The sequence below is a fragment of the Thalassophryne amazonica genome, chromosome 3, assembly GCF_902500255.1.
Source record: "Thalassophryne amazonica chromosome 3, fThaAma1.1, whole genome shotgun sequence".
Classification (NCBI taxonomy): domain Eukaryota; kingdom Metazoa; phylum Chordata; class Actinopteri; order Batrachoidiformes; family Batrachoididae; genus Thalassophryne; species Thalassophryne amazonica.
The window spans coordinates 19,600,649-19,672,737 of record NC_047105.1 but is presented as its reverse complement, the minus strand read 5'-3'; the positions used below and the strand labels follow the sequence as shown (position 1 = coordinate 19,672,737).

General features: G+C 41.2%; 1 protein-coding gene across 1 annotated transcript; it reads left to right on the top strand.

Annotated features, from left to right (window-relative positions):
• The first annotated feature begins 18,971 nt into the window (after positions 1 to 18,971).
• Positions 18,972 to 55,123, top strand: nicn1 (nicolin 1). Its single transcript, XM_034167654.1, has 7 exons — positions 18,972 to 19,097; positions 27,680 to 27,846; positions 36,578 to 36,757; positions 39,943 to 40,056; positions 46,023 to 46,091; positions 46,176 to 46,280; positions 54,793 to 55,123. The coding sequence occupies exons 2-7, from the start codon at positions 27,700 to 27,702 to the stop codon at positions 54,832 to 54,834; spliced, it is 657 nt and encodes a 218-aa protein (XP_034023545.1). The 5' UTR covers positions 18,972 to 19,097; positions 27,680 to 27,699; the 3' UTR covers positions 54,835 to 55,123.
• Positions 55,124 to 72,089: the final 16,966 nt, after the last annotated feature.

Genomic DNA, 72,089 nt, shown 5'->3' with positions numbered 1-72,089 from the left:
AAATTCTGATCAGTTAGTACAGTTGCCTGAAACACACAGCTCAGATACTGGCACAGGTATTTAGAACAAGAAATTAGGGGGGACAAAGTGCGAGGCCCGCAGGGCCGAAGCCCATAGCCCGGGGGTCTGGGGGCTGCTTTAGGCATACATGACATGTATCAAGCAGTGCGCACCTGCCCATTTCTGGCGTACGCCTGACGTGATCTTGATAAATGCGGCGGGTGGAAACAATCGTAATTATAATAAACACGCCCATAAATATTCAGACTCCGCTTCAGACACACCCTCATTTTACGACATGGAAGCCGGGAGACGGCAAAGAAAAAGAACTCCACCAATCACGACGCGTGGCAGTAGAGCATCAAAAGCGGCTGTCGTTTTGTAGTATATAATCAAAAAAGTGTTACAGTGGTCTCTCATTAATCGCTGGAGTTACGTTCTAAAAAATTGCCCGTAATACGCGAAACCGCGACGTAGTCAGCGTTATTTTTTACAATTATTATAGACATTTCAAAGCTGTAAAACTCCTCACTACACAGTTTATACACTTTCTCAATCAGGCATGAACATTTTCTCACTTTTCTCTCGTGTGTAAACACTCTCAAAGTTCAAACCTTAGTAGGAAAATAATACCAAACTGTTTTCAGGCCCAAACATTTGTTTGAGAAATAAAAATAGAATGTTTTCCTATAAATAATTATGATGGCATTTAGAACTAATGAATTAATTTTAACGATCAACGAACGAGGTTGGACACATAAGAAATTATTAATAGTGACTGACCAGTATTTCACAGATCGGGCATCTGCATCCTGACAAACACAGTTATGAGTAGTTGTTGGCGCTCTTTTCTCTTCTGGGCAACAAGATTCTTATAAACAGATACGCAGAACACAGAACACTGTAAAAAAAAAGGCATGCAAAATTGGACTAAATACTCTGCGACTCCGAGGCCACGACAGGTGAACGGCGTTATAGCAAGGGACCACTGTATTCTCTTTTCACATGTCAATAATTCTTGACGTGGATATTTGCTCGCTCAGTTAATAAGACTCACCTAATCTGTCAGATTTCTTTATTTTTTTAATGTATTTCTGTATTTATTTTATTGTGACAACCGAATGGAGATGACAAAAACCTGGTTGCAGCACGGGCGAATTAAGGGAATGACGAAACTACAGTTGTTATTATCAATTTCATAGTCTAAAATGATCACACCAACTGAAGTTAAGCTCAGCGCTGCTCTGGCTCCAGGCTCGAAGTCTGGAGAAAAAGGCGAGCAGCACTTTCTTTGCAGTCAGCGCTGTGACCACGGATCGTGCTCCATAACAATCCCGCAAAGGTGGGATTTGTATTGATTATTATGTAGTATAATCAGGAAAGTGTTATTTATGTAACATATGCATTGATTTGTATAATGGCACTGTTTATCATGTTGATCATCTTCATTTTTATGTGGATTCCAGCGCTGGTTCATTTTGGTGTATAATTTACACCACCTCTCGACCTGGTGTATATTTTCAGCGCAGCGTACGCCAACGACCACATTGATAAATGCCAAGTAGCGCAGCCATTTTGGCGTACACCCCATATTTGCTCAAATATCGCCGTACATAACGTTGATACATGAGGCCCAATATCACCATTTAAATCTGTGATAGTGAGCACTTCTCCTTTGCTGAGATAATCCATCCCACCTCACAGGTGTGCCATATCAAGATGCTGATTAGACACCATGATTAGTGCACAGGTGTGCCTTAGACTGTCCACAATAAAAGGCCACTCTGAAAGGTGCAGTTTTGTTTTATTGGGGGGGGATACCAGTCAGTATCTGGTGTGACCACCATTTGCTTCATGCAGTGCAACACATCTCCTTCGCATAGAGTTGATCAGGTTGTCAATTGTGGCCTGTGGAATGTTGGTCCACTCCTCTTCAATGGCTTTGCGAAGTTGCTGGATATTGGCAGGAACTGGTACACGCTGTCGTATACGCCGGTCCACAGTATCCCAGACATGCTCAATGGGTGACATGTCCGGTGAGTATGCCGGCCATGCAAGAACTGGGACATTTTCAGCTTCCAAGAATTGTGTACAGATCCTTGCAACATGGGGCCGTGCATTATCCTGCTGCAACATGAGGTGATGTTCTTGGATGTATGGCACAACAATGGGCCTAAGGATCTCGTCACGGCATCTCTGTGCATTCAAAATGCCATCAATAAAATGCACCTGTGTTCTTCGTCCATAACAGACGCCTGCCCATACCATAACCCCACCGCCACCATGGGCCACTCGACCCACAACATTGACATCAGAAAACCGCTCACCCACACGACGCCACACACGCTGTCTGCCATCTGCCCTGAACAGTGTGAACTGGGATTCATCCGTGAAGAGAACACCTCTCCAACGTGCCAAACGCCAGTGAATGTGAGCATGTGCCCACTCAAGTCGGTTACGACGACGAACTGGAGTCAGGTTGAGACCCCGATGAGGACGACGAGCATGCAGATGAGCTTCCCTGAGACGGTTTCTGACAGTTTGTGCAGAAATTCTTTGGTTATGCAAACCGATTGTTTCAGCAGCTGTCCGAGTGGCTGGTCTCAGATGATCTTGGAGGTGAACATGCTGGATGTGGAGGTCCTGGGCTGGTGTGGTTACACGTGGTCTGCGGTTGTGAGGCTGGTTGGATGTACGGCCAAATTCTCTGAAACGCCTTTGGAGACGGCTTATGGTAGAGAAATGAACATTCAATACACGAGCAACAGCTCTGGTTGACATTCCTGCTGTCAGCATGCCAATTGCCCTCAAATCTTGCGACATCTGTGGCATTGTGCTGTGTGATAAAACTGCACCTTTCAGAGTGGCCTTTTATTGTGGGCAGTCTAAGGCACACCTGTGCTCTAATCATGGTATCTAATCAGCATCATGATATGGCACACCTGTGAGGTGGGATGGATTATCTCAGCAAAGGAGAAGTGCTCACTATCACAGATTTAGACTGGTTTGTGAACAATATTTGAGGGAAATGGTGATATTGTGTATGTCGAAAAAGTTTTACATCTTTGAGTTCATCTCATACGAAATGGGAGCAATGGGAGCGTTTATATTTTTGTTGAGTGTACTTATCATGAATTTAATTTTCTAAGTGGTACTAATGACAACACTCATACTGAACATAATTTTGCTTGCATAGACTGATTTTGGAGATCAAGCAATAACTGCAGATGGGCTTTCTGAGGTCCTAGATAGCTTTTCTGATTTCCTTTTCTAACTTTCAGAATTTAGTAAATTAGCATATGGTCCATTGATACTTATGTGTAGACACTAGTCCCTAGAGGCAACTATTTTTGGTTTCAAATCTGGGCAAATGCAGTCCCAGAAAATTCAGAATGTGACAAACAAGAAACAGGTGTTGTAAACAAGTCAGTGTTGCTAAAAATACAAACTTGCAGATACTATTCTGACATGGTTTTGCACATAAGACTGACATGGTTTGCACATAAGACTGGCATAGCATGTTTCAAGTACACACATATATGTCAGAAGGGGGGGGGGTATACCATATTCTGTCCTCCCTGGTTGAAAAGGTGGGGGGGACGTGTCCCCCCATCCCCCAGCAAATTGCATCCATGATATAGAGTGTTAAATTGTGTGGGAGTTCCAAACTTTTGTGCATTGGGTTGAAGAACATTTTGTGGGTAATCTACTGAGCACACATAACAGCGCACATGACAGCGACAGCAGTATGTACATGACGATTTTGCATGTGTCAGTGACAGTCAATTCAGTTTGCTACTTGCAGGTATGTGCTTTGCACACCATTACACACAAATTCTGCTGCATAACTGAGCGTGTTCACCCGCTGATAAAAAAAAATAAATAAAAAAATTCAGTCTGCTTTTTCAGACACTAAATTATTGTTCCATCAGCAATATTTAAGCAAACTGGTGGTGGATTATGCTGTGTTCTGCCAGTGGAATGCACAGATAACTGTGCACACAAGGAACAGGTTTTATACCAGTTTTCAAGAAATTTATTGCAGCCTTCAGGTGGAAGTGTCAGAATCTGAATCAAATTTATTGCCAAGTAAGTTTGCATATACAAGGAATTTGATCTGGTGTTATTGGTGCATAAACAATACAGAAAGAAAAGAAAAACACTTCTGTAAGAAGTAAAAGAGTCTAATTGGTAAAACAATATTCACTATTAAATAAATATAAAGTAATGGAATCGAACTGTGCAAAAACAGGTGATTGGATTGCAGACGTACAGTACCTTTCAGTGCAGGGATGACCAGTCTGTGTTTATGGCAGTTGGGGGGGCAGGGCAAGTGGGGATCTCTGGCATTGTGTATTGGTTTAGCTGCAGATGGAAAGAAGCTGCTTTTGTATCTTGAGGTTTGAGTCGTGATGGACCTCAGCCACCTGCCAAAGGGGAGGGTGACAAAAAGTTTGTGTCCTGGGTGAGAGAGATCTGCCCCAATCTTCCTTGCTCACCTCAGGGCCCTGGAGGTGTACAGGTCCTGTAGGGATGGCAGACTTCAGTCAGCCACTTTCTCTGCTGCATGGATGATACATTGCAGTCTGCTCCTGTCCTTAGCAGTGGCAGCAGCGTACCAGATGGTGATGGAAGAGGAGATGATGGACTCGATGGCAGTGTACAGTAGAAGTTCACCATTATTGTTTTTGGCAAGATGAACTTCCTCAGGTGCCTCAGAAAATACATCCTCTGTTGTGCATTCTTGATCAGAGAGCTGATGTTCAGCTCCCACTTGAGGTCCTTGGGTGATGGTGATCCCCAGGTAGTGGAAGGACTTCACAATAGGGAGTCATACAGGGTGATGGGGGCAGTCAGGACTGGGTTCTTTCTGAAGTCAACAACCTTCTCCACTGTATTGAAGGCACTGAGCTCTAGATTGTTCTATCTACACCAGGACACCGGGTGGTCAATCTCCTGTCTGTAGGCAGACTTGTTCCCATCAGACATGAGTCCGATGAGGGTCGTATCATCCGCAAACTTCAGAAGCTTCACAGACTGGTGACTGGAGGTGCAGCTGTTGGTGTACAGGGAGAAGAGCAGAGGGGAAAGTATGCAGCCTTGGGGGGGATCCGGTACTTACTCGTAGACCGTATGTTGGAGACATGCTCTCCCAGCTTCACATGCTGACTCCTGTTGGACAGTAAGTCAGTGATCAACCTGCAGGTGGAGTTAGTCATGCCAAGCTGAGAGAGTTGTCCTGCAGCAGTCCTGGGATGATCGTATCGAAAGCAGAGTTGAAGTCCACAAAGAGAATCCTGGTGTAGGTTCCTGGAGAGTCCAGATGCTGGAGGATGAAGTGGAGGACCGTGTAATAGTATATCTTCCCCCCTGGATATCTCAAAAGGGGGGGAGGGGTTATCATCGGATATCTTACCCCCTACCCTGGATATCTTATCCCCCACCCCGTGCTACTGCAGTATTATCACACATCTCATCCTATTCAGATTTATACATGGCTGACACAGTGGAAACAACATTGATATTGTTGAGGCCATCTGATAGAAAACCTATTCCCATCTTGAACACATATCTACTTGCCTGACCCCTCTGTTGTGTAAATTTTCTCAATTCACATCTATAATTGCTCATGTATTATTTGACCTCCCCACTTATGATTGGGTAGGGGGTAACATAGCCTGACCTGGATATCTGGAAGCATTATCACCCATTTGGTTAGCTACAGAAGCAAGGTCCTCCATTCTGAAGTGACTGACCCCTCTTTTATGTGAATTCTCTGTTCTGTTGTACAGTTTCTTCCCTGGTTCCCTCCCCTACCATCCCTGGATCTCAAGACCAGGCACCTAAGTGGCTCTAAGCTACTCTTTTCTATTCTCCTATTTTACTCTTCCTTTTTAGATATTTAGATATACCTTTATATACTAGCATAGTTCCACCTTAGAATTGGAATATAATATATAAGATATACCTTACTGAATTTTCATGTAGTATATCCCAAGTTTATAGTAGGATGAATTTGGCAATATATAGTACAGAATTTGTGACATTGGGGTGGGGAGAAACATAACCAGGCCATGATATCTTATCCTCCACCCCATCATGGACAGATGTTCTATCATATTTCAGGTTGTCAAACAGGTCCATATATTTGTAAAGTATATATGGAAGGGAAATTTAAAGATACTTCAGGATAGGAAATAGTACTATTGTAGATAGCTATAGATACATAAAGAAAGATTACCGATATCGTTCACCATCAATCAAACTGTACTTCATCTTGGACCATAAAACAGCCATAAAATATAGTGTTTAAAGGTTGCTCTATCCGGATTGGGCCTTATCAAGGTTTGGGTAAGCTTTAATCAGTGCTGCCCTGTAGGAATGCTGCCTTTCAGGGGTTTGGGGGACTGTTACACTGGGTTGACAGCATCGTCTACAGACCTGTTGGCTCTGTAGGTGAACTGCAGAGAATCCAGATGAAGGTCAGAGATGGCCTTTAGGCATGTGAGGACAAGGCGTTCGAAGGCCTTCATCAGCACAGAGGTTGATCTCACCTTGAGGAACAAAATTTGAATGTTTGATTCTTGATTTTTCATGTTGGAAACAGATTGTTTACAACTTTGTTGTTTATCGTTTACTTTGTGTATCTCCACCCTCAGTTTTCATCTCCATACTTGGTTGCCACTTGGTTGCCATTTGGTGTGATATTCTTCAACGTGGCAGCAATGTAATTAGATTGATTTTATGACTGTTCAAGACCTCATGGGCCAAGATGATCTAGTACTTCATTGACGTTCTGGATTGTTAATCAAACAAGCACAACATAAACCATTAATTCTTTAAATATGCATTTTTTTTTTTCTTCTGCTAACAAGGAGGTGGGGGCATCTCAGCTGCTGGAACAGCAGTCTATAAAGTGCAGCAAGTTAACATTTAGGTTTCAAATGCACAATATTCCAATGCAATCAGAACAATCTAAATTTTACTTTTGTGTCAACCTCATCTAGTATTTGCATATTCAACACACATAATATTGTGGACAATATGCTCTATTTTGCACATTGGAAAGCTCAAACCTTAAATGCCTTCCAGTACAAAGTAGAGAAGCTTGAATCTTCGACTGGACTGGGTTGCTTCACGCGAGGACGTTTCGCTTCAAATCGCAGAAGCTTCCTCAGCTAAAATTCTTGCTCTGGTGGTCTGACTTCTGTCTTGACTCTTGTAGAGAAGAATAATCAAGAAGTCACAAAAGCTGGAGTTTAAAACCTAACCAGACCCCTCCTACCGAGAGGCAGACTGCTATAGGCTGGTGACTAAACAATAGCTCTAATTAGCACATATTGTGCTCTAGTTAGCACCCTCCTAATGGCAGGGCAGCTGTCCCTCTCCTGATGGCTCCCTTGACGACTCTGCTGATGACGTGAATGACTCATTAACATGAACAAAAGACTGAAACTGCTTTGACCTGAGTACCACATTGTAAACAGGGGATAAAGCGTGTCTCAGACCCCCTCCCCGGTTAAGGCTGGGTTTCAAACGTTTCACAAAGAATGCCTCCTTGACCCCTCTCTCAAACCATTTCTTCTGTCTGGCTAATATTTTAACTTCCTTGTCCTCAAACGTGTGGTTAGTGTCTTTAAGGTGGAGATGAACATGCAGACTGAGGTCCACTGGCGCCCTCTCTGCGGTGCTGGTATAGCCTTTTGTGTAAAGGTTGCTTAGGGGACCATCGTGGGTACCACATACTGTGAGGGCTTTCTGGACAAGTTGTTGTTCTTTAGCCCTTCCCTCTGCAGTTGTGGGCACCTGTAGGGCTCTGTGCTGAAGCTCAAGCTGTGTTTCCAGCACCCCTGTCTGGAGCTGGCAGAAAACCAACTCACACTGACCAATATCTGCTCTTTGACTCAAACCACCCAGCTTGAACACAAGCTCGGGGTGATCAGGACGCTTCAACATAGAGCCCTACAGGTGCCCACAACTGCAGAGGGAAGGGCTAAAGAACAACAATTAGTCCGGAAAGCCCTCACAGTATGTGGTACCCATGATGGTCCCTGGACAAAGTGCAGAAGTCCCAGAGAACAAAGAGACCAGATAGACAGGAGACGGAGACAAGAAGAAGAGGAGTGTCTCTCCCTTATTTAGCAGGAGTAGGGGAAAAACTACAGAGGATCTTCAGACAGCACAAAATACCAGTTTACTTTAAACCGATTAACACCTTGAGACAGAAATTAGTTCACCCTAAGGACAGGATCCCTAGTTACAAACAGAGCAATGTAGTGTATTCTATCAGATGTCAGGAAAACTATAACGAACACTACATAGGTGAGACTAAGCAACCTTTACACAAAAGGCTATACCAGCACCACAGAGAGGGCGCCAGTGGACCTCAGTCTGCAGTTCATCTCCACCTTAAAGACACTAACCACATGTTTGAGGACAAAGAAGTTAAAATATTAGCCAGAGAGAAGAAATGGTTTGAGAGAGGGGTCAAGGAGGCATTCTTTGTGAAACATTTGAAACCCAGCCTTAACCGGGGAGGGGGTCTGAGACACGCTTTATCCCCTGTTTACAACGGGGTACTCAGGTCAAAGCAGTTTCAGTCTTTTGTTCATGGTAATGAGTCATTCACGTCATCAGCAGACTCATCAAGGGAGCCATCAGGAGAGGAACAGCTGCCCTGTCATTAGGAGGGTGCTAACTAGAGCACAATAGGTGCTAATTAGAGCTATTGTTTAGTCACCAGCCTATAGCAGTCTGCCTCTCGGTAGGAGGGGTCTGGTTAGGTTTTAAACTCCAGCTTTTTTGACTTCTTGATTATTCTTCTCTACAAGAGTCAAGACAGAAGTCAGACCACCAGAGCAAGAATTTTAGCTGAGGAAGCTTCTGCGATTTGAAGCAAAACGTCCTCGTGTCAAGCAACCCAGTCCAGTCGAAGATTCAAGCTTCTCTACTATGGAAACCACCTGGACAACTGAGAGCCTACACAGCAACTTCCAGTACATAGTGCATCTCAGTAATAATGGAAGATGGATGGATGGCAGACACACACACACACACACACACACACACACACACACACACACACACACACACACACACACACACACACACACACACACACACACACACACACACACACACACACACACACACACACATTTCCCCTGGACTGTGACAGTATGCCATTAAAAACAGAAGAACGTGGCTCAAAGTTGTGAAATTTCTGTTAAATTCAGATGGTTGTGTATGCACCATCACAGATACAACAGCAAACATAATACAGGTTTATTTGGAAGACTTATGTCCTCTCACATCTTCTATATCTCCTGTCTGCTGTTGGGGAAGAGCTCAAAGGTTTGTTGCAAATGTCAGGAAGCATTTCAGCAGAAGCCGGTATGTAACAATCACATTCTGCAGTAGGTGTGGGGATAAGTGTTATCCTTTTCTGATTTTGCTCTGTTTGTGCATATTGTATTATTTATGAGTAATTTGGAGTCTAAAATTATGTTTCTCTTATGGGCAGTGATGCTTCTTATTGAGTCTAATCTGGGCTTCACTGATACAATACTCTTTGGCATGCTCAGTAATCATTTGTCCAATTAGGCTCCTTTGAGATCAACCCCACTCCGTCCATATTGAAGCTTTAAAAACAATGTTGCCAATAGGTTGTACATCACATCTGTTTAGGGGAACTGTACATCCTGCTCCACTTCGGCCCTGATCAACATCAATCAATCGCTGATTTCGAGCATTTCTGTTCTGTGAATAGGACATGGCAGAGCAGTCTGCAGAACACTAATTCTTAGGAAAATTTTTCTTCTTCATATGCATTTGCATTGAATTTCATCATCATGCTTTTGGTTCTTTCACTTCATTACTGCCTTAACTTTGTTTTTTTAGGGTTTTTGTATGTGTGTGTGTCACCATGTGTGATGTCAGTGAACTCAGTGAATGTAAACTGATCTGTTTTTGTTTTTTCTTTTTCTTTTTCAAGCTACATCTCTAATCCTCCTTGTGTTTTGTACTTGACTCCAGAGAAGGTTTGTAAGGTTTTAATTGGAAATTATTTGAATTTGTTTGACATACTGATACCCTAACAAGTTTTTCTTCTGTTTTTGACATGCTAAATACTGCATTCCTTCATTGTTCACATGCTTTCTCTAAAATTCAAAGCGGAACACCGTAGATGCTTGCGAGCATCTTGCATAAGCGAAACACCTCTCATGTAGAAAGGTACCGATGGCAGACCAAATGCACGTTTTCCTCTGTTGTGTCTCAGAGGCTCTTTACTCTGCGGGGAAGAAGCTTTCGAAATGAGACACGGAGACAGACGGAGTCTTCAGGGGGCAGCAGAATAGTAGTAAATTGTCTGCTGCCTGTCCTGGTTTGCCTGGCTTCAAAACAATTTCTTCTTGAGGGGGAACCAGTGATATGGCGCTGACAGCTGGCAGACAGACACACAGACTGACAGGGAATGAAAAGAATAAAGAAAAGAGACAAAGCACGAACGAAGAACGAAGCAAGACTGCAACGAACTGAGTTTGACATCCAAGGGTGTGGGTCTCTGAGATAAAAGCCCACTGGACATTGCTGCATGGATGAGGATTGGATATTTTCTGTCTTTTTCACTGCCTCATGCCACCTCCATTTCTCCCTGTCTTCTTCTCTCCATCCCTGTAGCTGCATGCCTGCCTGTGCAGACCATCTGGGAAAAAGCGGGGATTGGTTTTGCTGAAGGACCCACGATGCCAGCTCCCCACACTGATCTGAGGGCTTTGGAAAGCTCGACTCCCTCGGCTTCAAACACAATAAATAGAATGGATGAAGGTCTGCCATTGTATGACATTTCTAGGGGAAGAAAGACAGATGAGAACAGCCAGGTGCATAGAGGATGGGGCTGAGAGCAGCGGGGATGGAGGGGGTGGGGAGGAGACATGAGAAGAAAGGGAAGCTGAAGGACAGGTGCAGGAAAATGGCACGTGGCGTGGAAAATTTAACATCATTACTTTGACCTTTCCTCAAATTAAAAGAAGGCTCACAGGGCACATGAACAACTATGTTCTTGCCCTTTTGTACCTGTAACTTCATGTGGTATCACTGCAGCAAATATCACCCTGATTGGCCACTAATGGTGCCGCTGGTATTCTGACATTTTAATCTGAATATAATGTAATATTTGGTGTTTTAGCATTGTTAATTTAAATGTTTTGCAGGCTTTTCCTGTGTCCAAAGGGTACATGTAAATGGAATTAAAGTGAATATAATGAACACGAGGAGAGAAAGCAAAATATTTCATGTTCTCATTACTCGCTAAATTGACCCAATTTTATTTTTTGCTGGACTCTGTTCCCCAACCACTACCCCCCACTGAAATGGTTCACTAGCTGACCTGTCACTGCTGTCACATCCAAAGAAATCAAATCTGAGCTGGAATGGCACAAGTCCTCTGTCTCGCAGTGTTAAAGAACATGGGTGGGGGGGGAGGTGAAACTGCAGAAGGCCAAACTTTTTTTGCAGCAGTAAGAGACGAATTTGTCACTTCTTGTTTTTGTGTCTATGGCGTTCCATGTGCATATTCCAATTACTGGATGATGAAACAGAGAAAAGCAGCTTCTCCTGGCTGCTGTGGTCTCATTATTGAAATGCATTTCTTTGTATTGAACAATGGATCGCTCATCTACTACTATAAGCAACATGTTTGTTGTCGTATCCCACAGCAACCTGAGCTCAAGGTTCTTGAAATGGAGCAATATCTTCACCTGGTGGACATATACTATTAATGCAGGTACAACAGAATTTCACCAAGAGCTCTAGTTGTGTATATTACAGACACAACCATATTAGTCCATGGGCCAAGCAGGTTTTCGGTACCACTTAAGGGGACGAAACGACACTTATTGGTTGAAATTATTGGTTGAAATAAAAGGATTAATAAATGGAATAGTTTTGACTGTGCTGAATGTTTGGTCTCCAAAGTAAAGGTCAAACAAGGTCAACATCCATTGGATTCTATGACATGTGACATATGTTTCCCTGTAACATGATAACTAAGCATGACAGATGGTGCAAACTATTCCTTTTTAGAACCCTATTAACCCAAATAATAATTTGCATAATTTTTACTGAAATTGGAGCAACTTTAAATTTTACCCCCTGTACAAACTGAACTTGACCTTTGTCACCATTTTTGCTGTTTTTACCCCATAACTCCGGAACATTCAGTCATAGATAGTCCAAACTATACCTTTTTGCAATTGTTATGATCAGACAAGCAATGTGATATAGTTTTCTACATGATTGGAGCATTTTTAAAGTTTGACCTCTGTGTAATTCTTCATTGACCCCTACCTGGCTACAGCTACCACCCTGGGATGGTTATCATACATTTTTGTGTAGGTCATGATACACTGAGGCTGGATTCTAAGTGTCGTTTCTTCCCTTTAAGTGGTACCGATTAGGTCAAAATTGTTGACTGGCTCATGGACTATATGCTGTTTGGAAATGAGACACCTGCATGCCAAAAGAAACATTCTCTCACAATGCAAGTGATACTCCTCGTCTGTCTCCCACAAAGTACACATTCATTTGAAAAGTCAATCCATTGGTACCCAAGGAACCTCCAAAGAGACCTAACACAAAAGACATCTTTTAGCCTCCAACTCAAACAGCCATACTGTCAGAGATAGGTAATCCTGGCTTCATTGAGTAAAGGTCCTGCCGCATATTTGTTCCATCCACCTGCTCATCCAGCTGATTCTAATTAGTTCAACTCTTGATGCAGGTAGATGAACTAATCAGGGAAATTGCCTTTTTTTTGTGCACAGATATACTCAACAAAAATATAAACGCAACACTTTTGGTTTTGCTCCCATTTTGTATGAGATGAACTCAAAGATCTAAAACTATTTCCACATACACAATATCACCATTTCCCTCAAATATTCTTCACAAACCAGTCTAAATATGTGATAGTGAGCACTTCTCCTTTGCTGAGATAATCCATCCCACCTCACAGGTGTGCCATATCAAGATGCTGATTAGACACCATGATTAGTGCACATGTGTGCCTTAGACTGCCCACAATAAAAGGCCACTCTGAAAGGTGCAGTTTTATCACACAGCACAATGCCACAGATGTCGCAAGATTTGAGGGAGCATGCAATTGGCATGCTGACAGCAGGAATGTCAACCAGAGCTGTTGCTCATGTATTGAATGTTCATTTCTCTACCATAAGCCGTCTCCAAAGGCATTTCAGAGAATTTGGCAGTACATCCAACCAGCCTCACAACCGCAGACCACGTGTAACCACACCAGCCCAGGACCTCCACATCCAGCATGTTCACCTCCAAGATCATCTGAGACCAGCCACTCGAACAGCTGCTGAAACAATCGGTTTGCATAACCAAAGAATTTCTGCACAAACTGTCAGAAACTGTCTCAGGGAAGCTCATCTGCATGCTCGTCGTCCTCATCGGGGTCTCGACCTGACTCCAGTTCGTCGTCGTAACCGACTTGAGTGGGCAAATGCTCACATTCGCTGGCGTTTGGCACATTGGAGAGGTGTTCTCTTCACGGATGAATCCTGGTTCACACTGTCCAGGGCAGATGGCAGACAGCGTGTGTGGCATCGTGTGGGTGAGCGGTTTTCTGATGTCAATGTTGTGGATCGAGTGGCCCATGGTGGCAGTGGGGTTATGGTATGGGCAGGCGTCTGTTATGGATGAAGAACACAGGTGCATTTTATTGATGGCATTTTGAATGCACAGAGATACCGTGACGAGATCCTTAGGCCCATTGTTGTGCCATACATCCAAGAACATCACCTCATGTTGCAGCAGCGTAATGCACGGCCCCATGTTGCAAGGATCTGTACACAATTCTTGGAAGCTGAAAATGTCCCAGTTCTTGCATGGCCGGCATACTCACCGGACATGTCACCCATTGAGCATGTTTGGGATGCTCTGGACCGGCGTATACGACAGTGTGTACCAGTTCCTGCCAATATCCAGCAACTTCGCACAGCCATTGAAGAGGAGAGGACCACCATTCCACAGGCCACAATTGACAACCTGATCAACTCTATACGAAGGAGATGTGTTGCACTGCATGAGGCAAATGGTGGTCACACCAGATACTGACTGGTATCCCCCCCCCCCCCCCCAATAAAACAAAACTGCACCTTTCAGAGTGGCCTTTTATTGTGGACAGTCTAAGGCACACCTGTGCACTAATCATGGTGTCTAATCAGCATCTTGATATGGCACACCTGTGAGGTGGGATGGATTATCTCAGCAAAAGAGAAGTGCTCACTATCACAGATTTAGACTGGTTTGTGAACAATATTTGAGGGAAATGGTGATATTGTGTATATGGAAAAAGTTTTAGATCTTTGAGTTCATCTCATACAAAATGGGAGCAAAACCAAAAGTGCTGCGTTTATATTTTTGTTGAGTAGAAATGATATCAGCATCACCAAACACCTCTGTTCAGCATTGCATGAGTCCATAAGCTCTTCACAGGCATCTCTTGATCTAAAAGGCAGAGGATGCAAAGACATGGACATCACTGCAGAGATAGTAAGTGAACATCTGTACAAGTTTTACACTTTAACCACATACAGATAAATTCTTGATGGCCAAGACCAGGAAGCCAATGAAAGCCTGGATCTAAGGCCCCATTCAAATTGGGGTTGGAAATCCAGCTTGAGTTGAATTCCAGCCAGACTGCTTTCCAGTTGGATAACATTCAGACCTGTTTTTCAAATCCAGCTCACCTTACACATGTCCAAACTCAGTCCAGTTTAAGATGAATTCTTCGGCATCTTGCATTATGATCCTTCACCTATTTGTATTTGACTTTGAGGTTCTTTATCTTGCCATGGTGCTGACTTGCTGTCTTCTCTTTTATTACAGAGATTAGAGCATGCCATAGGTATTGAAGGCACTGTGCTGCAGTGGTTTGAATCATATTTATCTAATAGATTACAATTTGTTCATGTAAATGGGGAATCTTCTTCACAACTAAGGTTAATTATGGAGTTCCACAAGGTTCTGTGCTAGGACCAATTTTATTCACTTTATACGTTTCCCTTAGGCAGTATTATTAGACGGCATTGCTTAAATTTTCATTGTTACGCAGATGATACCCAGCTTTATCTATCCATGAAGCCAGAGGACACACACCAATTAGCTAAACTGCAGGATTGTCTTACAGACATAAAGACATGGATGACCTCTAATTTCCTGCTTTTAAACTCAGATAAAACTGAAGTTATTGTACTTGGCCCCACAAATCTTAGAAACATGGTGTCTAACCAGATCCTTACTCTGGATGGCATTACCCTGACCTCTAGTAATACTGTGAGAAATCTTGGAGTCATTTTTGATCAGGATATGTCATTCAATGCGCATATTAAACAAATATGTAGGACTGCTTTTTTGCATTTGCGCAATATCTCTAAAATTAGAAAGGTCTTGTCTCAGAGTGATGCTAAAAAACTAATTCATGCATTTATTTCCTCTAGGCTGGACTATTGTAATTCATTATTATCAGGTTGTCCTAAAAGTTATCTGAAAAGCCTTCAGTTAATTCAAAATGCTGCAGCTAGAGTGCTGACAGGGACTAGAAGGAGAGAGCATATCTCACCCATATTGGCCTCTCTTCATTGGCTTCCTGTTAATTCTAGAATAGAATTTAAAATTCTTCTTCTTACTTATAAGGTTTTGAATAATCAGGTCCCATCTTATCTTAGGGACCTCATAGTACCATATCACCCCAATAGAGCGCTTCGCTCTCAGACTGCAGGCTTACTTGTAGTTCCTAGGGTTTGTAAGAGTAGAATGGGAGGCAGAGCCTTCAGCTTTCAGGCTCCTCTCCTGTGGAACCAGCTCCCAATTCAGATCAGGGAGACAGACATCCTCTCTACTTTTAAGATTAGGCTTAAACCTTTCCTTGGCTGGATCAGGTGACCCTGAACCATCCCTTAGTTATGCTGCTATAGACCTAGACTGCTGGGGGGTTCCCATGATGCACTGAGTGTTTCTTTCTCTTTTTGCTCTGTATGCACCACTCTGCATTTAATCATTAGTGATTGATCTCTGCTCTCTTCCACAGCATGTCTTTTTCCTGGTTCTCTCCCTCAGCCCCAACCAGTCCCAGCAGAAGACTGCCCCTCCCTGAGCCTGGTTCTGCTGGAGGTTTCTTCCTGTTAAAAGGGAGTTTTTCCTTCCCACTGTTGCCAAGTGCTTGCTCACAGGGGGTCGTTTTGACCCTTGGGGTTTTTCCGTAATTATTGTATGGCCTTGCCTTACAATATAAGGTGCCTTGGGGCAACTGTTTGTTGTGATTTGGCGCTTATTCTGGACTGCCTTTTTGTGGAGCTGCTTGTTACTCCAGTAAACCTTTTAGAACAACTCCACCCTGCGCAGCCATTTTGTGTTATGAAGCCTGATAGTCTTCTAATATGTTCTGATTCTGATACATTCTGCCCAACTTGTTTTGCATTTCCTGGTCTTGGAATTCTTTTGCAGCCATCACCAACTACTACCAAAGATATACAAGAGAGGTGGGTTGGGCTCAAAAGAAAAGAATCCATCTTAATCAGAAAAAAAAAACCTATTCAGTTTATACCAGATTTGACCGGAATCTGACTCAGGACAGAGTGTCAACCCCAGTCTAAATGGGGACTTAATCACAATCCCAGACACTTATTGCTTTAAAAAAAAAAAAAAAAAAATCAAACCAAAGGATCAATATTATTGCTCTCATTTGTAATAATTGGTTGTATTTTATTTAACTTCTTGTTTTTAACCAAATGCTGACACTGTTATTGATTTGGAATGTTTTAATTTGTTCTTTGTGTATGTTGTTTGTGTTATTGAATTTGTTCTTCAGTACTTTGTTTTTAAAGACCTACATTATTATTATTATTATTATTATTATTATTATTATTATTATTAGTATTATTATTATTATTATGTTGCACTGAGTAAACAATGCTGCATTCACATTAATGACTGAAAGTACTAAATCTGATGATTTTCCTTGATTAAATATACATATATTTGCATACGCAGTCCTGGATCCATTTTAACTGCTGTGTTAATGGTCAAATCTGGTCTGTTCTATACAGTGTGATCATGTCAAATCTCATTTGTATTGTGTTCTATTTGTGTTTGAGCAGCTTAGACATTTGTCACAGAGGTGATTCAAATCTTTTCTGTTAATGTGACTGCTGTGAGAAGAGTCCAGTCAGATACAGCTCATTTTTACACGTGAATGTGAAGTGTCCAGAGAGATTTGGGAAACAAAAAAACTAAATTTTGATTTAGGTCACTTCTGCATGTAATGTGAACGCAGCACAAAATGTGACATTGAAACACTGGATTTGGTGTGTTCATAGGAGTCAGAAAAGATCAGATGCGTGTCACATGGGGGTGACAGGGACACGGACTATGCAGGTCACTTCAGCCAGTAATGTGAACGGAACTGTAGCTGAATCCCGGGAAAAGCAGCCGAACTGTGAAACTGATGCTCACCCTGTCATTTCATAGTTAAAAAAGAAAATAAACGTTCATTTTGTTGCTTTGATGGATTAAAAAAGTTATCTTCAGGCTCATGATCCAGTCTATAGCTTTGGCACATAAAGCGTCAGGTAATAGTGTTCATTCAGAATTGATTTGAAACATTCTGGAAACCCCATTTCAGCTTTGTGGGGTTATCATTACAAGGCCAGGAAGAAATAACAGCTATTCCTGTGCTGGAGTGATAAAACCATTGGTGTGCTGTCTCACCCTGATACTAAGGCTGCACACCTGAATCTCATTTTGACAGCAGATTGTGCCTGCTGGGGATCAAGATATATATGTGTGTGTGTGTGTGTGTGTGTGTGTGTGTGTGTGTGTGTGTGTGTGTGTGTGTGTGTGTGTGTGTGTGTGTGTGTCAGTTTTTTTTTTTTTTTTTTAGAGGGAGGGAGGTGGGGGAGATTGTTTTCAAAGGCGTGTGGAAATGTGAATGAGGTGAGGAACGTGGAGGAAAAAGAGGCCATTAAATTACTCACGACAGCATAAGTCTGAGTCCATGGGGCAAGACTGCCCTCTGCTGTCCATTTGCGTACCTGCACATGAAGCCTGTTTCATGTCTGAAATTTATTTATTTATTTGATCACTTACTCGACAGTAAAGCATAATGAGACAATGGATTAACCACGTCATGATATAGAAATTAAAACAAAACAAACAAACAAAAAAAATGTGGCTTGGAGTAGGTTTATAAATGAGAATTGCTGATTTATTTGAAATAAAAACACTTTAAACTGTGTTTAAACGTCTTCAAACGTGTCTTGAATTAATTTAAGCCAGATCGTGTCATAGTTAAGTACTGTGTTTAAACAGCTACCAGGCAAAAATCGAACAATAAAAGGAAATACATTTTGTTTTTTAATGGTATAAGACATAATAATGAATTTGTATGGTTGTGCAAAACAGTGTTGTCATGTTATGTTGATACTCCATGAATTCCTGGCAGTAGAGGTTTAACATTTGACAAAAAAGTAAATCAAATACGATTTAAAATGTATATGCTTTCAGATGTAATTCGTTTTGAAATTATATATTTTCATATAGAATGGTTTGGGCTGTTTTTACAATACGAGGTGTAAATTAAATATTTGTAATATTTGCTGGGTTGAAATGTTTCACCAATACTCCTGTTATTTCAAGTGGTTTTTTTTTTCATATTAGTTATAATATTAGTAAACACGGGTTGACTGGTTGCACAAAAAAAAAAAAAAAAATCTGTCTTTACATTTTTGGCTGCTGGTTCAACAATATAAGAAATTTTGAAAATGGGTTCTTGTGAAAGCATGACAAACCTTTTAATTAACCATGTCTTTGATGAATAATTTTATAAATAGAATGTATAAACTGAGCGAGCTGCTGCTGCTGCTGCTGCTGTCTCTTTAAGACTTTTTGCGTTCCCATGGTTACAGCCAGGAAGTAATACGCTGCATTTGTAGGGTGACCTTAAGTTCTTAAACTCTTACAGTCCCCTTGTCCTTCATTTTACACTCAGTATTGCTGCTGTCTGACACGTTAAGGTAAGTCATGAGCAACATGTTGTTTTCTTGGATTTGTGTGACCTCACTCCACTGTCTACTGCTAGCACCACTTTAGCTTCCGTGCTAACAGGAAGCTATCGTTTTACGCTGTAATGTGTTGCTTCTGGAGCTGTCCGTGGTGCTAACATAGGCCTCATTACCTAACAAACAATTAAATAAGGCGCATTAAATAGTGCTGTGCTTAGATTGAATGCTAAGGACATCACTCTCTGAACAAACCGTTTCTATGCGGTTTGTGTTGTTACAACAATGAGAACATTGTTCTGTAAATGCTGTAAATTTTAAATAGGTTTTTGTAGTTTTAAGTTTGCCTCCATATTTATTGTGGGATTATTGATAATAAGAAAATATCTTGACTCAGGATGGTCCATATAAATATAGAAGTACAGTTTTATATTTGCAAACCCTATATTTCTTTTCAGTGAAGTCCTCACGCGACCATTCTTACAGTTCAGACTCATACTGTTTCAAATGTAATACTGAGTCCAATGAGGATGAAGATAACCATGTGATAATTGATTATGTGATGTGGACGAAATCACGTTTGCAGTTTTGCAATTCAATTTATTTTCATTTATATAGCGCCAAATCACAACAGAATTGCCTCAAGGCGCTTCACACAAGTAAGGTCTAACCTTACTAAGGCCGGGTTCACACAGCAGGATAATTAGGCCGATATGGGACCTGATCTTCCCCTTCCGACAATCTTAAGGACACCCCGACAATGATGATGACACTAAAGATAACCTTATCAGATATTCGTCCTGTGTGTGGTGTGTTAAGAGCATTCTGATCTGCTCGGAAGGACGTCAGGAGCGCTCCGATCGCAAATCGGGGATATTCAACATGTTGGATTTTTTTGGCCCGATATCGCAGCATGTGTTGTGTCCTCCGACCAAAACGAGCATGCAGCCTGCTGAATGTGATGTGCAGCCAATCAGGAAGCGAGGTGACGGACGCACGGAGCAGAAAATAAAATCAAAACAGCTGTTCTGACTTACCAGAAAGTCCGGTGGTCGCGCTATCTCCACTCCTTTTAAAGAACACCTTTTTTCTTTTTCTTTTTGTATCGTTTTTTTTCCCCCTCTGTTTTAAATAGTCCACAAAATACCTCAGTTTGTTTACTCTGAAGTCACGTTTAATCTTGAGAGATTTTGCTAGATTTCCTGTCTGAGCTGTGAATGTTCATGTGTGGTGTTGTTGTCCTTACCGTGTGGCTGAACACCACACACTGTACGACCAAACCTCCATGATTTTTTTATCTTCACGTGTGTTGTCTCTCAGGTTTTGGAAACCTAAAGATAATTTTTAAGATCCTGCCGTATGAACCAGGCTTAACCCCCAGAGCAGCAGTGGTAAGGAAAAAAACTCCCTCTGAGCAAGAAACCTCAAACAGACCAGTTTATTGACTAGTAGCAGAACCTTAAAAATGTGATCTCACTGGGACAGGAAGCCAGTGAAGGGATGCCAAAATGGGTGTAATGCGGTCAAACCTTCTGCTTTGTGCCAAAAGTCTGGCTGCAGCATTTTGAACCAATTGGAGACCCCTAATGCTGGACTGTGGTAAACCAGAAAATAGAACATTGCAGTATTCAAATCTAGAAGAGATAAACGCATGGATCAGCCTCTCAGCATCAGCCATAGACAGGATGGGACGAATCTTATATATTTTGCAGGTGGAAGAAAGCAGTCCTCGTAATATTTCTAATGTGGCAGTCAAAGGACAATGTAGGATCAAAAATTACCCCAAGGTTCCTCACTTTGTCAGTGTGATATATGACACACGAGCCTAGGCTAAGTGCTAACTGGTCAGATTGATGCAGATGTCTCACTGGACCAGAACCAGCATTTCAGTCTTATCAGAGTTTAAAAGTAGGAAGTCCTAGACATCCAACTTCTCACAGATGCAAGGCAATCTTCTAAGGATTTTATGTGGATGAGATTACCAGCAGTTAATGGCACGTATAACTGAGTATCATCAGCATAGCAGTGAAAGATAATCCCAAAGTGCCGCAGTATGTGCCCAAGGGGTGGTAATTAAAGGGAGAAAAGCAGAAGGCCTAAGATAGACCCCTGTGGAACCCCAAATTTCATGTCACTAAGGTTAGAGGTAGTGTTATTGTGCCAAACACAGTGAGAATGACTGGTCAAGTATGATGTCAACCAAGCAAGGGCACTCCCAGTAATCCCAAAATGATTTTCCAGCCTATCAAGTAGAATATGATGATCCATGGTATCAAACGCAGCACTGAGATCTAATGGCACCAGAACTGTAGTGGTGTCCGAATCCATTGTAAGCAGAAAATCATTCACCACTTTAGTGAGAGCCGTCTCTGTGAAATGATATTTTCAAAAAGCAGACTGCAGTGGCTCAAAGAGATTATTCTCAGTAACATAGTCCACAAGCTGCCGTGACACCACTTTTTTCCAGAATTTTAGAGCAAAATGATAGATTTGATATCGGGCGATAGTTTTTCAATACACTAGGGTCAAGATTAGATTTCTTAAGTAATGGTTTATCACTGCAGATTTGAAACATTTAGGAACAGATCAAGAAGTTAAAGAAAGATTAATAATTTCCAGCACAGTCGGCCCAAGATTGGGCCACAGGTCCTTAAACAGTTTTGTTGGTATAGGATCAAATAAGCAGGTTGTGCTTTTTGTTGACGTTACGAGTTTCGTCAGCACACCTAGTGAGATACTCTGTTCTGTAAATCTAGGTAATACCTTAGTAATGACGCCCACCTCAATACGTAGTAGGGTGTAGTGGCTGGGTTAAGGCATGCTGGGATATGTTTAAGAGCCATAATCTGTAACTGGGGAATTGTTTATAGAAGGGGGTGATATATTATGTTTCAGCACGCCACTGAAGTGTGTTTTTTTTTTTTTTTTTTTTAGGGGAAGATATATTGTCCAAACAGACAAAAATTACAAAATTACGGCCCTTTTTAGGGTAGAGATTAAAGGGGCCAAAACAGTGACATAGTCAAAATGTGGATTTTAACCTTTTAATATCTTTGTGCGCCCTCAGTAAGCCTCATTGATCTTATGGTATATGAATGTATGGAGGCTAACTGAGGGCACCGCCTATAGGTGGAGCTTCAAGTCACAACTTTTGACATTTTGGGCTACATTTGGGACCCTCCCAGGGCCTGCGCCCTGAATAAGCCTTGCTCATTTATGCATTTGGATACAGTGGGACAAGTTCTTTCCAAATTTGCATAAATGGCGGTGGCATAGTTAGGGCGCTTTTGCATAGGTGGCGCACTTTTTGTTAAGAATGTGGTATTTGGTGATTTTCATTTGGACATATCTTGGTGCGCCCACTATGGATTTCAATGAAACTTGTTTTATTATATTCCTCTGTATCTCTGCTATTCATGATAAAGATCTCAAGAAGGCGTTTTGCCTCATTAACCCTCCTTGTGCTAAAATGTTCACACCAGATCACCCTACGGTTAATCAAGAAAGAGAAAATGTTAGTTCTCCGACACTTCAATAGGTGGCTCAGCTGGCAGGTGGCAGCAATTCAGCAAAGAGGGCAAGGTTCCCAGGAGATGGCAACATCTTCTGGTGCAATTGTCTGATTATTATTTCTTATTTTGAATAAGTTGTCTTTGCTCAATGCTCTGGAATCACTAAAGTAATTCTCCCTAATGGTTAGTGGCGGCGACTATAAGAAAATTTGTTTGTGGAGCTTGATTGTGATATATGTCAAACTAAGGCAAGTAAAGGGTTAACACTTCTAATTTTGAACTATGCCATTTCCGTTCTAGACCTCTAGCCTGATGTTTGAATCATTGAACCAAGGTGAATGTGTTTTGGGGGAGCGCGGTTTTAACAAAGGTGGTGTAATCATGTCGAGTGTAGTTTTGAGCACTGAGTTTAAACTATCCACAGGGCTGTCAACTGATTGGGTATTTGCCACATGTGAAGCTAAGACATCAGGCAGTCTAGCTTCGAGTTCAGTCTTAGTTGAGGAGTTGATGCATCGCCGTAGTGATACAGAAGGTTGTTGTTCCACTAAACACGGCAGCAAAACTATAAACTTAATAAGTGAATGATCACAGACCACTGATGTAAGAGGCATGATGTCAATATTTGTGACAGCAATACCATGTGCAAACAGAAGGAACAACTTACATATGTTTCATGATTTCCAGCAAAAAAGACATTTTAACTAAAATCTTTCTTATTATGTTGGACAGTGCAAATTTTTTTGTAAATGTGTTTCAGTAAGGGCAGCACGGTGGCTTAGTGGTTAGCACTGTTGCCTCACAGCGAGAAGGTCATGGGTTTAATTCCTGCCTGTGGTCTTTCTGTGTAGAGTTTGCATGTTCTCCCCGTGTTTGTCTGGGTTTCCTCCGGGTGCTCCGGTTTCCTCCCACATCCAAAAACATGCGGGTTAGGTGGATTGGAATCTTTAAATTGTCCGTAGGTGTACGTGTTGGTGTGTCTGTGTTTGTTTGTCTGTTTGTGGCCCTGTGACAGACTGGCGTCCTGTCCTGGGTGTACCCCGCCTCGCGCTCTATGACTGCTGGGACAGGCTCCAGCCCCCCGCGACCCTTAATTGGACTAAGCGGTTGAAGATGAGAGTGAGTGAGAGTGAGTGTTTCAGTAAGGTTGAACCTCCAAAGCCCTTGCCATGTACTGTTAGCCATGCTGTATGCAGTAGCCTACTCTTCATTATACAAATAATGAATGTTTGAGTTCAGTGGTAAAAATATTTCATGAGGTGAAAGATGTTGATGTTGAATGTACCATTCAACAAGGCAAAGCTGAGTCGAATGACTCCGCTTCAGACACACCCTCATTTTACGACATGGAAGCCGGGAAGACGGCAATGAAAAAGAACTCCACCAATCACGATGCGTGCCAATAGAGCGTCAAAAGCGGCCGTCGTATCAATTGTTTTGTAGTATATAATCAAAAAAGTGTTACAGTGGTCCCTCATTAATCACTGGAGTTACATTCTAAAAAATAGCCCGTAATACGCGAAACCGCGACGTAGTCAGCGTTATTTTTTACAATTATTATAGACGTTTCAAAGCTGTAAAACCCCTCACTACACAGTTTATACACTTTCTCAATCAGGCATGAACATTTTCTCACTTTTCTCTCATGTGTAAACACTCTCAAAGTTCAAACCTTAGTAGGAAAATAATACCAAACTGTTTTCAGGCCCAAACATTTGTTTGAGAAATAAAAATAGAACATTTTCCTATAAATAATTATGATGGCATTTAGAACTAATGAATTAATTTTAACGATCAATGAACGAGGTCGGACACATAAGAAATTATTAATAGTGACTCACCAGTATTTCACAGATCGGGCCTCTGCGTCCTGGCGCTGCGCCTTTTCCCACTCACATCTCGCTGCAGCAGGTGTTTGTTTCCGTGTGACAAACACAGTTATGAGTAGTTGTTGGTGCTCTTTTCTCTTCTTGGCAACAAGATTCTTATAAACAGATATGCAGAACACAGAACACTGTAAAAAAAAAAAAGGCATGCAAAATTGGACTAAATACTCCGCGAGACAGGTGAACGGCGTTATAGCGAGGGACCACTGTATTCTCTTTTCACATGTCAATAATTCTTGACGTGGATATTTGCTCGCTCAATTAATAAGACACGCCTAATCTGTCAGATTTCTTTATTTTTTAAATGTATTTCTGTATTTATTTTATTGTGACAACCGAATGGAGACGACAAAACCTGGTTGCAGCACGGGCGAATTAAGGGAATGACGAAACCACAGTTGTTATCAATTTCATAGTCTAAAACTATCACACCACATGAAGTTAAGCTCAGCGCTGCTCTGGCTCCAGGTTCGAAGTCTGGAGAAAAAGGCGAGCAGCGCTTTCTTTGCAGTCAGCGCTGTGACCACGGATCGTGCTCCATAACAATCCCGCAAAGGCGGGATTTGTATTGATTATTATGTAGTATAATCAGGAAAGTGTTATTTATGTAACATATGCATTGATTTGTATAATGGCACTGTTTATCATGTTGATCATCTTCATTTTTATGTGGATTCCAGCGCTGGTTCATTTTGGTGTATAATTTACACCACCTCTTGACCTGGTGTATATTTTCAGCGCAGCGTACGCCAACGACCACATTGATAAATGCCAAGTAGCGCAGCCGTTTTGGCGTACACCCCATATATGCTCAAATATCGCTGTACGCAACGTTGATACATGAGGCCCAATGTGTGCATAAAGCATCCCTGTGCATCCAGTTCTGCTTCCATCAATCCACATGTAAGGGAAGTGGTAAGATGGCTGCTTCACAGCTTCAATTTACTCGCCTTATACACTATCAGGTGTACCATGTTTAGTGCAACCAGGTCAGTTTCATAAGACCACCTTAGAGCACTCATTTTATGATGATATGATCGTCTGCTATCTTGGGAATCAGATTGCAAAATTTCAGAGCACAAGGTACAACAGATGTTTTCTTTTTTTATGTGATCACAAAATTAGTGGTGAAGCAGGTGCTTTTTTCATTGTCTTATGGACACTACACATGAAAGTGAATGCATTCAAATGCAATATTTGTCAACAATATCTTTTATTTTCATAAGAAATTGGCATGCAATTAATCAATAAGCACATCCAAAAGCTTAAGTACTGAAAGTCTTTGAGATATTTCCATTTAATGTTATCTTTTTTTTCCCCGTCTTCATATATAGTAAAGGTAAATGCCACACTGGCAGAACCACTTATGTACATTAATACACATATATGCAATTCTTGCAAGACAGAAGGTATGTAGTGCGTGAGTGAACGTGGTGTGCATGTGTGACCCCCATCCACCCTTCACGATCAGCCTACACCATCCTACTCAAACCCGCCGACAACGTCTATCAGGAAGGGCCGACCACCAAAACAACACGAAGACAGACAAGAATGAAAGACAACTGGTGGAGGCAATAACTGTGAAGTGATGAGAAATGAGACACCAAGGAGTGCAGTATAGTATTTGTTGTGTTGAGCCTCTGTACACATGTGGTGTCACACATCGCTGTTATAGCAGACGGCATGGCTGCCCGCTGGTGGCTTTAGACCAGCCATACAAAAACGCTCTTAACTTTAACATAAGTGATCACACATGCCTACAACTTTTCATACGGGGTATCAATATCTTAATCTACCAACCCAGTTGTAAATTATCAGTGGGTTTTCTTTTCCTTTAATGTGGAGGCATTTTGTAGTGTCCATAGCCAATGATATCCATGGCTCTAGCAAGTCAAAAGGACCATAATACTTCCAAATGAGAGTGTTTGAATATAACTCAAAAAATGTACCCATATGAAATTCACAGAACTTTAACCATCCATCAAATTCAGAAATACCTCAATTTTTAAGTATTTTCAACTTTGTAGATTGTAACACAGGACATACCGTGCAATTTAGAAGATTGTAATTGTGGTAGTAAACTCACTAAAATATGATAACTTTGATGCTATATTTATCATTTAACATTGATAAATATATATTAAACTGATTTCATTAAATACATGACATTGTAGGTATTTTAAGTCGCCATTGTGACATTGTCTGTGGACACTACATTGTGTACGGACACTACACCTGATGAATGGAAACTCCATATTTGTTTTAAAATTTATTATTGTCCAACATTTGCTGTGTTTCTATGCTATGACAAGTGAATGCCAACACAAAACACAGAAATAATGCTGTAGTATTGATGTATGTGGATTGTAAATTTCTCACACTGTCTATTTCAGGTCTGCACAAAGTAATTAACCCCAAAATATGTTTATATGTGGCTATATAAGGAGTTTTATCACAACATAACTTTTCTGTAAATTATATAATGATGACAGATTTCAAGTTTCAGCTGCCTGACATTGAAATACAAACTTGAGTATTATACATCAAAATAAACATTAATTTTTGTGTTATTGTATTATGTTTGTAATTGCTCAAAAGCTATAGCCACACATTTTGTTCTTATGCTACAAAATAACGATGAAAATCACTTGAAGTTAAGAATGATAAAGATGCATAACATCAGGAAGAAGAATGATAACTGAATCTGGTTTTTGCAGACATTATTGTGAAAGCTTATATGCACATCTCAGTCAATTATCAGTCATACTGAGGACAGAAGTATTTCCCAAAGCTTGCATAACAGTACTTTTCAACAATAGTACACCTGATATTGTACAAGGCCACTACATACAACAGTGTGGACATTCAGTCCAGAGTATACAGATACACCAGTGGTTCAAGTGAATGATTAGCTCTTGTCAATTGTTTTGGCCACTAATAAATAAAATAATAAAAAATAAAAACATTACATTAATGATAAACAGTTTATTCTTTCAAAAAAAATATACAATGATAAACATTGTTTATGTTTTCGAAAAAATATTTGTTTCACAATAAATCATCTTCGATTACACATCACAGAACCTCACAATTTTCACCCATGTCATGTCCTACTTCAGTCGCAAAGTCAACTATAATTACTGTCATTCATTGTTATCAGTCCAAACATAAATTTAAATGAATGAATTTTTGTTCACAGATTTCATTTGTGTCCAGAAAATGAGTGGCAGCATCGATGATAACAAGCCTGTGACCTGCACAGTCAAGCCTCCGGTCTTCCTGCAGATTGGAGATGCCAAAACAGATACGTGTCCATCTGGTGTCTGTGTTGTAGATGTCACCCTTCCCTTTGGAAATCCTGTAAATGTAAGAGGGGGCACAGCTCAGACAGATTTTGTATTTGTGCAGAATTATAGTGCATTACATTCTGTTCTTCAACATCACTTCCAAAATGCAAACTCATTCATGGATGAAAACTGGAATATTCAGCAGAGTAATGATAGAAGTGTAATGTTATTATATTGCTGCTCAGAGTGCAGTAGCTTTTGATCTATCCTGACATTCTCTCATACTTTGTATTAACCTTAATTTTCTTCAGTACCTCACATACTGGAGTCTGCCAGCAGCCCCATCTAATAAAGTAGGAATCGAAAATGTATTTCCTCTCTCAAGAGATACTTTGAATATTTTGGTTGCTGACCTACTTTTTTATCATTTATTCTTAATTAACATTTAATTTTCAAAAGAGTGAATCCTCATTAGCTCACAAGTATCAACTTTCAGAGATACGCTGAGAGCAGGTTTACTCACCAAGGAATTAGTTTTGCCAAAGGTTCTTTACACTGCTCTCTTCAGATTATATCACCATAAATGTGATTTGGGAGACATAATGTGGCTCAGACAAAGGCTTCCATTGTGAGTTGGAGACATGTTTCATCAGGGCATCAACATAATTTAATTTGTCTGATTTATTGGACAAGACTTGTTATTTGTACCTTTAATCTGGCAGATCACCACAGGCAACCTTGTGCCTATTTATAACAACAACCTTGAAATTTAGTCAAGTTGGGTCCTGTGCTGAAAATGCAAGTGGTTGTTCTCTCCCTACACAGGTTATGCATGGTGCTTACTTTTTATTATTATATAAATTCAGTATTAAGTTATCTGCTTGCATGCGTATATATACACTCAACAAAAATATAAATGCAACACTTTTGGTTTTGCTCCCATTTTGTATGAGACGAACTCAAAGATCTAAAACCTTTTCCACATACACAATATCACCATTTCCCTCAAATATTGTTCACAAACCAGTCTAAATCTGTGATAGTGAGCACTTCTCCTTTGCTGACATAATCCATCCCACCTCACAGGTGTGCCATATCAAGATGCTGATTAGACACCATGATTAGTGCACAGGTGTGCCTTGACTGTCCACAATAAAAGGCCACTCTGAAAGGTGCAGTTTTGTTTTATTGGGGGGGGGGATACCAGTCAGTATCTGTTGTGACCACCATTTGCCTCATGCAGTGCAACACATCTCCTTCGCATAGAGTTGATCAGGTTGTCAATTGTGACCTGTGGAATGTTGGTCCACTCCTCTTCAATGGCTGTGTGAAGTTGCTGGATATTGGCAGGAACTGGTACACGCTGTCGTATACGCTGGTCCAGAGCATCCCAAACATGCTCAATGGGTGACATGTCGGGTGAGTATGCCGGCCATGCAAGAACTGGGACATTTTCAGCTTCCAAGAATTGTGTACAGATCCTTGCAACATGGGGCCATGCATTATCCTGCTGCAACATGAGGTGATGTTCTTGTGTTCTTGTTCATGTATGGCACAACAATGGGCCTCTGGATCTCGTCACGGTATCTCTGTGCATTCAAAATGCCATCAATAAAATGCACCTGTGTTCTTCGTCCATAACAGACTCCTGCCCATACCATAACCCCACCGTCACCATGGGCCACTCGATCCACAACATTGACATCAGAAAACCGCTCACCCACACGACGCCACACACGCTGTCTGCCATCTGCCCTGAACAGTGTGAACCGGGATTCATCCATGAAGAGAACACCTCTCCAATGTGCCAAACGCCAGCGAATGTGAGCATTTGCCCACTCAAGTCGGTTACGACGACGAACTGGAGTCAGGTCGAGACCCCGATGAGGACGACGAGCATGCAGATGAGCTTCCCTGAGACGGTTTCTGACAGTTTGTGCAGAAATTCTTTGGTTATGCAGACCAATTGTTTCAGCAGCTGTCCGAGTGGCTGGTCTCAGACGATCTTGGAGGTGAACATGCTGGATGTGGAGGTCCTGGGCTGGTGTGGTTACACGTGGTCTGCGGTTGTGAGGCTGGTTGGATGTACTGCCAAATTCTCTGAAATGCCTTTGGAGATGGCTTATGGTAGAGAAATGAACATTCAATACATGAGCAACAGCTCTGGTTGACATTCCTGCTGTCAGCATGCCAATTGCACGCTCCCTCAAATCTTGCAAATCTGTGGCATTGTGCTGTGTGATAAAACTGCACCTTTCAGAGTGGCCTTTTATTGTGGGCAGTCTAAGGCACACCTGTGCACTAATCATGGTGTCTAATCAGCATCTTGATATGGCACACCTGTGAGGTGGGATGGATTATCTCAGCAAAGGAGAAGTGCTCACTATCACAGATTTAGACTGGTTTGTGAACAATATTTGAGGGAAATGGTGATATTGTGTATATGGAAAAAGTTTTAGATCTTTGGGTTCATCTCATACAAAATGGGAGCAACACCAAAAGTGTTGCGTTTATATTTTTGTTGAGTGTGTGTGTGTATATATATCTATATATATCTATATATATCTATATATATATATATCTATATATATCTATGACTAATGCGCAGGAAGTGCACAGTTACTTAGACATCTATGTTTTTCACATGTTTCTGACATGACGCATTGGAAGTCCATTTACATTGGTTTGACATTTTATTTTGAAAGGCGGAAATGAAATGTGCATGACACCAGTCAGAACCTCTAAATGTATTTTATTGTGCATGAAAGTTTAGGTGCATTAAATAACTCTAGTGGACAAAAACACTGCAATAAAAAACTGTATGAATTGATGAATTGTACATCTTCCTTAATTGACTCCTCTTGGACTTAACAGCGGCATTACTTCTGGTTTTAATGCAAACCAGAATAAAAATATAACATTTATTTTGCTTTTGGAAAGCTGCACGAAACAAGTTAATATCGCAGTTACTAAGCTATATGTTTACGATATATTGTGCAGCCCTAATTTACACCATGTTCAGCTCCATTTATCCTAATCTTTCCCTGCTAATCACAGGGTATACATTCTCCACAGCCAGTCGGTGTCAGAGGAAAAGTTAATCACAAATGTATCTGGACAATTTAGAACACACTGCTATTATGACTATAAATAAAGATGAAAAACTGGCACACATATCTTTTGATAAGGTGATTTTTAAGATCCGATCCATGTAGAGTTTGCATGTCCTCATATATTAATTTCTGTGGCTGCTCCATTGTCCTTCCACTATCAAAACATGCATGTGAGGTTCTTATTCCTTGTAGATGCAGAGCTGGTGTTGCTGACCGAACAGTACCTCTTAAAAATCAGTCCGCCCTGCCTTTCACTGCACATGCGTCATTTCTGTGCGTCAACCACGGTTCACCGATTATCACCTTGTTTCTGCTTAAAACTGCACTCCAGTCATCATCTGTCTCAGCAACAGATGTCTGCAGATTTTATACAACTCATTTCCACATAAATTCAGCATTATTTCATAATAAAAGACAGAGGAAGCAATCAGCGCAGTAGCGAACCGAAGCAATCAGCGCAGTAGCGAAGCAAGCAGCTGCTGCTGCTGCCGCTGCTGTGTTCACTGCGCCCTCCATCATTTCGAAGCATCAGGAGTGACTCATCGATATTCACTTCGTTTTTGCTTAAAACTGCCTTGTTTCTGCTTCAAACTGACTTTAGAATGATTTAAGAGGTTTTACCTTGTCATCAGATGGTTAATAATAATGGTTAATTCCCTTTGATAATTTTGGGTGTCATCTCAGATGAGCCGCCTCAGATGAGCCGCTGTGGTCCCAAATGACACATGCATAGTAAAGGCAGGGCGGACCAATTTTTTTGGGGGGGAACCATTCGGTCTGCGACACCGGCACTTCCAGTTGTGCTGCCAGGGATTTTGTGCGTGTATGCATGCATGAGTTTGGCTTTGATCATAGAGAAACTGGAGAGCTAACATTTGCCTTTTGGTATGCATATGTATTTTGGGACAAGGATGAATGCTGCAAAATGGAAAGTTGATAAGATTAATGTTTTTGGAGAAATTAGCGATATTGGGTAACAACAGTGAACTGTGGATGTTGTGCTGCAATGCACCGTGGGAACTTGGGGTTTTATATATTGTTATTGTGGTTCATGTTAATTCAACAGTGTTGCTAGTGTTATTGATTTATTCAGTTTTTGTAGTTCAATTAGTTTAGTCAGTTTAGTTAAGTATCATGTTGCCATTACCATGAGTGAAAGGTGTTGTGAGTTTGATGTGTTCCACCCATCTCTGTTTGTGGGTGTGTAAAAAATAAAAGCACCTGCTTGCGGCAGAATGCAGAAAAGACAAAAAGCTCCGGGTGCATGCGTATAACTTCGATCACAGACAAACTGGGGAGAGCTGACATTTGCCGTTTGGTATGCTTATGTTTTTTGGGTCAAGGATGAATGCTGCCAAACGTCACGTTGATAGGATTAATATTTTTGAAGAAACTGCAGATAATAGCTAACAACACTGACAATGAATGTTGATAATTACATTCTGAACTCACATGCCAAATGGTAAATCATCAATATATTAAAAGCGTGCATAGATGTTTTTATTAAATAACTTCAATAGTCAGTACGTAATATCATTATAAATACATTCAAAATAAATGGAAGACACAAATGAAAACACTTATTTCCATTGTGGTCCATTTAAAAATCAAATGACAAAATAGAATTAATAATAACATAATAATAATGATAATAATAATAATAGTATTTATATGATAACAAGAACCTAAACAATTTGTAAATAAATTAAGACAGTAAATTAACATTAAAAAATATGTAACAGGAAATAAAAAGGGTTGAATTCTTCTAAAAACTCTTCTAAAAACTGTTGAGGTCTAAGGTTCTATAAACATTCTGGACTCACATGCCATGCCAACTTATTATAGAAACTCTGCATAATGTATTGCCACCCTTGAAAAATTTCAGCTACCTATTGTATAAACTACCCAATCTAGAGCCCATGGATCCCCATGGGCAGCACGTTAGTAAATTTTATACTCCTAAATATCATTTTTGCTGTCTAAAAAAGTTCATATCAGTCAGGCTCCAGTTCCAACCATCCCAAATTGTCCGGCCACCTCTTTAGTAAGAGAGTCTGCTCCTGGTATGTAGTTTTCACTTCAATCTGTCATGTTAAAATTTGAAATTAATGGAAAAATTGTTGATTGTATTCCTTTTACATACACCTTCAATGATTTTGGGAACTGATTTCATCCCAGTAACATAGAGAGAGGGGGCCTGAATAATGAAATAACAATGCATAATTGTGATGACAAATATCTGTGCAGGTTAGCAAAAATTGCACACACTAAGATTTCATGAGGACTCAAACTTGAATGCTATTCATTTACTCTCTGATTAAAAATCAGTCCAGCAACTCCATTATGGAAATTGCAGTTGACGTTCCTGTCTCAAACTTTACTGTTTCCTTTCAGTTTTGGGTCAGCTGAAAATTGAATCTGCTTTAATTTTCTTGAGTAATTTGGAAGAAGCTATCCATGTGTTTATTTCCTTAAATGCTTCAAGCTGCCTGTATGTTTTGATCAACCATTTATTCATGAATGCCATCAGCTTGCCAAAGTGCTGCAGCCAGTAGTAGAGAAGCTTGAATCTTCGACTGGACTGGGTTGCTTGACGTGAGGGTGTTTCGCTTCAAATTACAGAAGCTTCCTCAGCTAAAATTCTTGTTCTGGTAGTCTGACTTCTGTCTTGACTCTTGTAGAGAAGAATAAACCAAATCAAATCAATTTTATTTATATAGCGCCAAATCACAAACAGTTGCCCCAAGGCGCTTTATATTGTAAGGCAAGGCCATACAATAATTACGGAAAAACAAAAAAAACAGAAGCCAACAAGAGAAAACTCCAGCTTTTGTTGGCTTCTGGTTTATTCTTCTCTACAAGAGTCAAGACAGAAGTCAGACTACCAGAGCAAGAATTTTAGCTGAGGAAGCTTCTGTGATTTGAAGCGAAACGTCCTCACGTCAAGCAACCCAGTCCAGTCGAAGATTCAAGCTTCTCTACTATGGAAACCACCTGGACAACTGAGAGCCTACACAGAAATGCTGCAGCCAGGTTTTTTTGATTGGAAAAGCATCATACAAGTGTTGTTCTGGCTTCACTTTACTGTTTTCTACTGCTCTTTGTGATTCTTTTTTTTCTTCCTGTATGATTCTTTTATTACTATTACTTAAAGTTTCCAGTGGTCTAGTACCATTGCTGCTATTACTCGGATTGGCAGTCGTCATGTCGAATCACTCAGCATTTCTCTTCGCATTTGTAGTCTTCATATCTATTTTGGCCCCACCTAGTCTCTTGTTGCTGTAAAATGCCCGCTCTGGTTGAAAATGAATGGCAGCTGGTTGCTTTGCCTCTGTCACTTGTAGCTAATGTGATTAAGGGGTGATGGGGTCCCAGCCATGTTTGACAGCATTGGAAAAATATGTGGTGTCTCCCTCTGCCTAACAAACTACATAATGGCACCATTTCCAAGTCTTTTTCTGCATTGTTTATTTGGTAAAAAGAAGTTTTTCATATTGGCAAAAATAACAATGGCATGTTGGCAGTGGTGGGCACAGTTCGGATAATCCGATAACAGATAATTATTGAAGATAATGTTTTCATTATCGGATTATCTTTGTAGATAACTTTAAAAACCATTATCGGACTAATTATCTTCCGAGAAATTTTTGTCTGATAACTTTTATACCGATAACGTAGTAAACAAAGCTGAACAGCGGCAAACATTTTAAAAATTTAAAATCAGTTGAGCACCTACATGTTAAGTTTCATAACAGATGTATATTGTAGTTCTACCCTCTGCAAACAGAAGAGAGCTGTTTCCAGGAGAAACTGCTCCATCCTCTGCAGGCAAATGAGAACTGGTCACAAAAAAAAGAAAAATCATTTCCTTTAACCCCATACTGATATGCCGGCAATATCACCCAAGTCATCCAGAGGCATACATTTTTAACTTATGGTTCAAATTTTGACCAAACTAATTTTGGACAAGTTATTTAAAATTACTGTCATGTCTGAAGTTTTATAAAGTGAAAATATCAGGTATATGTTTTAGTTTTAAAGTAATGTGCTAATTTTTAAGGTTTTAGTGAGCACATGCTATGCCCAGCAGTGCATTATGGGTAGGATAGGGTAATCTCAGTACGTTCACAACAGGATAAATGCATTTCAGACACTCTGTTCAGGCTCCCCGGACAACAGCATTAAACTCGAGTGCCTAAAACTCTTGTGAATATATTCTCTGGGTTTATAGACGTTATTGTATTTGCGTTTGTTAAATTTCACGCATCTTAAATGTAGCAGACACGGATTATCTAGAATTTTGTTTTGGCATGTTTTCAAGGCCTCTACTGCCATCTACTGGCCAGTAGTGTTCATGGCAGTATTCGTCCTGAAGCTGGGCAGACACTGTATTATATTTTAATCGCTGTACTCAGTTTTAGTTCAAACTGTACCACAGAACCGCACGGTGTAAAAGTTCAGAGCGCACGATTTATGTGCTCACACACATTGTACGTTCAAAAACCACACGTCGAACTCGTGTTTCCAGAAGCAAAACGTAAGCTTTTTTTTTTTTCAAACTTAATTTACAAAAACTCTCGATGGGAGACATCAAAGTTTAAAAACAAAACAAAAAAACATTACAAGACAGCTCTGCGGTGTTTGCACATGCACAGTACGAGCGGTTGGATGCTTGTAGCTCTTCAGCAGCAGGATACCCTCACGACGGCCGATGTACACTACACGATGCAGGACGCGTGATTAACCTGAAACTCAGTCCAAAAAATTCTTGCACAAATGAAAAATCATCTGAAAAAGAGCCAAAACTCGCACAGTGTAAAGCCAACATTTATGTGTCAAGACAGTACTGAGTGCACGTTTTACAATATAATAAAACGTGCGCACATCATAAAACATGCGCACATTCTCTCCACATGCAAAACATTTTGCGATGACACTTCCAGGGCTCCATAAAAATGCCTGTTTTTACAAATAAAAAAATGGAAATCCTTTGCCATCTGTCTGTGTTTGTTACAAAACCTCAGAATTAGTGCATTATTCAACATTAAAAGATATATGTTATATTTTAACTTTGTACAAATGACAGAATTGACATTAATGGAGTTAATCTATCAGTATTCACACCAAACCATTAGTCAGCATGACTTTATTTTCCAAGACCTCTGCCTGACCAGAGCGTTGTGATTGGTAGAGAGCTGGCTTTGTGGCTGTTCTCATGGTGCTTCTGGAACCCGTGTAGTAAACAAGACCTTCCAGCAGGGGGCAGGATGTTCAAAGACAGAAGTGTGGGCCCATTGTTTGGGTCTATTGTCGTTTTTGATGCTACCAGAAGCGGTCGTGGTGTTAAAACTCAAATTCAGTTTATTAGTAGTTGCAAATGTACCAGACACAATACTGGAATTTATCGGTTATCTGTAACTTCCGATACATTTTTGGGTGGTTTATCGGTTTATCTTTATCAAAGATAACTTTTCAGTTATCTGATTATCTGTTATCGAAGTTAATTTTTTTGGTTATCTGTGCCCACCACTGCATGTTGGTGAAAGGCTCATATCGGCTGACATTATCAGCCAACCGATAATAGCTGTCAGGCTCTACTGAGCAACATGACTGTAGTTGGGTGCCTGCATTTGGTGTGTTTACTCCATCCACTCCTAATTTGACATTCATTTGGAATGGACATTCTGTGTCTTCCAGATTGAGGAAATCACCTTCAAGAACTACTACACAGCTTTTTTGACTGTGCGTTTGCTGAGGCGACACCCAGGGCAGAATGCTCCTGCTGAGTGGAGCACAGCTCTCAGACAGCTGACTCTGATGGAAAACCCACACACTGAGGGAGGCTCCCAAGACTACTTCTCTATTCACAGGACACAGGTGGGCTGTTCATGTTTGGGTGGAGGAAGTCACTCTACCTGTACGGCCAGTGGAGCCTTTATTGAGTACGAGTATTAACAAACATTAAAATACTGACCTCTACATTCCTCACACTTGCGTATCTGTGAAAATGTCAGTCTGCTTATAAGTTTGTGCCTGGCTGTCAGCACCCCCCCCCCCCCCCCCCCCACACACACACACACACACATACACACACACACACACACAATGTGAGACCAGCTTCATTTGGTGAAGGCCAAATAATAAACTGTCCTTTTAAATTTGACAGTAAATGATGAGACTTGCAGCTGAACTTCTTATCACATCTGCAAAACATGTCCTGTTGAGCAAAACTAACACAGTCCCCCACATTTCAGAGCTCCTCATTTTCCCTCTCAGCTGTCCGTGGAGGCGAGCCAGCCAACTCCCTATAAAAGCATTGAAACAAAGTCACAACTTGTTCATTTCTTCTATGCATTTCTTGTTTATTGGGCCTGGCGATACAAGCAGATGGTGATTTAAAATTTGTATACTTTGGATGGGGTCCCAAACCTGATATTGTTTAACCCCATACCACCTGCCTCATTTTTTGCTTGTCAGTATCTTACAAATAAAAAGTGAAATTTCCCATTGATGGGATATACAGGCTTAGAAGGGGTTAATGGAAGAAAATCATCTGTATACATAAATTTAATTTATTTCAAGTTTATGTGGATCTTTTGTTTCTTTTAAATATATTTGGTTTATAATGTATGGGTTGCAGATCGGGGATCAGCACCCTGTAAGTCAATTCTTTTAAGAACACAGGTCATTATATTTGTTTCAGTAGAATGAAACTGTTATTTTCTTACAATTTCAATTTATTTTCATTTATATAGTGCCAAATCACAACAGAGTTGCCTCAAGGCGCTTCACACAAGTACGGTCTAACCGTACTAATCCCCAGAGCAGCAGTGGTAAGGAAAAACTCCCTCTGAGGAAGAAACCTCAAGCAGACCAGACTCAAAAGGGTGACCCTCTGCTTGGGCCATGCTACAGACATAAATTACAGAACAATTCACAAAACGAATATACAGGAAATACTGTCGGTGCACAGGACAGGAAGGTCTCCAGCACAAATATCACACCCATCTCTGGATGGAGCTACACCTTAAACAGAGAGGAAAAAAACAGAATCAGGCATCAGAAAGACAAGAAATACAGTATAATTTGTCAGCATTAAACAACAAGAAAAATAGGAAATACTAAGGTGATCACCAGCCACTAGCCCTAAGCTTCACTAAAAGACCCAGAATTTAGATAAAGTTGAGGCCGTGGCACGCTCTGTTTCCTAATAAAATGAATTAAGTGTGTAAAAAGCATAGAACTATCCCATGCCAGTATGCTAGCCATACGAAAGGGAAAATAAGTGCATCTTAAGTCTGGACTTGAAAGTCTCCACAGAATCTGACTGTCTTATTGATGCAGGGAGATCATTCCACAGAATAGGGCCACAATAAGAGAAAGCTCTATGTGCCGCAGACTTCTTATTCACCCTAGGGACACAAAGTAGTTCTGCACCCTGAGAACGCAATACCCAGGCCGGTACGTAAGGTTTAATTAGGTCAGCTAGGTAGGGAGGTGCCAGTCCGTGAACAGTTTTAGAGACTAGTAGCAGAAAATTAAAATCTGATCTCACTGGGACAGGAAGCCATTGAAGGGATGCCAAAATGGATGGCACTGTGTAGTGAGTGTTTTCTTGGTGAATGAACTTCATCTGAATAAATTTTTATCTGTAGATGAAATTTCCATTGCAGAGGTTATGTTCCTGTATGTCTGTCCTGTTATACCATACTCTGTAATATTACCTATGGGCATGAGACAGTAGTGGCTACATCAGTTTGACTTCCAACCTTCACCCAACTGATTGAGCTGTGAATGACCTTGCCAGGGCAGTTCTGGAGTCTACCTAAGTGTGCGACACATTTGATTCAAATTAAGTTGTAAGTTCCTTGACCTTTGCCAAATAGAATTTTTGAATGGAATTTGAGTAACCAACCTTCACTGACATACCAAGTTGAGCAGAAAACAGTAAAAGGACGTGGGTAGAGTCAGCCAAAGACCCTTTGGCAAACTTGACCTCAGTGGGCAATTCCAGAACCCACCCCCCCATATGTGTGTCATGTTGAATGCAAAATTCAGAGTGAAGAATTTAAATTTAGATCTTGAAACAAACTTCCTTAAGTCATCTATGCACATATGGCGCCTACACCTTTGATCCCATTGACCTTGATGCCAATGATTAGCCTTTGCTAAATTTGATGTCACCTGGGAATTCCAGATCCCAACTACATATGCGTGCCACGTTTGCTGAACATTCATCCTAAAAAACAAACAAACATACATACATAATTTTATCCTTTGACCCCAGCGACCTTGACCGTTGCCAGAACAAACCCTTTAAGGGTCATTTTTAGTTTCATTTCTAGTTTGGTGGAAATTGGACCTTCAATTCAGATCACCTGCTGCATGTTATGATCTGATGGTCCGTTTCACCTGGGGCAGCCTGTCAGTGTGTGCACCGTGTACATGCTCAATGCAGCCCATTGCAACAGCGATATATGTTTTTATGTATGTCCATGTGAGGATGACAAGCAGACACACACACGTCACACATAGGAGATCAAATGAACAGGTACGTCAAAATTTTGACTTTTGACCCCAATTACCTTGACCACTGCCACCCCACCCCCCACAAACAATACATACATTAGGTACCATCAAATCACTCATGTTTAAGCATCTTTGAATTAATAGGATATTTTTGAAGCTTAAGCTCAATATTTTCAAGGTTAAATGTGACCAAGGAGGACATCATTGCTGCATTTTCTCTGAATAAAATGATAAACAAGCTGTGATTTTAAATTTGCTCCTGTTTAAGGCCTTTGAGATTGTGACACACATGAGAAGATCTTTTGGAGTGATAGCATATCTGGACAGATTATTATTAGTAGTAGAATTTGAATATGGAAATATATCATTTCTGCACTTTAAAAAAATATTTTCATGTTTATATCATAAAAATAAATATGATTTTGTAAGTATGGATACGCCCTATCCTTTTCACTTCGCAGTATTTTCTATGATGCTGTCTGTTTGTACTAATCAGTTTCATGTGTAAGAACCACTTGCCTTTTTTTGTACAGATGCTGGTGGAACCAGATCACGTGACATCTGTGAGACTAATCTTAAGACAGCCATCCTCGGCTTGGTTAACTTTCAACCTTGAAGACATCAAAATATACCCTCATATCGAGCCGGTTAGTCTTCGTGACTCAGTTATACATCAGCTGTGTGTGTTTATTCACATCTGGTGACAACAAAAGTCACTTAATCAGTAGTAATCAGTGAGATGGCTGTTTGGCCAATGCTCTTGTTACCAGAACTGTCATACATTTTGCAGTAGCATATATCTCATGGATGTTGTCGTCAAAGTTGCACACTGTCAGTTGACACACTCTTATCAGGAACATCATGTGTCCAAGTGTCAGTCATTGTCTATCTTCTTGATTATCGTTATCTCAGAAGAACCAAACTGACCGATGATGGAATCAGTTTGTGTTCTCCACACATGCAAAACAAAAGACTTGTGCACACGTGAAACATTCTCTGTTTCGCAGTTGTGAATCTCACACCGTCTGGCGGTCTGTGACTCACACGAGAGGTCGGTTTCAGCAGAGTTCCAGTTCAGGGCACAGACACACCTTGTGAAGTATGGACAATAAGATAACATCGGGGCATGGCAGAAGTCCATAACACGTGCTACACCTCCTCTATATAACCCTCTCAACTTGGGAGAATGTGTCGTCGTCATCATCATCACTGCCCGTGAATTCGCGAAATCGACACCATCCATATCCTCACTCGCCATTGTTTATGGCCCCTTCACACATACAACCCCTGGCAAAAATTATGGAATCACCGTCCTCAGAGGATGTTCATTCAGTTGTTTAATTTTGTAGAAAAAAAGCAGATCACAGACATGACACAAAACTAAAGTCATTTTAAATGGCAACTTTCTGGCTTTAAGAAACACTATAAGAAATCAAGAAATAAAGATTGTGGCAGTCAGTAACGGTTACTTTTTTAGACCAAGCAGAGGAAAAAAATATGGAATCACTCAATTCTGAGGAAAAAATTATGGAATCACCCTGTAAATTTTCATCCCCCAAATTAACATCTGCATCAAATCAGATCTGCTCATTGACATTGACCCTATGCCATGACATTGACCCTATGTGTCTTTTTGCAAGGAATGTTTTTGCAGTTTTTGCTCTATGGCAAGATGCATTATCATCTTGAAAAATGATTTCATCATCCCCAAACATCCTTTCAATTGTCCAAAATATCAACGTAAACTTGTGCATTTATTGATGATGTAATGACAGCCATCTCCCCAGTGCCTTTACCTGACATGCAGCCCCATATCATCAATGACTGTGGAAATTTACATGTTCTCTTCAGGCAGTCATCTTTATAAATCTCATTGGAAAGGCACCAATATAAAGTTCCAGCATCATCACCTTGCCCAATGCAGATTCGAGATTCATCACTGAATATGACTTTCATCCAGTCATCCACAGTCCACAAGTGCTTTTCCTTAGTCCATTGTAACCTTGTTTTTTTCTGTTTAGGTGTTAATGATGCCTTTCGTTTAGCTTTTCTGTATGTAAATCCCATTTCCTTTAGGCGGTTTCTTACAGTTCGGTCACAGACGTTGACTCCAGTTTCCTCCCATTCGTTCCTCATTTGTTTTGTTGTACATTTTTCGATTTTTGAGACATATTGCTTTAAGTTTTCTGTCTTGACACTTTGTCGTCCTTGGTCTACCAGTATGTTTGCCTTTAACAACCTTCCCATGTTGTTTGTATTTGGTCCAGAGTTTAGACACAGCTGACTGTGAACAACCAACATCTTTTGCAACATTGCGTGATGATTTACTCTCTTTTAAGAGTTTGATAATCCTCTCCTTTGTTTCAATTGATATCTCTCGTGTTGGAGCCATGATTCATGTCAGTCCACTTGGTGCAACAGCTCTCCAAGGTGTGTTCACTCCTTTTTAGATGCAGACTAACGGGCAGATCTGATATGATGCAGGTGTTAGTTTTGGGGATGAAAATTTACAGGGTGATTCCATAATTTTTTCCTCAGAATTGAGTGATTCCATATTTTTTTCCTCTGCTTGGTCTAAAAAAGTAACAGTTACTGGCTGCCACAATCTTTTTTTCTTGATTTCTTATAGTGTTTCTTAAAGTCAGAAAGTTGCCATTTGAAATGACTTAAGTTTTGTGTCATGTCTGTGATCTGCTTTTTTTCTACAAAATTAAACAACTGAATGAACATCCTCCGAGGCCGGTGATTCCATAATTTTTGCCAGGGGTTGTAGTACGAATAAGTACAAATCAGTGCGAATCAAGGCGGAACAGCTTGTATGAGCGAACCACGAAAACATAGATCCAACTGGCAGGCATGAACGATGCCGTTATAGCGGTTTCGTGCACGCGGGAACACAGTGCGAGCAGCTGCAGCATGTGTAACCACGTCGTGCAGCTGTTGTAAAAAATAAAAATAAAAAAATACATGCCACCCACGGGATTCAAACCTGCAATTTCTAAAAGCTCTGATTATCAGCCAGAAATGTCACCACTTAGCTACCATCACTGTCCTGTAAAAAGTGTGGGAAAATGCCTGATATGAAGATGGACATGGATGTATTAAAAAAAAAAAAAAAACACACACACACACCATATAAAAACACCACATTTTATTTAATCCCTCTTATCAAGCGGGCAATACAAGTATGATCCGTCTGTTCCTCTGTAGATGGCCCATGGTCACAGATGTACAGTCATGAAATGACATGAATGAGAGCAGGGTGTTCTTATGTCCACATCTGCTGGTGGGGTGTCCAGCCGGCCTCGCGCGTGTGTCCTGCAAGACACGTGTGACTTGTGGACGGCATGCCGCAGGACAGACACCGCATCATGTGGAACAGAGCTCAAGTGGGTGACGTGACATTCAGATCGCCTGCTGCATGTTATGATCTGATGGTCCGTTTCACCTGGGGTAGCCTGTCAGTGTGTGCACCGTGTACATGCTCGATGCAGCCCATTGCAACAGTGATATATATTTTTATGTATGTCCACGTGAGGATGACAAGCAGACACACACACGTCACAGTGGACAGTTAGTTCATGTCCGTCCAAACACAGTACATTTTCCCCAGCCGTGACATCCAGAAGCAGAGATCTCAACAGCTGCTCCTGTTGGCAGATGCGCCTTCTTTCAGTTCAGTGCACACACCAACATGTCACTGTGTCTGCTTGCAAAGCCACACTCATGGGGCACTTAGACAAATTTCACATTCAGCTTGAAAGTGATTGTCTGCTGATTGTGGTCGTGTTAATAGCGTGAACGGCCACACATTTTCTAAGTGCCAAACGAGCGGTGTTAGATGTTCGTGTGTGTCAGCTGGAATTTGGCCAACACCTGCCATGGGAGGGTTCGATGGGCTCTCACAGCGCACACTCTGTCTTTCAGCCGCTGGTGTGCACAGATAGTTGTAGCAACAGGTGTACGAGGCAGCTACGATTTTACGCGTATTGCATATGATTCCTGCTTCATGCGCACTTCAACCACATTCTGTACTGTGTGAAGGGGCCCTTACATATGGTGTGAGATGCTGGAATTCTGCTGGCGCTGCAGTGAATTCTGGGCAGCAAAGGGGGCTGCAAGGGAGATTATAAGAAACATTAAACTACCGAATAAAAGGTTAAAAATTAATCTGGCCACCAGCATGGCAATAACGGCCAACTTGCTGCCAGTCAACTCTTGAATTAATATACAGCCCCAGTTCCAATGAAGTTGGGTGTCACATTATCATATGCACTGCAGGATCTGCTGGATATATGTGATAGTACCAACCATCTACAACCCCAATTCCAATGAAGTTGGGACATTGTGTGAAATGTAAATAAAAACAGAGTACATTGATTTGCTAATCCTCTTCAACCTATATTCAATTGACTACACCACAAAGACAAGATATTTAATGTTCAAACTGATAAAATTTATTGTTTTGTGCAAATATTTGGTCATTTTGAAATGGATGCCTGCAACATATTTCAAAAAAGCTGGGACAGGGGCAACAAAAGACTGGGAAAGTTGATGAATGCTCAAAGAGCACCTGTTTAGAACATCCCACAGGTGAACAGGTTAATTGGAAAAAGGTGAGTGTCATGATTGAGTATAAAAGGAGCATCCCCAAAAGGCTCAGCCGTTCACAAGCAAAGATGGGGCAAGGAGCACCACTTTGTGAACAACTGTGTGAAATAAAATAGTCCAACAGTTTAAGAACAATGTTTCTCAATGTTCAACTGTAAGGAATTTAGGGATTCCATCATCTACAGTCCATAATAAAATCAGAAGATTCAGAGAATCTGGAGAACTTTCTACACGTAAGCGGCAAGACTAAAAACCAACATTGAATGCCCGTGACCTTCGATCCCTCAGGTGGCACTGCATTAAAAACCAACATCATTATGTAAAGCATCTTACCACGTGGGCTCAGGAAAACTTCAGAAAACCATTGTCAGTTACAGTTCGTCGCTACATCTAAAACCATGCAAAGCGAAAGCCATACATCAATAACATCCAGAAACGCTGCTGCCTTCCCTGGGCCTGAGATCATTTGAAATGGACAGACGGAAAGTGGAAAAGTGTGCTGTGATCTGATGAGTCCACATTTCAAATTGTTTTTGGAAATCATGGACGTTGTGTCCTCTGGACAAAAGAGGAAAAAGACCATCCAGATTAAAGCTAGCATCTGTGATGGTATGGGGGTGTGTTAGTACCCATGGCATTGGCAACTTACACATCTGTGATGGCAGCATCGATGCTGAAAGGTACATCCAGGTTTTGGAGCAACACATGCTGCCATCCAAGCAACGTCTTTTTCAGGGACATCTCTGCTTATTTCAGCAAGACAATGCCAAGCCACATTCTGCACGTGTTACAACAGCGTGACTTCGTAGTAAAAGAGTGTGGGTACTAGACTGGCATGTCTGCAGTCCAGACCTGTCACCTATTGAAAATGTGTGGCGCATTATGAAGCTCAAAATAAGACAACGGAGACCCCGGACTGTTGGACAACTGAAGTCGTAGGTCAAGCAAGAATGGGAAAGAGTTCCACCTACAAAGCTTCAACAATTAGTGTCCTCAGTTCCCAAACGCTTATTGAGTGTTGTTAGAAGGAAAGGTGATGTAACACAGTGGTAAACATACCACTGTCCCAGCTTTTTTGAAACGTGTTGCAGGCATCCATTTCAAAATGAGCAAATATTTACACAAAAACAAAGTTTCTCAGTTTGAACATTAAATATCTTTTCTTTGTGGTGTATTCAATTGAATATAGGTTGAAGAGGATTTGCAAATTATTGTATTCTGTTTTTATTTACATTTTTCACAATGTCCAAACTTCATTGGAATTGGGGTTGTAGATGGTTGGTACTATCACATATATCCAGCAGATTCTGCAGTGCATATGATAATGTGACACCCAGTGTGTCACATGGCCCATGTGAAAAAAGGAAAAAGTCACTGTTAAATACAGCCTGCTTCAGAGTCCACCACCAACCCAAGCACAGCTCAAGACAGCTGGAATTAATGGGGAAACAACATGAATAGAAACTGTAATGGTAAAAATGAATTGAATTTGACCATTTGCTCGTTCTCGTGAAGATCAGGTGTTACATTGAGTATGTTGAAGGATGTCTGTAGAATTTCACAACTAAAAACATAAATAATTATACAAAAATAAAGCTGAAAATTGCTCCTGAGTCCCAATGTTTTCACTATGGACTGGGCTGGGTCCAGTATGGACCCTGGGAGTCCTGGACTCCTGCTGTGAACCCAACATACATCTGGAAAAAGATGAAGATGAAAAAACAATGTCTTTGTGGTTCACAAAATAATATTTCTAAACTTGTGGGATATTACATAAACATTATGTATTTGAAAATCTCACCAACAAGCCCCATGGGAGTGCCTGAGTTTTCCTGACAAGAGTTCTTGTGTACTTGTGTAGTTTAAAGTTGACAAACGATACTGTCAAATCCAGCTTTTCCACAGCCGTTTCTGGTTCTGACATAAATAAATAAAATAAAAATACAAATTCTACACTTTAGTATACTGTCAGTGTCTGAATTATGAATTCTGTTTCTCACAGGGCCCAGAGAAGGAGGTTTCTGATTGGCTGTCTGACCTGACCCTTATTGATCAACATCCTCCTTTGGAGGTACACTGTTTGTTTAATTGAAACTACAAATTAAATGCAGTCGTGCGTGAATTTCTGATTTATTTGTTTGTTTGTATAATCCAGGGACTCCCAGATCCCCAGACTGTATCATCCACGATCCAGCAGATGTGGGCTCTGACTGAGGTGATGCAGAGCAACCAAACTACAGCCTCTGTCGGACGATTTGATGTGAGTCTCACACACAAAGTGAAAGAAAACTATGACATGGTCCCATCTCAGAATGGAATTTTTTTTGACAAAAGTGTTAAAGCTGTCACATCACAAGCTAAAGACAGCAGTATATACAATCCCTGGCAAAAATTATGGAATCACCGGCCTCGGAGGATGTTCATTCAGTTGTTTAATTTTGTAGAAAAAAAGCAGATCACAGACATGACACAAAACTAAAGTCATTTCAAATATCAACTTTCTGGCTTTAAGAAACACTATAAGAAATCAGGAAAAATAATTGTGGCAGTCAGTAACGGTTACTTTTTTAGACCAAGCAGAGGGAAAAAAATATGGAATCACTCAATTCTGAGGAAAAAATTATGGAATCATGAAAAACAAAAGAACGCTGCAACACATCACTAGTAGTTTGTTGCACCACCTCTGGCTTTTGTAACAGCTTGCAGTCTCTGAGGCATGGACTTAATGAGTGCCAAACAGTACTCTTCATCAAGCTACCGCAAAAGCATGATCACCCCAGCATTTATATCTTGACCTCAGAGTATCTAAGTAAAGCTGGCCAGATGCCCGTAATGTCCTACTGTAAGTGTGCAAAGTTAAAATTTCAGACAAGTGAGGGAGGTGCAAGGCCATAAACAGCTTTAAAAACAAACATTAAAATCAGTTCTCAAACGAACAAGAAGCCAGTGGAGTGAGTACAGGATGGGAGTAATATGCTCACGTCTAAGTGTTTGTTAAAAGATGAGCAGCAGCATTCTGTACCAATTGGAGACGTGTAAGAGAAGACCGATTAATGCCATAATAAAGTGCATTACAATAATCAAGTCTGGAGCTGATGAAAGCATGAATGGCCATCTCAAGATCACGTCTACTGAGGAAGTACTTTATTTTAGCCAAAAGACGAAGCTGGAAAAAAACTTGCTTTGACAACAGAGTTTATCTGTTGATTGAACCTCATACAGCTGTCAAATATCACTCCCAAATTCTTGACAGCTGGTTTTACATAATTAGCCAGAGCACCAAAATTTGGTGTTACCACATTTGGTATGCCAGAGCGCTCAAACACCATGATCTCCTTTTACCATCTTTCAGGTAAAAGAAGTTTTGGGACTGCTTTACATCGCGAATACAGTTAAATAATGATGACAAAGCATCACTCCCATTAGTCCTCATAGGCAGATAGATTTGCAGATCATCCACATAGCAATAAAAGGACAGGTTATGCTGGGTTATAATTGAGGCCAATGGCAGAATGTACAACGAAAATAAAATAGGCCCAAGAACAGAACCCTGCAGCACACCACAAGACAGATGAGCAGTTGATGAGGAGAGGTTCCCAATCATGACAGAAAAGCTCCTGTCAGCCAAATATGATCTAAACCACTTAAGTGCATTATGCTGAATGCCAATAACATGTTCTAACCTGGAAACAAGTACTGTGTGATCCACAGTATCAAAGGCTGTTGTGAGGTCCAACAGAACCAGCACAGCAGGATTCCCTGCATCCACCTACAAAGTGATGTCTCCATTATGAACTTTTAAAAGTGCCGACCCAGTGCTGTGCCGCGATCTAAACCCGGATTGGAATTTTTCAAGGATGTGATTGTCTTCTAAAAATGACTGTAACTGTGAAAAGACAACCTTTTCTAAAACCTTAGACAGAAATGGCAGATGAGACACAGGTCTAAAATTGGATAAAACTGATGAGTCCAGATGAGATTTTTTTAAGAAGAGGTGAACCACAGCATGTTTAAAAGCAGCTGGAATAGACCCTGATCTAAGACAAGCATTGATAAAAGTTAGGAGACCCGCCCCAACAGTATTCCAAACCTCCTTCAGCACCTTAGGTGGAACAACATATAAGGACAAATTATAGGTTTTATGTGTTTCACAACTTCAGCAAGGGATGCAAAAGAAATGGGCTCAGACTGCAAGAAAAGACAATTAGGAAAGACTAATGTCTTTCCTAATTGTCTTTTCTTGCAGTCTGAGCCCATTAGTCTGAGTCTGAGACTAATGTCTTTCCTAATTGCCTGATTGTCACCAAACTTGATATGTGTATTAGACATGGTGGCCCCAAGAAGCCTAATTGATGTCGGTGTTGTGTGGGCCGCTGAAGAGGAGGTACTGCTGGCCCACCACCACCAGATAGCGCCCTGCTTGAAGTGCGGGCTTCAAGCACGAGAGGGCGTCGGAGCAACCGGGAGTGACAGCTGTCACTCATCATCAGCACCAGATGGCACTCATCCACAGTTCATCACCACCACCATAAAGGCCGGACTACAACTCCATCTCCCCGCCGAGAAATCAGCCACTAGAGAGGTAATTTCTCTGCTACACTTAACTCTGACTTAGAGTCTTCTTTGCAGCCGTTTTCCTGTGGTGTGACTTATCTGAGGGATTGGCGTTTGGTGTGATCAGCGACGGCTTCGCTTCACACTCCAACCAGATAAGTGGTTAGACAGGAGCTGCACGAGTGTGTGATTGGAGGTGGAGCTGCTCCCTCCCAAAAGAACACAGACTGTGGCATTACTGAGTGTGTGAACTCACACTCATCAATACTGTTTCTGTTCTCTGCCAGCAGTACCAGGTCTGACAGCTGGAGACGATGGCCACCTGAGGATCCAGGACTTGGCGGCTCCGGTGTTCTTCAGATCCATTGGCGGTGAAGGCCGTGTGGGATCCGGCTCGGTTCGGGACGGACGTCTCCTATCCTCAAGCCTGCCCACACGTCACGCTACATATAATTGTCTGTGGTACCAAAACTGTTTGTCTGTATTCCGTTGTGCACTTCACAACATTAAATTGTTACTGTTTGGCTTATCCATTGTCCGTTCATTTAACGCCCCCTGTTGTGGGTCCGTGTTCCTACACCTTCACAACAGGATTTCTCGGCCAGCGTCATGGATCCCGAGGGGCGTCAACCATCGCTTGAACAGCCAATGGAAGAGCGAGGTGCACAGGTGTCAGCAGGAGGCGTGTTAGGTGAGCTGCAGCAAATCTTAACCGCTTTCACTGCTCGGCTGGACTTAGTCACCGAGCAGAATGTGATGCTCAATCAGAGGATGGAGGCTCTCACCGCCAAGGTGGAAGCGCAGGCTCAGGGCGCTGCTGCAGCACCTCCTCCTGCTGACTGGAGGCCTGAAACAGACATTCCGCTGGTCGTTCAACGAACCCCCCCAACGTCCCCTGAAGCTTACATAAGCCCTCCGGAGCCGTACGGAGGCTGTGTCGAGATGTGCGCGGACTTCTTAATGCAGTGCTCGCTCGTCTTTTCACAGCGTCCCGTCATGTACGCGTCAGACGCCAGCCGGGTGGCTTACGTAATAAATCTGCTTCGAGGAGAGGCACGCGCCTGGGCTGTGGTGCTCTGGGAGCAGAATTCACGGCTCCTAACCACGTATACTGGACTTGTGAGGGAGTTCAAGCAGGTTTTTGATCACCCCCATAGAGGCGAATCTGCTTCGAACTTGCTGCTGTCAATCAGGCAGGGGTGTCGGAGCGCAGCTAAGTATGCAGTCGACTTCCGCATAGCGGCAGCGTGAGCCAGGTGGAATGCTGTTGCGCTCCGCGCCACCTTTGTAAACGGACTGTCTCTGGTCCTTAAGGAGCACCTGGTGGCGAGGACGAGCCGCGGGATTTAGACGGGCTTATCGACCTGGTTATACGGTTAGACAACCGATTAACAGAACACCGATGGGAGCAAGACGAAGGGCGTGGTCAGGCACAAGCCGTCCCTCTTCCTACCGGGTCCGAAAGGGAGCCGACTTCCCCACGCTCCACAGCCAGGGCACTCCACGTGACGACAGCTCCCCCTGCTGACGTTGCTATGGAAACGAGCAGGGCCAAAAGGTGATCAGATCAGAGACAAAGGAGGCTGGTCCGTGGGGAGTGTTTTCTCTGCAGCTCAACCGAGCACACACAGAAAAAATGCCCCAAACGGTCAATAGAGCAGCACTCGTCCTTAGAGACTGGGCTAAGGGTGGGTCACAATACCCACACGGGGAGACCCCGAAAATCTGCACGCATCCCAGTCATGATCCTGAGTGGGGATCTAACCCTTCACGCCCCAGCACTGGTGGACACGGGGTTGGAGGGGAATCTGCTGGACAGCAGATGGGCAAGGGAAGTCGGGCTCCCTCTAGTGGCTCTACCTTCACCTTTGAAGGTACGGGCACTAGATGGCACCCTTCTCCATTAATCACACATCAGACACAGCCAGTGACATTGGTGGTGTCTGGTAATCACAGGGAGGAGATTGTGTTTTATGTAACACCTTCTACCTCCCGTGTGATATTGGGTTATCCTTGGATGATAAAACACAATCCCCGGATTGATTGGCCGTCTGGGGTTGTGGCTCAGTGGAGCGAAACCTGCCACCGGGAATGTCTCGGATCCTCGGTTCCGCCTGGTGTGACAGCTAGTGAGGAGGTTAAAGTCCCCCCCAATCTGATGGCGGTGCCAAATGAGTACCACAATCTTGCTGACGTTTTCAGCAAAGATCTGGCGCTCACCCTGCCCCGGCACCGTCCGTATGATTGTGCCATTGATTTGATCCCAGGCGCTGAGTACCCGTCCAGCAAGCTGTACAACCTCTCACGTCCTGAGCGAGAATCAATGGAGACCTACATCCGGGACTCATTAGCTGCCTGGCTGATCTGGAATTCCACCTCCCCGATGGGTGCTGGTTTCTTTTTTGTGGGCAAGAAAGACGGTGGACTCCGTCCATGCATTGATTACAGGTGGCTGAACGAAATCACGGTTCGCAACCGATACCCTCTGCCCCTGTTAGATTCAGTGTTCACGCCCCTGCATGGAGCCCAAATATTCACAAAACTGGATCTTAGGAATGCGTACCACCTGGTTTGGATCCGGAAGGGAGACGAATGGAAGACGGCATTTAACACCCTGTTAGGTCACTTTGAGTACCTGCTCATGCCGTTCGGCCTCACTAACGCCCCTGCGACGTTCCAAGCTTTGGTAAACGATGTCTTGCGGGACTTCCTGCATCGGTTTGTCTTCGTATATCTGGACGATATACTCATCTTTTCCCCTGATCCTGAGACTCATGTTACGCATGTACGTCAGGTCCTGCAGCAGTTGTTGGAGAACCGGCTGTTTGTGAAGGGCGAGAAGTGCGAGTTCCACCGTAATTCTTTGTCCTTCCTGGGGTTCATAATCTCCTCCAACTCTGTCGCCCCTGATCTGGCCAAGGTAGCGGCGGTGAGAGATTGGCCCCAATCAACAAACCATAGGAAACTACAACAGTTCCTCGGTTTTGCTAATTTTTACCGGAGGTTCATCAAGGGCTGTAGTCAGGTGGTTAGTCCCCTGACAGCCCTGACCTCCACAAAAGTCCCCTTCACCTGGTCGGATCAGTGCGAAGCCGCGTTTAGGGAGTTGAAACGCCGGTTCTCGACTGCACCAGTTCTGGTGCAGCCCGATCCAAGTCGCCAGTTTATAGTCGAAGTGGATGCCTCTGACTCAGGGATAGGAGCCGTGCTGTCCCAGAGCAGGAAGTCCGACAAGGTTCTCCACCCATGTGCCTATTTTTCCCGCAGGTTGACCCCGGCTGAAAGGAATTATGACGTCAGCAATCGGGAACTTCTTGCAGTGAAGGAGGCTCTGGAGGAGTGGAGACACCTGTTGGAGGGAGCTTCGGTACCGTTCACGGTTTTCACTGACCATCGGAACCTGGAGTACATTTGGACCGCCAAGCGTCTGAACGCCAGGCAAGCCCGCTGGTCACTGTTCTTCGGGCGTTTTGACTTTCGGATCACATACCGCCCCGGGACGAAGAACCAATGATCTGACACCCTGTCCCGGGTGCACGAAGAGGAGGTCAGGACCAAGCTGTCAGACCCAACCGAAACCATCATCCCCGAGTCCACTGTCGTGGCCACCCTCACCTGGGACATGGAGAAGACCGTCTGGGAGGCCCTGACACGGTTCCAAGCTCTCCTGCCACCCAGGGGTGCGAAGAACCATGGCAGTTGTCCGGCAGCGCTTCTGGTGGGCGTCTCTGGAAGCCGACGTCCGGGAGTACGTCCAGGCCTGCACCACCTGCGCCAGGGGCAAAGCGGACCATCAAAAGACCCAGGGCCTCCTCCAGCCTTTGCCCGTGCCTCATCGCCCCTGGTCTCACATCGGCCTGGACTTCGTCACGGGCCGCCCGCCGTCCCAGGGCAAGACCACCATCTTCACGATAGTGGACCGGTTCTCCAAGGCGGCCCACTTCGTGGCCCTCCCGAAGCTCCCAACGGCCCAGGAGACTGCAGACCTCCTGGTCCACCATGTCGTGCATCTGCATGGGATTCCATCGGACATTGTCTCGGATCATGGTCCTCAGTTCTCCTCCCAGGTCTGGAGGAGCTTCTGCAGGGAACTGGGGGCCACCGTAAGTCTCTCGTCCGGGTACCATCCCCAGACGAACGGGCAGGCAGAGCGGACGAATCAGGAACTGGAGCAGGCCCTCCGCTGCGTGACCTTCGCGCACCCGACGGCCTGGAGTGACCATCTGGCCTGGATCGAGTACGCTTATAATAGCCAGGTATCATCGGCTACCGGCCTCTCCCCGTTTGAGTTGTGTTTGGGGTACCAGCCCCCATTGTTCCCGCTAGTGGAGGGAGAGGTCGGGGTGCCCTCGGTCCAGGCCCATCTGAGGAGGTGCTGTCGGGTGTGGCGTACTGCCCGCTCTGCCCTGCTCAAGGCCCAGACGAGGGCTACTGGCCCCTACGTATCAGCCCGGGCAGGCAGTTTGGCTATCCACGAAGGACATTCCACTACAGGTAGAATCCCAAAAACTAAAGGACAGGTTCATTGGACCATTTTCCATACTTAAAGTCCTCAGTCCGGCCGCAGTGAAGCTGAAGCTACCAGCTTCACTGCGGATTCATCCAGTGTTCCATGTTTCACGAATCAAACCCTACCACACATCAACTCTCTGCACCCCTGGACCGGCGCCGCCTCCTGGACGTCCGTCGAAAGGGCCGGGGGTTTCAGTATCTGGTGGACTGGGAGGGTTATGGACCCGAAGAGCACTCCTGGGTGAAGAGGAGCTTCATCCTGGACCCGGGCCTCCTGGCCGACTTCTACACCCGTCACCCGGACAAGCTTGGTCGGGCGCCAGGAGGCGCCCCCGTTGGGGGGGGGGTCCTGTTGTGTGGGCCGCTGAAGAGGAGGTAATGCTGGCCCACCACCACCAGATGGTGCCCAGCTTGAAGTGCGGGCTTGAAGCACGAGAGGGCGTTGGAGCAACCGAGAGTGACAGCTGTCACTCATCAGCACCAGCTGTCACTCATCCACAGTTCATCACCACCACCATAAAGGCCGGACTACAACTCCACCTCCCCGCCGAGAAATCAGCCACTAGAGAGGTAATTTCTCTGCTACACTTAACTCTGACTTAGAGTCTGAACTTCTTTGCAGCTCTTTTCCTGTGGTGTGCCTTATCTGAGGGATTGGCGTTTGGTGTGATCAGCGACGGCTTCGCTTCACACTCCAACCAGATAAGTGGTTAGACAGGAGCTGCATGAGTGTGTGATTGGAGGTGGAGGTGCTCCCTCCCAAAAGAACACAGACTGTGGGATTACTGAGTGTGCGAACTCACACTCATCAATACTGTTTCTGTTCTCTGCCAGCAGTACCAGGTCTGACAGCTGGAGACGGTGGCCACCTGGGGATCCAGGACTTGGCGGCTCCGGTGTTCTTCAGATCCGTTGGCAGTGAAGGCCGTGTGGGATCCGGCTCGGTTCGGGACGGACGTCTCCTATCCTCAAGCCTGCCCACACGTCATGCTACATATAATTGTCTGTGGTACCAAAACTGTTTGTCTGTATTCCGTTGTGCACTTTGCAACATTAAATTGTTACTGTTTGGCTTATCCATTGTCCGTTCATTTAACGCCCCCTGTTATGGGTCCGTGTTCCTACACCTTCACAACAGTGGGGGTCTAAAGGTCAAAATCATTGAACTGTACATGTCACCTGTCAGTGGTAAGTTTCTTAACATTTACCCAAGTCGCCGTGCATGTTTGGAGACTGTGCACTTGTTTAATATTCAGTGCACTGAATGTAACCTTTGTGAGTTAAACACCAAAACCAGATCTGGTTAAGTCAGAGGTCTCAAACCAGTTCCAGAAAGGGTCGAGAGGGTGCAGGCTTTCTGTGCAACCACCCACTCCAGCAGGTGATTTCACTGATTAACATCACTTTGAGCAGGTGAAATCAGTTAATCAGTGAAATCATCTACTGGAGTGGGTGGTTGCACAGAAAGCCTGCACCCTCTCGGCCCTTTCTGAAACCGGTTTGAGACCTCTGGGTTAAGTTAAACTCCTGAATTTAAAGTGAAGCAGCTTTCAATTTCTGCAGCCAAACCAGGTGCAGCAAAAGTAACATTGAGGCAGAAGAGCAGATGTGGACTGTATATGTCCACTTAATCCTGAAAAGGTGTGTTACAGTAAAAGCACATTGTGTGGTATTTCTGATATGTATTTTCCTGTGTTTTTCCCCAGGTGGACGGATGCTATGACATCAACTTGCTCTCTCTGACGTAGCGTGCTCACTGTACTCTGTTGTGCACCTTGTGGAGCGCAGCACAGAATATGAACAGCCAATGAGTAGTATCTCAGTGTGAGAATACAAAGTGTTATTATGTGTTACTGACACAAGTAATCCCCTCTAACAGTGATACAGGACCCAGAAAACACTCACTGTTCTTTATATTATGACTGTAGCACTGTACAACCTGTCACATATTACTACAAACCAAATACTGTATTCACACATGGATCTAATGTATTCAACACATTCTTGTTGTTTTATGGAATGAAAATGACCAGGATTCACAAAGCCAAAAATGGAAAGTCATAATTGTTTGTTTGTTGTTTCATTTTATCATCTGGCATTATGATACAGTGGGTTTGTGTTTATTACCCCGTGTCACTGTATTGAGCATTGTGCTGTTTGAAAAGCCCACTGGAACATATTATCTTTCAAAAGTTCCAGTTTTTGACAGCTTCGCTTTGACAACACTTACTGCTTCGGCTGCAAGAATCCTGTTTTGTTTTTTTCCTTTAAGAAAAAAAACCCTTTGTAAGTGATGAGTCAACAGAGTAACGATCCACAATTCCACTAGACACTCCACTAGTGGCAACAAAATAAGATTAACAACATACCTACAATACGAAATATCTGAAGTGTTCTGAAGTGCATTTGGTGTAAAAAAAACAAACTTGTGCCAAATCAATATGCAGATCTACGAGGTCTGTGAGAAAAGTATCCAACCTTTTAATTTTTTGCAAAAACCTTATGGAATGAATCAATTTGAATCACGTGTGCTTGCATCAGCCACGCTTGAACCTTCGTGCGCATGCGTGAGTTTTTTCCCGCCTGTCGGTTGCGTCATTTCCTTGTAAGCAGCCTTTGTGTCAGGACGTGTGCTGTGCGCTCTATGGATTTTTATTGCGAGGAAAATGTCTGAACGACTGGAGCAGCGCTATTGCATCAAATTTTGCCAAAAACTGGGCGACAGCCAGGTGGAAACCATTCGGAAGATTCAGACGGCTTTCGGTGATGATGCTATGGGCGTCCCACAGATTAAGGAGTGGTTCAACCGGTTTAAAGACGGACGCACAGTGGTGGAGAGCGCGCCGCGCTCTGGGCAGCCATCGACATGCCGAAATGACGAGATCATTTCCAAAGTGAAAGCTGTAGTGATGCGGGACCGTCGAGTGACCATCAGAGAAGTTGCAGAAGAGGTGGACAATAGCACTTTTTCGGCACATTCCATTGTGACCACAGATTTGGGCATGAAGAGAGTGGCTGCGAAATTCGTGCCGAAGTTGCTGACGGCGGAGCAAAAGCACCTCCGTGTTGAAGTCTCACAGGACATGCTGGACACCATACAAAGTGATCCCAGCTTTATGGACACCATAATCACCGGTGATGAGTCCTGGGTGTATGGGTACGACCCGGAAACCAAATTCCAGTCGTCACAATGGCAGCATTCCACGTCGCCACGACCAAAGAAGGCACGCCAAGTGCGCAGCAACATTAAGGTCATGCTGACTGTTTTTTTTTTTACTCCTGCGGTGTGGTACACCATGAGTACGCACCACAGGGTCAAACAATAATGAAGGAGTACTACAGGGATGTCCTTCGTCGCCTCTGTGATGCTGTACGGCACAAGAGACCGGAGTTGTGGGCCACAGGAACGTGGTGCATTCATCACGACAATGCTCCAGCACATTCCTCAAACTTAATTCGGACTTTTTTGACTAAAAACCAAACTTGTGTGGTTCAACAGGCTCCTTACTCTCCTGATATGGCCCCTTGCGACTTCTGGCTGTTCCCAAAACTCAGGAGGCCATTGAAAGGAACGCGTTTTGAGACAAGAGAGGACATTATGGCTGCAACGACGGCGGAGCTGCACTCCATTCCGAAAGAGGCTTTTTTGGAATGCTTCCAACAGTGGCGACACTGCTGGGAGAAGTGTGTGGAGTCCCAAGGAGACTACTTCGAGAGTGATTAGGTTTCCAACGCTCCAGGTAAGCCAGTTTTTTTTCCCCGGCCAAAGGTCGGATACTTTTCTAACAGACCTCGTATAGCTGATCTGCAGTGGTGACGCTGAGGAAAAAGTCAAAAGGCCTTACTGTGTATGTGCAAATGGAGCACATGGTTAACCCTGGCGTCCATATATTCATTGATATTAATGGCGGCCAATCAGTTAGTGCACTTGTTTTCAATATGGAAGGTTTGGTGCCATTAGAAATCTTAGGATGTCTAGATTACAAAAACAACTGGTAACAGTAAAAATACTGGGCCTCACTATGACATATGAGCACTTTTATTGACCTACCCTCGCCAAAAGAAAATGTCCAAATGAAATCTGGTATTTTTTTTCTGCATAACATAGTTACCAAATTGTCATCTTTTAAGCAAATGTGACATATAAAACACCAAATTAAAGCTATGTTTATATAGAATGGACTACATTTTGAATTATGTGCACAGCTTTCTTGTTCAGATCAGTTTTGTATTCCGTTGTAGGGTGAGTAATGAGAGGGTAGTAAACCAATGCTGTCATATGTCACAGTGAGCCTCAGTATTTTTATTGTTACCAGTTGTTTTTGTAATCTAGATATCCTAAGCTTTCAAATTACACCAAATTTATAGGGTTTGGGGGGGGGGTGCAGTCTGAACCATGGTCACCCATGGCCTAACTTGTGTCATATCAGTGTGTAGCTGAAGGGACTTACTACGTATATTAATTTAATAATATTGCCAGCAATAGATGTCAGTAATCAAAAAATGCAGGAATTATTACATAATGCAATTTTAAGGTTTGGAAACTGGTTTGAGTAAATTTACAGCTCGACTGTGCAGCATGCTGATACCTATGTAATTCTAGTCCATGAGCCACTCACCAATTTTGACCAAATCGGTGCTATTTAAGGGGAATAAACAACACTTTGAATCCAGTCTCAGTGTATTATGGCCTACACAAAAATGCATGATAGCCATCCCAGGGTGGTAGCTCTAGCCAGGTAGGGGTCAGTGAAGAATTACACAGAGATCAAACTTTAAAAATGCTCACATTACTTGTCTGATCATAACGATTCCAAAAAAGGTGTAGTTTGGACTATCTGTGATGGAATGGTCTGGAGTTATGGGTTAAAAACAGCAAAAATGGTGACAAAGGTCAATTTCATTTTGTATAGGGGTCAAAAGTTAAGATGCTAAAATTCAGTAAAAAAAAAAAAAAAAAAAAGATGCAAGTTATTTTTTGGGTTAATAGGGTTCTAATAAGGAATAGTTTGCACTATCTGTCATGCTTAGTTATCCTGTCACAGGGCAATATATGTCACGTCATAGAATCCAATAGATCTTAAACTTGTTTGACCTTTACCTTGGAGACCAAACCTTCAACACAGTCAAAACTATTCCATTTTTTAATCCTTTTATTTCAGCCAATAATTTACATCATTTTGTACTGAAATTTGAGCAACTTTAACTTTTGACCTCTGTACAAACTGAAACTGACCTTTGTCACCATTTTTGCTGTTTTTACCCCATAACTCCAAAACATTCCATCACAGATAGTCCAAACTATACCTTTTTGGAATCGTTATGACCAAGTAATGTGATATAGTTTTCAACATGATTGGAGCATTTCTACAGTTTGACCTCTGTGTAATTCTTCACTGCCCCCTAACTGGCTACAGCTACCACCATGGGATGGCTATCATACATTTTTGTGTAGGCCATGATACACTGAGGCTGGATTCAAAGTGTTGTTTATTCCTCTTAAGTGGTACCGAAAACCTGCTTGGCTCATGGACTATTCCTTTCTTTTATCCTTTTTTTTTTTAACATTTCTCTTGTACTGTGCATCACGATTGTCAAAAGGCGAGAAGAGTGCACAGCAGCTTGATCGGTAGCAGTGTTTAAACAATTTAAACAAGAATGGCAATGTTTGATAATTGCTATCTTTCATCAAAATGACACGACATGAGTGTCATAGCAAAGCTTACCTTCTTGGAAACAAAACTGGCCCAAGCACCACTTTTTATGACACAGTGATGCCAATTAAAAATATATTTAACTTCCCGACGATGAAGAGCGCCTTTCATTTTAGCTTCAGCTGTAATTAATAATTAAATGTCTGCTGTAATTTGACAGACTCAGAGGATTCGATTACATTTTGTGTTACCATGGCAACATGCATAGTTTCCCATGTATAAAATATGTGACAAATGTGTGCCTCCATGAGGTTAACGGCTGTGCAGAATGGGGGGGGAGACCATCTTCATTTTGTTTCACAACAGTAGCTGCAAATCTTTCTGCAATTAGAGTTCATATAATTAGCAACATCACAATCGTTAATCCAGGAACTAGCTTGTTGTGGCCGTGAAATAACAACAAGCAAACCCTGAGATTAGCAACAAGAACCTCTTGGACCACATGCAAACAAAAGGCCAACTTTACATGTTCCTGTCTGAACCAGCCCAGTCACATACCATGGTGCCAACGCTGTTATTTAAGCAAATGTATTAAAGAATAGCTGCAAATGATTATGTTAAAACATGCTAACATGACACAAAGTATGAGGTTCACTAGTCTTCAACTCTATAAGAATCCACAGTTTCAAAGCTGAATGTGCAGATGTTTGCACAGTTACTGGGAGGAGATTTGCAAACCCAAGCAAAATGGTTGATTAATTATGTCTATGCATGGCCTGTTGATGAAATAAAGCATTCCATCATCTGAAATAGGTTTATATTTTTATCATTGTGGAATCAGAATGTTTTAAAACTTACTGTCAGCTCATTTTTATTTATTTATTTTACATTTTTAGATGTTTGCTGTCAGTTGATGCCAAGTAAATTACTCCTTTATCAACAGTAAACCTTTCATTTCGGGGCTTTAAATTAGGTAGAAGTTGCTCAAATGCACCCACAGCTGCAAAAAGGTTTCTGTGACTAAAGTTGTAAAAGAGTAAACTTGTCCCTTAATGTTTTTCCTCAAACTTTAGGTTGCAATCATAAATCTCATTAATGAGGACACGTTTATCATCAATATAAAAAATAAAGATGACAAAAATATTGTATGCTTTGGCTGTTATGTTAAGAAAACACCAGTTGGTGGCAGTATTGCATTACTATAGAGAAATGGTGCGTCCACTCATGAATGTGTCAGAATTTTAACAACCTGCATGTTTGCTCACAAACGTGCAGGTTATTTGGTAGTGTGTGTACAAAAGTACACACAATACCAAATAATTCAGTGCATGAGGATCTTCACAGTCATAATTAATTCCAGAATCGTCCACACTTTGGTAGTGTATGGTTTGACCAAATTATCTTCAGTACAAAAAACATCTTTACTCCTAAGGTTGAAAATTCAAATTGTTCCTCATGAAAACACGACCATGACTCACATTTTGAGAACAAATGTTAAAAGTTGGGTCATACATGATGTGCCTCTTAATCATGCTGTTGCAGAAGAACTCTCAAAGGTCACTGATGTCAGCCGCTGCTTTTGTTCTCATTGGTGAAGAGTTATTTCTGAAAAATGTCAATGAACTGTTCAAGGTGCAAGGTTTGTTTTTCCTGTTCTTTGCAGAGAAAAAAAAACCTTCAGATGATATCTGTTAGCATCAAATACAATTTATTGTGCAGAAAACGATTTCCTTGAGATTTCAACCGCATGCTGACAGAAGTCAGTCACAGAATGTTTCAAAACCTGTCTTCAATACAGCTATTTCTGGCTACAACACTCAGAATTTCTTTCTTCACTTTAATTAAGCAAACTTCAGTGGTGTAATATGTATTTTACTGTGAAATCCATATTTGTCAGGCTTACTGGTACAGCGTGGCTGGACACAAATGCAGGATTCAGATTTTGATGAATCAGAGTTTTAGTAAGAGATCAGGCAGGGTTCGGTACACAGGTAGGTAGGCCAAGATAATTAACAGGATCTGAAGCATTAGGCAGAGACAAAGTCAAAAAACAGGTAGGCTAAACCAGGACAAAATGCTCAGAAGAAAAGCGTTCAAATGTGGCTCAAGGCTCAACAATCGGTCAACTAGGTAAGGTGAAAGGTGTGGCTTAAATAGAGAGAGTGATAGCAGGAAATGCAGGACAGGTGTGTGTGTGGAAATATCTGGAAAGGGGTGTGGCAAACAGGAGAGAAGACCAAAGGTAAACGCCCATCACCAAGCAGAAAACAGCAGACAAGAAAATTCCCTCCACCCAAACCCCAAGCAAACATAACAGCAACAGAAAACTGGCAGAAACAAAAAGAAAACCAAAAGAGACACTGTACAAACCCCAATCATGACAATATTTACTGTCTCCACATTAACATGATAGGCATTTTTGCACAAACACGGTTTAGTTGAAGATTTTCATTTTAGTCTGACAGGTTTAAAAGCTGCCTTGTGCTGTGGGCCTGTCTGGGGCCCCCTTTGGGCAGTATGGGCCACCTCCTGGGTGGCTGGAGAAGATGTGTGTGTGGCACTGGCAGCTGGGGTGGTGTGTTTTATACTTCCGTCCCAGTGCAGGAGCCTCGACCCCATGGGATGTGGGGGTGTTTCCGGTGTTGCAGCCCCAATGGTCCGGTCTGCCTCCACTGTGCATGCGTCATTTCAGAGCTCAGAAGCTCATCTGAGACAGTCTCTCTTCACCCAAAGTGATCAAATGGATTGTGATTAACCATCAGATGACAAACGAGGCGATACTTGGTGATGGTTTTGTTAATAAATACCTAAAAATACATATGTCATATAATATTCTTGATTTCAGTCTCTCTAATAGTGCAGCAGATAAGTGAATATTTACTGAGGGATCCTTCAAATGGTGATGCAAGCACCAAATTTGGCACACATACTCCATAGACATTACTCTTTTAAAAATGCCGGGTACCCATGTGAACTTTCAATAGGTGGCCAAGAAGGGGAAGTATTACACAGGGGTCAAAATTTAAAAATGCTCCAATCATATTGAAAGGTATTCCATATTATTTGTCTGATCATAAAGATTCCAAAAAGGCATAGTTTGGACTATCTGTGAATGAATGTTCTGGAGTTATGGGATAAAAACAGCAAGAACAGTGACAAAGATCAATTTCAATTTGTACAGGGGTCAAAAGTTAAAGTTGCTCCAATTTTGGTAAAAAGTGATGCAAATTATTAGTTGCGTGAATACGGTTTTAAAAAGGAATAGTTTGCATCATGTATCATGCTTAGTTATGTTACAGGGTAGCATATGTCACATGTCATAGAATCCAATGGATGGTGATATTGTTTAACCTTTACTTTGCAAACCAAGCACGCACCACAGTCCAAACTATTCCATTTATTAATCCTATTAGCTCAACCAGTAATTTGCACCACTTTTTACCAAAATTGGAGCAACTTTAACTTTTGACCCCTGTACAAACTGAAGCTGACCTTTCTCAGTGTTCTTGCTGTTTTTTCCCCATAACTCCAGACCAGACTTCAGACAACTTTATTGATCCCAAAAAAGGGCAATTATGTTTACACTCCAATTACCTCAGACAAGATACAGCAATTAATCCACAATTATTACTTGTTTACCGTAATAATGGCACACATCAAAATTAAAGACAACACATATACATTTGACATTGTTTATGTGCACTAAACTTGAAGCAGTCCGTCAGCCGAATGGAGGCAAAGTGGGTGAAGGCCGCTGCAACTATAAGTCGCGCCGCCAGGCAAGCTTGAGAGAGGACGAGGCCTGCCGCAGGGAGGGAGGCGCAGAGAGTGATAAGAGGAGCTGGAGCATGCTTTGGTCCATGTGTAAGTCTGTCAGTTTGTCATTCATTCACAGATAGTCCAAACTATACCTTTTTAGAATCTTTATGATCAGACAAATAATATGGAATACCTTTCAATATGATTGGAGCATTTTTAAATTTTGACCCCTGTGTAATACTTCAATTGACCCCTTCTTGGCCGCCTATTGAAAGTTCACGTGGGTACCCAGCATTTTTAAAAGAGTAATGTCTAAGGAGTATGTGTGCCAAATTTGGTGCTTGCATCACCATTTCAAGCATTTTTTTAGTTATCTGCTGCACTATAAACCCATGTTAATACATTGTTACATGTCTGTTGGGAGCTATGTAAGGTTAAGAGCGATGACGGTCAGCAACTTTGCACTGGATCAATATGTTCTTGATATCTGCACAGTAAGTTACTGTACTTTTGTTAACATATTTGTCTGCACCAGAATTATATCTTGTAAGAAAGCGGCTTTCATTATCTTATCATGTGAAAAGATGTAAACAGCAGGCAGCGGTTCCACTAACACAAGGCCCTGCTTTTCACGTCTTTCAAGATTGACCTAGTTAGCCCACATGGCCTTTTTATGACCTTTATGTACAGCACTTTGTTTCAGTTTTTGCTGTTCAAAAGTGCTTTATAAATAAAGTTGAGTTCTGTGATTTGTGAACCCTGGAGAGTATTCCAGGGACATTTGTTGTAATTTGTGCAAACCCTGAAGAGTTTTCCACGGAAATTTGTTGATTTGTGTGTACCTTAACAACAGGTGTAAGTTAAAAAGCTTTGTTGTGTTGGTAGGGTCACTAGGACCAAAAGACAGCTGCGGTTGTTGGCCCATGAGGTAGATGACCATGGAAGCATGGCTGCGGGACCCGTGATGTCTCAAGGCTGAGTCTGTCGAATCTGTGAGGGAATCACCCACAGGAGATAGACAAGAGTGGCCTTGGGGCAAGAATCCATCTGAAGCTGGAAGTAATTTGCCCTCAGTAAGAGACTAATCGGATTCCAGTGTAAACGTAATCTTAAAAGGCAAATAAGATACCTAGATGAGGGTACAAGAACACTGGGATAGTTACAGTAGTTTGTTTTCCATGCAGTGTGAGTGTTTTCCTGTAATCAGAGTCTTATTAAAACTCTGTCAGATACCTTGATCAACAGTGGAGGCTGGAGGATAATTTCTGGGACAACAGAGTGCTTATGAAGATTCTGGTATATACCTTGACCAACAAAAGCTGGAGTATAATTCCTGGGTTGACAGAGTGACCCGTTACAGTACTGTGGGGAAGCCAGGGTGGGCATAGGTAGTCAGCGAGTTTTTTAGGGAGCCTTAGGACAGTTATAAAGTGTGAGAATTAAAACATATGGCATCTCCGTAATTGTGTGCGCAGACGGTCAGTGTTGAAGTGCCACAATTAAAATCCAACATATAGGAATTGCTCCATTCTCATGCTGACTTAACTGTGTGTAATATTTTTTTTTTTTTTTTTGCCGACTAACTCACTTTGACAGCTATTTATAAGGAAAGATTGTAACACTGGTTGACAAATGTACTGCGCATGTATGCTGTTATGTGTGTATATGTGAGAGTGTGTGTCCAGGGTGAAAAGCAAGATTGAAAGAAAAAGGAAAAAAAAAAAAACTATTTAAGGGAAATTCTGAGATAAGCTTATTAATAAATTCATCTTATTCAGGTTGTTAAGATGATAACTCAAAAACAATAAATACCAGAATCTTCTTACTCCCCATATCAAATGATCATTTAACTTGGATAAAGTGGTTAAAATATGGTTAACTTTTAAGCACCGGATTAATGGAAAAGTCAGGTTTGTTTTTGCTTATTTAATACAAGCAGCTGTGATATTGTAAATGTATTTCTTATTCTTAAACATGTGATGATTGTGAGCTCAGAGTGCTTTTTGAGTTGTGAAATATTTTGTCAGAGTTGCTGAGGATTTTTGAGTCTAGTTTAGTATTTCAGTCTTTGTTGATTTTGTAATGTAAACAGTGAAACTTTGTGTCCAAAAGCTTTTCTCAGACTGAGCAGAGGACGGATCTTGAAGGTGTCGGGGAGAAGTGTACACGTGCACACGAACAAATGCTGAGGGAAGCTTCAAATTCCTCTCCCCCCACTAAACCCCCACCACTGCTCAAGTGAAAACTGCAGCGGAGTGTTATCGGTTTGTTTAGGGAACAATGTGGGATTAAAACACTCTGAGCAGAGAGAAACCATATCAAACCCTGTCTGTGTGAAGGAAAGTAAATTCCATGATATTTTTGTCCTTTTTTTGTATTTCGTATTGAATGAATGAACAATGAAGCGCTTATTAATTATTATGTGGTGCATGCAAATTTAGTTAGGCCTTCGATGACTGTTTATTGTGCGACTTTCCACATAATTACTGTCAGTCTGGATTGATGTTTATTTCTGCAAACTCAACACTGTTTCAGACATAAAAGAAGGAAAATAACACTGATTAACTGCGTCATTATAAAGTTAAAGCTTATTATTTTTCATCCTTAGTTAAATGTGTTTATGTGTGATGTTAAATGTTTGCCGTAACGGACCGCCGTGGTCGTATGTTGTTTTTAATGTGGATGTTTGTATGTTTACTGTGTATGTTTGAAAAAAACCTGGATAAGAATCCAGGAATTTATTGTGAAAAAATGCACTGTGCTAAGAATTAGCTTAGCAGCTTTCTAAAATGTCTACTGGTGGTTTAATTCAAGTGAATTTTCTCTGCAAACCTGTTGTTTCAGAAGTAAATGCGTGAATCAGGGATTTATGGTGTAATAAAACGTGGGGTTTTTGCCGCACAGCTCTGCAGGGCCACGCTAAATTAGCATTAGCCACTAACATGCGATGTTAAACAAAACGAATGAATTCACTCTCACGAATCGACGCCAATCAAACAAATAAAAGCTAATGGAGAAAAACCATGAGTTTGCTTGACGATATTTACGAGGGTAGGCTGAAAAGTTCTAAGGCTCACTATGATACAGTTAGTGAGCCTTAGAACTTTTCAGCCTACCCTCGTAAACTTACAACACGCTAAGGACTAAAACTTAGCAGCATCACATGGGCTGCTTGTCATGTTTTGGCCCTGGCACTTCCCAGAATCTGGTTTTGTCCCCCAGCCTTCATTTGTTTCCCTCTCTTTGTCCTCCTATCTGGCCCTGAGTGTTTATTGTCTATTTCTTCCACTTTGGTCTTGGTTTTATGATCTGTTACACTTCAGCCACGTTAAGTTCTGTTCTAGTTTAGTCTCTTGCTTTTTACTTAGTCATTCTATGTTATCACGTTAGGTTTTGAGGATATGTTACTCTTCAGCCACTTATTGAGTTCTGTTCTAGTTTAGTCTTAGTCCTTTATATTCTGGTTATTCAGTCACTCTGTTTTGAGCACATTAGTGCCTCGGTTTTTCTGTACACTCTGCCCATATGTTGAGGTCTCCTCTTGTTTAGATCCACCCTTTAATTTTCTGTTGTATTTCTGCTTTTTTCATTTGTTTCCCTTATGTTTGTATTTTAGGTATCATTATTTCCTAATTAACATTTGTTCTGTCATGTCTTGCCGTGTATGACCCTCGCCTGTTTTGACCTTGCCTTTTGTCTGAGCCAGCTAACCTGCTTTTCTGTGCCTCCTCTGATACACCTGTTTGCCCGTGCTGGAACTCTGCTTGTTACTGACCATGCCGCCGCCTCACAGCTGTCTGTACCTCCGCCTTCCTGCTTGTCACTCTGTGTATTGACCTCAGCCTGCTTTTGATTAAACCTTTTTCTAAAACCCACCTCTGAGCTATGAGTCTGCATTTGTGTCCACCTGCCTGCCGTGCCACGTCCTCAGTTCCTGACACTGCTAACCTCTGCTAACACTAATTTGAAACCACGGGACATCACAAATTTAAGAGTTCCTGTTGAGGTGTATTGTGGGAGCTGCAGTGATTTCAGCAACACAATGTTTCTCAGACACAATAATCCACACAAGCCAAAATGGCAAAAAAGACAGTTTTCCAAGTTTATTTCACCTTTTAAGCAAAGAGCGAATAGCTCACTTCAGAAAAAAAAAGACCGAACAAAAACAGGAAGTTGTCAGGTGAAACCTCCCCATTTCGGTAACACTTTATTTGAAGGTACCGTCATAATCGTGAAATGACACTGTCATAACTGTTACATGACACAGTCATGAATGTGTCATAATGTCAATGTCATAAATGTTTATGACTGCTGTCATGAAGTGTCATTCGGTTTTTGTCATGACAATTGACATTTTTTGGGTTGTCTTGATTATGACAACTTGACATTAATCAAAGTGACATTACCAGAAAATGTCTTTGTCATGACAACTTGACATTAAATTTGTTTGGGATGTTCTTATTATGACAACTTGACATTAATCAAAGTGACATTACCAGAAAATGTCTTTGTCATGACAACTTGACATTAAGTTTGTTTGGGATGTTCTTATTATGACAACTTGTCATTAATCAAAGTGACATTACCAGAAAATGCCTTTGTCATGACAACTTGACATTAAGTTTGTTTGGGATGTTCTTATTATGACAACTTGTCATTAATCAAAGTGACATTACCAGAAAATGTCTTTGTCATGACAACTTGACATTAAATTTGTTTGGGATGTTCTTATTATGACAACTTGTCATTAATCAAAGTGACATTACCAGAAAATGCCTTTGACATGACAACTTGACATTAAGTTTGTTTGGGATGTTCTTATTATGACAACTTGACACTAAATTTGTTTGGGATGTCCTTATTATGACAACTTGTCATTAATCAAAGTGACATTACCAGAAAATGTCTTTGTCATGACAACTTGACATTAAATTTGTTTGGGATGTTCTTATTATGACAACTTGACATTAAGTTTGTTTGGGATGTTCTTATTATGACAACTTGTCATTAATCAAAGTGACATTACCAGAAAATGTCTTTGTCATGACAACTTGACATTAAATTTGTTTGGGATGTTCTTATTATGACAACTTGTCATTAATCAAAGTGACATTACCAGAAAATGCCTTTGTCATGACAACTTGACATTAAGTTTGTTTGGGATGTTCTTATTATGACAACTTGACACTAAATTTGTTTGGGATGTCCTTATTATGACAACTTGTCATTAATCAAAGTGACATTACCAGAAAATGTCTTTGTCATGACAACTTGACATTAAATTTGTTTGGGATGTCCTTATTATGACAACTTGTCATTAATCAAAGTGACATTACCAGAAAATGCCTTTGACATGACAACTTGACATTAAGTTTGTTTGGGATGTTCTTATTATGACAACTTGACACTAAATTTGTTTGGGATGTCCTTATTATGACAACTTGTCATTAATCAAAGTGACATTACCAGAAAATGTCTTTGTCATGACAACTTGACATTAAATTTGTTTGGGATGTTCTTATTATGACAACTTGACATTAAGTTTGTTTGGGATGTTCTTATTATGACAACTTGTCATTAATCAAAGTGACATTACCAGAAAATGCCTTTGACATGACAACTTGACATTAAGTTTGTTTGGGATGTTCTTATTATGACAACTTGACACTAAATTTGTTTGGGATGTCCTTATTATGACAACTTGACATTAATCAAAGTGACATTACCAGAAAATGTCTTTGACATGACAACTTGACATTGTTTGTTTGGGATGTTCTTATTATGACAACTTGACACTAAATTTGTTTGGGATGTTCTTATTATGACAACTTGTCATTAATCAAAGTGACATTACCAGAAAATGTCTTTGTCATGACAACTTGACATTAAATTTGTTTGGGATGTTCTTATTATGACAACTTGTCATTAATCAAAGTGACATTACCAGAAAATGCCTTTGACATGACAACTTGACATTAAGTTTGTTTGGGATGTGCTTATTATGACAACTTGTCATTAATCAAAGTGACATTACCAGAAAATGTCTTTGTCATGACAACTTGACATTAAATTTGTTTGGGATGTTCTTATTATGACAACTTGACATTAAGTTTGTTTGGGATGTTCTTATTATGACAACTTGTCATTAATCAAAGTGACATTACCAGAAAATGCCTTTGACATGACAACTTGACATTAAGTTTGTTTGGGATGTTCTTATTATGACAACTTGACACTAAATTTGTTTGGGATGTCCTTATTATGACAACTTGACATTAATCAAAGTGACATTACCAGAAAATGTCTTTGACATGACAACTTGACATTGTTTGTTTGGGATGTTCTTATTATGACAACTTGACACTAAATTTGTTTGGGATGTTCTTATTATGACAACTTGTCATTAATCAAAGTGACATTACCAGAAAATGCCTTTGACATGACAACTTGACATTAAGTTTGTTTGGGATGTTCTTATTATGACAACTTGACACTAAATTTGTTTGGGATGTCCTTATTATGACAACTTGACATTAATCAAAGTGACATTACCAGAAAATGTCTTTGACATGACAACTTGACATTGTTTGTTTGGGATGTCCTTATTATGACAACTTGTCATTAATCAAAGTGACATTACCAGAAAATGTCTTTGTCATGACAACTTGACATTAAATTTGTTTGGGATGTTCTTATTATGACAACTTGACATTAATCAAAGTGACATTACCAGAAAATGTCTTTGACATGACAACTTGACATTGTTTGTTTGGGATGTTCTTATTATGACAACTTGACACTAAATTTGTCTGGGATGTCCTTATTATGACAACTTGTCATTAATCAAAGTGACATTACCAGAAAATGTCTTTGTCATGACAACTTGACATTAAATTTGTTTGGGATGTTCTTATTATGACAACTTGTCATTAATCAAAGTGACATTACCAGAAAATGTCTTTGTCATGACAACTTGACATTAAATTTGTTTGGGATGTTCTTATTATGACAACTTGACATTAATCAAAGTGACATTACCAGAAAATGTCTTTGTCATGACAACTTGACGTTAAATTTGTTTGGGATGTTCTTATTATGACAACTTGACATTAAGTTTGTTTGGGATGTTCTTATTATGACAACTTGTCATTAATCAAAGTGACATTACCAGAAAATGCCTTTGACATGACAACTTGACATTAAGTTTGTTTGGGATGTTCTTATTATGACAACTTGTCATTAATCAAAGTGACATTACCAGAAAATGCCTTTGACATGACAACTTGACATTAAGTTTGTTTGGGATGTTCTTATTATGACAACTTGACATTAATCAAAGTGACATTACCAGAAAATGTCTTTGTCATGACAACTTGACACTAAATTTGTTTGGGATGTTCTTATTATGACAACTTGACACTAAATTTGTTTGGGATGTCCTTATTATGACAACTTGTCATTAATCAAAATGAAATTACCAGAAAATACCTTTGTCATGACAACTTGACACTAAGTTTGTTTGGGATGTTCTTATTATGACAACTTGTCATTAATCAAAATGAAATTACCAGAAAATACCTTTGTCATGACAACTTGACACTAAATTTGTTTGGGATGTCCTTATTATGACAACTTGTCATTAATCAAAATGAAATTACCAGAAAATGTCTTTGACATGACAACTTGACATTGTTTGTTTGGGATGTTCTTATTATGACAACTTGACACTAAATTTGTCTGGGATGTCCTTATTATGACAACTTGTCATTAATCAAAGTGACATTACCAGAAAATGTCTTTGTCATGACAACTTGACATTAAATTTGTTTGGGATGTTCTTATTATGACAACTTGTCATTAATCAAAGTGACATTACCAGAAAATGTCTTTGTCATGACAACTTGACATTAAATTTGTTTGGGATGTTCTTATTATGACAACTTGACATTAATCAAAGTGACATTACCAGAAAATGTCTTTGTCATGACAACTTGACGTTAAATTTGTTTGGGATGTTCTTATTATGACAACTTGACATTAATCAAAGTGACATTACCAGAAAATGTCTTTGTCATGACAACTTGACGTTAAATTTGTTTGGGATGTTCTTATTATGACAACTTGACATTAAGTTTGTTTGGGATGTTCTTATTATGACAACTTGTCATTAATCAAAGTGACATTACCAGAAAATGTCTTTGTCATGACAACTTGACATTAAATTTGTTTGGGATGTTCTTATTATGACAACTTGACATTAATCAAAGTGACATTACCAGAAAATGTCTTTGTCATGACAACTTGACGTTAAATTTGTTTGGGATGTTCTTATTATGACAACTTGACATTAATCAAAGTGACATTACCAGAAAATGTCTTTGTCATGACAACTTGACGTTAAATTTGTTTGGGATGTTCTTATTATGACAACTTGACATTAAGTTTGTTTGGGATGTTCTTATTATGACAACTTGTCATTAATCAAAGTGACATTACCAGAAAATGTCTTTGTCATGACAACTTGACATTAAATTTGTTTGGGATGTTCTTATTATGACAACTTGACATTAATCAAAGTGACATTACCAGAAAATGTCTTTGTCATGACAACTTGACATTAAATTTGTTTGGGATGTTCTTATTATGACAACTTGACATTAATCAAAGTGACATTACCAGAAAATGTCTTTGTCATGACAACTTGACGTTAAATTTGTTTGGGATGTTCTTATTATGACAACTTGACATTAAGTTTGTTTGGGATGTTCTTATTATGACAACTTGTCATTAATCAAAGTGACATTACCAGAAAATGTCTTTGTCATGACAACTTGACATTAAATTTGTTTGGGATGTTCTTATTATGACAACTTGACATTAATCAAAGTGACATTACCAGAAAATGTCTTTGTCATGACAACTTGACGTTAAATTTGTTTGGGATGTTCTTATTATGACAACTTGACATTAAGTTTGTTTGGGATGTTCTTATTATGACAACTTGACATTAATCAAAGTGACATTACCAGAAAATGTCTTTGTCATGACAACTTGACACTAAATTTGTTTGGGATGTTCTTATTATGACAACTTGACACTAAATTTGTTTGGGATGTCCTTATTATGACAACTTGTCATTAATCAAAATGAAATTACCAGAAAATACCTTTGTCATGACAACTTGACACTAAGTTTGTTTGGGATGTGCTTATTATGACAACTTGACATTAATCAAAGTGACATTACCAGAAAATGTCTTTGTCATGACAACTTGACACTAAATTTGTTTGGGATGTTCTTATTATGACAACTTGACACTAAATTTGTTTGGGATGTCCTTATTATGACAACTTGTCATTAATCAAAATGAAATTACCAGAAAATACCTTTGTCATGACAACTTGACACTAAGTTTGTTTGGGATGTCCTTATTATGACAACTTGTCATTAATCAAAATGAAATTACCAGAAAATACCTTTGTCATGACAACTTGACACTAAGTTTGTTTGGGATGTTCTTATTATGACAACTTGACATTAATCAAAGTGACATTACCAGAAAATGTCTTTGTCATGACAACTTGACACTA

Coding starts and splice junctions, on each gene's coding strand:
- nicn1 (XM_034167654.1), top strand. CDS start 27,700: ATGAGTGGCAGCATCGATGATAACAAGCCTGTGACCTGCACAGTCAAG. Junction 36,758..39,942: donor TCTCTATTCACAGGACACAG/GTGGGCTGTTCA, acceptor TTTTTTGTACAG/ATGCTGGTGGAACCAGATCA. Junction 46,092..46,175: donor ATCAACATCCTCCTTTGGAG/GTACACTGTTTG, acceptor TGTATAATCCAG/GGACTCCCAGATCCCCAGAC.